Source organism: Rhipicephalus microplus, chromosome 4, assembly GCF_043290135.1.
Source record: "Rhipicephalus microplus isolate Deutch F79 chromosome 4, USDA_Rmic, whole genome shotgun sequence".
Lineage (NCBI taxonomy): Eukaryota > Metazoa > Arthropoda > Arachnida > Ixodida > Ixodidae > Rhipicephalus > Rhipicephalus microplus.
In genome coordinates, this window is record NC_134703.1 from 3,506,116 (window position 1) to 3,578,204 (window position 72,089).

The following is a 72,089-nucleotide window of genomic DNA, read 5'->3' on the forward strand; positions in this document are numbered from 1 at the left end:
GCATGCGCGCGCGCGTGGTGTGTGTGTGTGTGTGCGTGTGTGTGTGAAAAGGTAAGAGAAAAAATCCAGAAAGAAAGACACCGGCGCACGGAATTGAACGTGGGACGTCCGCGTCATGAATGCGAGGCGTTACTACTGAGCTACGGTGGCATACCTCCATGGACGTTCAAACAGAAAGCTATTTATACTTTCAGATTGTCGCTACTTAAAGTCGACCCTCGCCTTACAATCGAACACCCGAAATGACCATTTTTTTTCTTCTTCCAGAACGCAATGTAAAATCACCCCTCGCGTTACAATAAATGCAGTATGACGCGAGGGGCAATGTTATCACGCTTGGACTTCACGCGAAACTTCACAGCGACGCCGTTGTCGCCAGCAAGAATGTGATATGTCCATATTATTCTATCAAAACAAAGCAGGTCGAAAGGTAAAAGCAAGAGGCCGACCAAAAAACACTCGTCTTGCTTTTACCTTTCGACCATGATTACTCCCGACCAGACAACCTTTTTTACAAACAATAAAGCAGGTCGGCATTCCATATTCACCAAGCCATTACACCAGCGTTCCAAAAGTTGCTGCTCTGCAACAGCAGTGACCTGGGCACAGAGTTAATCAACATGCCTTATGTACAACAGGCCACGAAATCCGAAACAAGTCGTAAGGTATACACATCAACTTTATTCGAGAGAAGCCTACAAACCTGACGCATCTAGATAAATGATTGCAAAATTCTCTTCACAGCACAAGACACAAAAAAAAAAACTTGCGGAGCAGCATACAGGGAAAAACACAACTACAGTAGATTCTCAGTAAATGGAAATCTGTTAAACGGAACTACTGCTAAAACGGAACTATTACCTCTGCAATGCTTGGTTTCAGGCTTGTATTATGCACCCATGTTCACCTCTCAGTAAATGAAACTCCTGTTCAATGAAACACATTTTGCCAGTCTCTTCAGGTTCTGTTTACTGAGAGTCTACTGTATGTATAGGTTTTCGCTTGCTTAAGCATCCCACGCGGGCACCATTGACACTGCACACCACCCACTTAGCACATGTGTACTTGTACATTCACGCATATCTTCTGCACACAGGCAATTTGTGGGATAAGGATCTTTGCCACCACAGACTGTTTGCGAGCGTGCGTGTAGCCGATCTCTCGTGCAAGCTGGACTCTCCATGAGTTCCCTTCTTTATAATAATACCTGCTTAGGTGTCCTTGATGTGTGCAAGGAATTGTAGCCTTCAAGGTGGTGCATCTAGAAGTGGCCAAGTCAAAAGCAAAGACATAGATCTCGATGAAGGCATCACCTTGAAACCTTTGTATGGCAATCAAAAATGAATTCGGCGTTGATTATTTCCAAATTGGCTACTGGACATATCTTTTCTAGCAGCAATGTTTCTACTGGTTTACATGAGTAAAAAGTCCACAAGAATAAAAATAGGTAGTTTCTTTTCCGTAATAATTTCCTATGCTACCTGTGGAGCCAGCTTGCCACATTCTGTGCCTGTAAAAGCTGTCTCGCCTTCCCCTCTACTCCTGAACAGGCACTCCAATATTTAACAACCCTAGTGTATACAATGTTGGAATGAATCTTGTGTTAAATAACAAAAAGAAAGAACTTCCAAATTTCGATAACAACACCAAATTTATGTTGTGCACCTCACCCTTAATGCACCATTTGTCTGGCTTGACCAATATCTCCTCTCACCCTTCGGCCGAATGGTAAACCTGCGTAGGTAGTCAAAATGCAAGTCCACTATGTATCTACCATTCAGCTCTTCTTCTTTACACTTGGTACTTCAAACCATGCACATTCAAGGAAGTTTGGCCACACCACATGGTACACCACTTATGGTGGTAGTAGATGTGAGCAAGCTAGACCCTACGCTTTGCAATGCAATCACCAGTAGCGGCTAGCCCTCTTCGGCACACGAACAGTCTTGGCACCAACAGAATTTTGGAACCAGCATGTGCAAAACTGAGCACTGTTTTGAGTAAACATTCCTAAAGATCCCAATGAGCATTCCTGTGCATGCCATGAAGAATCCAGCTTTGCCAAACAACAGTAGCATTCACCAACGTTTTCCGCACGGTTACTGCTCTATGCACTCAAACAATCGTCAGCCACTTTTGTGAGCATCCCACGTATCAAAAGCGATGCGCCAGAACCCACTGTCACAACAATGTTGTCAAAGGCACCGCTCTTCTTTACACCTCCTCACCAACTTTGAGCTTGCAAGGAATTGTAATACACTGAATATGCTGAGATATTGCACGAGACTTGGCATCTGAAAAGCGCGAGCAGGGTTTTTCGTTTCAAAAACCACAACCTCCACTGTATAATAAACGCAATGTAGCATAAACTATATGGGCGCTTTCATGAAACTACTACTGTTATGAAGACGAAAAAATTCGGTGCCTCACATCTCAATGCAACAAGTCAACTGGAAATGAGCAAACTGCATGGGAAATGCTGCATGTTAAGTATAACCGAATGAAGTGAATAGACTGATTTCAGCATGGTTTAATTCCTATTCTTCAACCACAACAATTCTTCATAACAAGCTAGCTGGTAAATTTCCGGCCTACTGCTCTAGCATTTTTAAGATGTCCAGACAAAAGGTGAACCCACAAAAACAAGGCCCGAACGTGTTTTCACCTGTTAAGTGAAGCTCTTTTGTGTTCGTCCTCGTTTAAATTGCTTTCTCAAACTAAATCAATAAGATAGTTCTTAGAGTTGTCTTTTGCTTTGACATTTAGGCAATATTTTCAAGTGTTATGTCAACTGCATTCTTCCCATAAGCTTAGCCCTACATATGACCCAGTACTAATAAAGACTGCAGTATTGTGCAAACTAGAATCGTAACAACAATGCCAAGCATTGAAATCTGGTACACCGGTACTCCTACATTATTGCAGTGCTTAATGAACATGAAGCAATGAGAGAGCCCCTTGCGACAGCACCTGCACCTATCAATTTATACACACTGTGAAGCACAAAAAAGCATCCCATTATCATGAAGAATTAAGAACACACAAACAGGACAATATGATTATAAATACATGCATGCTCAGAGCTTTGCACAGAAACCCTTTGCATGCTAGTAGTACTACCAAGAAGACATGTCTGAAGATCTCTTGCAAGGAGTTGCACAAAAATTCACACCCTTAAAGGCAAACGAAAATCCATCAACAGATCTTGCACATCATCACGTTTTGGATAGAACATAAGAAACAATACAGCATTAATTCTTTAGCAAGCCAGAACACTCAGCAACAATAGCAAGTCGCAGACACTTATAGGTCCAGAGCACATGTCAGAACACATCACACTTTCCACTGTGCTCATGGCATCTACTTACACGCATCTCCAATCATTTGCATGGAGAATTTTCGATAAACACAGACTCGCTAGTTTACAGGGAGAAAAAGTAGTTTCATTAAAGAAAAAAGTCACTCGGAGACGAAGACAGACCGATACTGTGTAAAACATTCCCACTGGTCAGAAAACAAATGCATCTGGATAATGATGAAGAAAACGACAACTTCACATTCTATTCACATATCATTATGCTCATGCAAAGTGCCGAGAAATAGCTGATTTTTTATGCTTAAGAGGTACAGAGATACAAGAGTGCGTGAGAACAGTTGCGTGAGGTGAACAGGTGAACAGCGAAATCAGCGGTGTGCTCGGAGAACCGTACCCTCCACAAGAAAAGCAAATGCACAATGCTTTGGTTTTTACCAATGAGGCAGAGATGCAGTTACTCAAGGGAAAATGGAAGAACACGTCGCAATGAGGCAGCACAGATCTTACGAATGCACTAACCTATCAAGTCAGCAAAAACCACCGAGTTGAAAAGCACACCATTAACGGCACAGAATGCACATTCAAAGACAGCAGGATCAGCACCTCTACAAATAGAGAGACACCCATCATCTGGCTAAGCAGCACAAAAATTCTCCCTTTATACATGCACGAAGGCCTACAGGTGCCCACAAGCAAATATGTTATTATCGCTTCTGACAGATGCCACCACAGAAAAATACGACACGAATGTACAACAGCACAATGACACTGTTAAGTAGTTTACACACCATACTGAGTCAAACACTCGCACTTGTGGCCACAAACAGATTGGGCATTTTGTTGGACGTCCGGGGTTAATGAGAAAACCTAGACAGGAAGGCGCACAGGAAGCCATAACAAGTGTAGATGGAAACTGCCAAACACAGTCCAAACACTTCACAAGAGTGACCCTGGCACTTGCTGTCGTGCGACGAATGAGTGGGCGGCGGCTTCAATGTGCTTTAGCATCATGCAGAGATGGCCCTTTGAGGTACATTTCATTTAGCAGTGCCTTGTTTGAATTGCCTGTTTAGTCCGGATAAAGTTGGCACTGCGTGTTATCAACAGTGGCGCAGAGCCAGAAAATGAACCGTCAACGAGAGGAATGAAACAGAATTTTTTTTTTTTTCAAACATCCTTGCCAAACATCCTTACAAACAACTCGCTGGGCTCAAAGCTCTAACAGAATTCACAAAAGCACGCAAGACCCAAAAGAACCAAACAAGTCACAAGCTGAACCGCAGAATGTACCAACTTGCTCAACTATGCTATCTATGCTCTACAAGAAAAATATCCACAAAAAAAATGGTAAAGGAAAGCTAATTTATTTTAGGAAAAACAAATGATGCATGAAAAGAACATCTAGCAGCCACTAAAAAATTTTGCTTGATTTTTGCAGCCTCCAAGGCCCTCTCCTGTGCACCTTCTTTATACACTTAATAATATTTCCAATCCTTTCATATTTTTTTCCTTTCTATTCTACCGTTTATGTGGAAGAGGTTCCTTGGGTACTAACACCAAACCAGACAACAGACATGTACTACATACGTAACATGCACAGCAAGCAGTGCATCATGGGTGAGCATTACAAAAATCTAAAGTGCAAAATGTATGTGTTTTCATTTTTTTTTAATCCGTAGTCAATCTTGGTCAAGAGTGAAGATTGTCTCCATGGAGGGCATTTAGGTATGAGAGAAGCAATTAGCCCAATGCTTTCTGCAAGAGCAATCGTGGGACGGCTCCAGACGCGTTCGAGTATCCCTCAGGTTCTTTCAGTCCCAGCCACATCCACAATTTTTGTAACGTGCTCATTACTAAGCATTCAAGAGATTAAACTGGCCCCATTTTGGTCATTATAGGAAGCTGCCACTTGACTAAATTTTCCGTTATTCCAGCAAAAATTTTTTAGTGCAATGCAATAAGGATAGTTAGTATGCATCCACTTGAGATCCTTTTAGTGACACAAAGAAAGCAAAGCATGGGTACAAAAGCCTTTAGCCATGTTTCTTAATAAAATGAATGAACAAATGAAAACGAGAAAAAACATTGCTCTCACTTAGTTGCCCTCACCCATGCTTGTCTCACAAACATAAAAGTGATAGTGATACATCAACTCAGCACAAAAACATTTCTTTGTGGTATGTGACATGCCACAAAAATTTAATTAGTATGTTAAGTTATGATAAGTCAGATTCATCTGGTGTTCCTGTCTGCTGTTCTCTTTTTGTCTTCCGATGACAAAGAACTGAGATACCAAGTGCTTCTATTTTGTTTATTTTTTTTTCTTTAGCAATGACAGTCACAACAGGTGGACGAGTCAGAGATAATGGCCAATAAGGTGAAAACCCACAAATGAGATCTTTGATAATACATCTCTTCAGATGGTAATGCCATGTGCTGACGACGTGATCTTAAGACACATTTTCCCACTAGTGTTCTTCAATAAGAAACAATCTCTGGTGCTTTAGATGATCGAGCAGTACGATGCTAGTCTATAGCAACTACACTCTCCCAACAGCGAGGATTAGGCTAAACAAAAAAAAGCATTCCACACATTTTTTGGCCAAAATAACACCCCTTATGAGTTGATGTGGTCATGTTTCAGTCATGACCACATTACTCCTATGAGTAATGTGGTCATGTTTCACCGAATATTGCCAACAATACACTTAAAAGCCTCCAAGGTCTAAGTTGGAGGCTAAGTACAAATAGAGAACAGCTGGCATGACACAAAAACCATACTTAGAGGCAAGCCTTAAGCTGCAAAAACATTGTGACATAAAACAGTGACTCGAAGCATTACTGCCTGCACCTGTCATGAATGCGCAGATGCACGAACGTGAGACGCGGCCTGAAATACTAAGTCCCTCTTTCTGAACCCCAATGTGAGCAAGCAAACAAGCACAAGGTGTGAATGGCACAGACAACAATTTACTACCCCGTTGCCGCCTGCTTTGGCAAGGGGAGGAGGCAAGGAGACATGAGAAATCACAGCCAACAAAGACGCGGGAAGAGCTTTCCTCCCCCTACAAGGCATCGGATGGTAAGGAAGAATGGAAATAGGGGCGACGTCACCTACACGACAGTTGGGGATGAGACCGTGTGCAACACTGCCATAAGTGGAAGGAAAATACCTAGGCAACGTTCGTGTAGCGTCCAGCTGCCTTAGGAGAGTGTGGTCAGCAGGTAGATGCACGTAAAGGGAAGACCGCTTCTCAGTCTTTCGTGTAAAACCTGAACAGTGCAAAAATACTGTTTAGGTGTCCCAACTATCTGCGACACACTGAACGGCCTCCACAATACAACAGGACTGTTTACACTATTGAAAAGTTGTAATACAAACACGTACAGCACAGATGAAGAGGTGGACACAAATACAAGCTGGAAGTGACCGTTTGTGACAAGACCACTCTATTCCAATTACAATATTTCAATTATAAATCGACCTTTCGAGCACGAATCAAAAGCAAGTAGTACAAGCGGTCACTGCAGGTTCGCAAGTCCCAAAAACTTCATTGTGTGCCAACGCCTTTACCACTTTCCTCTCACCACTCACAAGCTCCCAACGTGCAAATGTGATGTGCAGTGACTTCATTAAATCAAAAATGAAATACAGGTTTCCTTCTCTAAATTAACAAATTGTGTCTGAAGGGGGAAAAACAGAGTCGGGTGAGCACAGTTTGAAAAACACTGGTTCTAGACTAACAGAAAAGAAGAAAAAAGAAACGAGGCTACACAAGACTAATCAGACGCATCTTAACCTCTCTCACCTGCTGAATCCATTTCATCTGCAGTATAAAAGAAGTACTAGAAAAACCTCTGTGCTGCACTAAAACCTTCGGGAAAAAGAACCAAGAAAACTTACCTATATTACCCATTTCAGCATTCTTTTCAATAAGAAGTCTAGGCTTCTGATTCCCTCCCCCTTCCCCAGCTTCTTTCTAACTGTACGACGAAAACTCAGCTCTTTTCTAGTGTTCAAATTGCTTCTCATGATCCCAGCCTTTTCTGGTTTTAAGGTCTTCAAAAGACCCAGCCTTCAATGCTTCAACGTTAAGAAACTTGGGACTAACAGTGAGATAAGACAGATAACATTCCATGCAAAATGAAGCAACCGCTAGGTGCTTTGCAGACACAACTGAAACCAGTGTTTCGTTCGACCCAACATGCATTCGGTGCCAGTAAGTTATCTAAAACGGTACGTAGATACAGAGTGTTACAGATGCAAGATGCAAAAGCGTAGAAATCCTGCACAAGAACAATGCACGGACCTCAAATTACGGCCCAGCAAGCAACGAAGCATGAGGGAATCTAGTAACATACTTAAAGACATATGCTCGAGTGCACAAATGCTTCAGCAATGACCACATTTACAACACCGTCCAACTCTAACTCAAAAACACTCAATGGAGAGGTTGTGTCTCGGGTAGCCAAATTTAGACACATAATGCCAATTTAATTATCGTTGGAAACTTCTTACTCACAAATGCCCTGACTATTTTTAAAAACACGATCAACTCTTTCAGCATGCTTACTACTACTTTAGCGTGCTTGCAATAAGAACATCCTCTGCAAGTATGCAAGATCTGTGTTACAAGTCTGCTGCAACTATGTAACCTAGTTGCGTTTTACTTGTTTGTGTCTTCAATCCTCCAATCATTGCTTCCAGTCACTACAACAGGTTCGTCAAGTGCTTTCACAAAGAAATGCCATTCCACGGCATGCAAGTTCCTCAACCTTCTCAGGCAATACCACATAACTTTGAGAAGCAATTAAACTGAACCATGACTATAGGTGTATACCAAATGCAAGCACTAGAGTGCAATGAAATGGAACAGCAGCGTAAAGACAAATTACACGGCCCGCCGGGGTAGTGTAGTGGTTATGGCCTATTAACCTGAAGGTTGCGGGATCGAATTCCGACTGCGGCGGCTGCATTTTTGATGGAAGCGAAAATGCTGTAGACCTGTGTGCTTAGATTTTGGTGTACATCAAAGAACCCCACATGGTCAAAATTTCTGGAGCCCTTCACTACGGCGTCTATCATAATCATATGGTGGTTTTGGGACGTTAAACCCCATATATCAATCAATTATTAATCAAATCATCCAATAACACATTGCATGTGCTCGAGAATTGAAGCCACGTGATTGTAGCAAAAATGAGAACACCTGTTCGGCTAAGTACCTATTATCGCATCCAGATCGCTAGCAGTATTAGCATGACCTTACAGTCTTTACTGATAGCATCGATTGTTACGTTATTAGCAAGTGATACTGCGAGCACCACACTAAAACACGGTTGTCAACACAGGCAAGGTACGACTAGACCAAAGGTGCGTTTCAATACGCAAGATATCAACGTTGTCACAAAAGCTACAACCAGAGCTGAATACCCGAACAACCACACGATCACACTACAAAAAAAAAAAACCTGCTTCACTTTACATTAATAGAGAACATTTTGAGGACTGTTTTCATCAATTTCATGGCAATAGGATGAATATCGATCAAACACGAAAGTTAAGATTTAATTTTAAGAAATTTTGTTGCATTGCTGTGCCACTGCGACATCACATATTTCAAACTATTTTTTCATATTTCGATTACTGTGGCACAGAAAAAAGAAGGCTCCAAACTAGCGCAGTCTTGTATCCTTAAAAAAATGGCATACTCCATCTTTAGGAATAAAAGAGCAAATGAGGCTCAAGCACATGCTGTTAAGAGCTACAACAGCATGGTGTGCATATATTACACAACTACAGCCTCTTTTCATTTTGTTTTTTTGCACTTTCTTTAGGTTACCTAGCCTCTCCTCAGTGTAAGAGTTTTTTTTTTTTTTTTTGCTGTTGTATAAGGGATGTTTATTAATTCATTTCAAATGACATTTACCCGCAGTGTGCTACTAAATGCTCGAGGGAAAACGCTGACAACAGACAATCTTTTTTTTTTGCTTGCATTTCCTGACCACAGTAATCGCAGAGATGTTTCACGCACCATGTTTGTGAGCAATATACAGGGTAGTAAAGCACCTGGATATGTTTGCTGTGCATTGCGGTAGCACGCGATTCAACACGGTGTGCTGAACCTTCGGCTCCGTGTAACAAAATTCTTTTTTATTTTTTTTTTTTTTATGAATCGAGAAAGTACTGAGCTGACAGCCCTACACACTACTGATGGTGACACATGCATTGAAAGTGCATTCTGAAGTGGAAGCAGAAAAAGGAAGAGGAGGATATTGACTCAAAACTTTGGTTCAAACGATTCTGCTTTCAAGGTTTCGGGAAGTAGCAGAGAGTCAAAGTTATAATACTGTCACATACGCAACATCTTCAGCAAATGTGCATGTCACACTGACGCCACGCATCGGTTAGTTCTTTGGTGTGGGAACAAAAGGCCGGGTTCGTAATCCCTTTTCAGGAAAATTATCAATGTGACCAAAATGTTTTTCCTCGTACGTGCGAAGACCCACAGAGCCCACTGGTAACCAATTTTTACTTAGTAAACAATTTGGTAGGAGTAGATTCTTGTATGCAACCACCACAATCCTCTAATCCCTTCAACATAACGCAAGACGGCTTGTGATAATTTGCTCTGAAACAACTTTCGGGAAAATGTGACAACAAATTCTAGGATCTTGGTTGGCTTGTTGTATCCCCCATGAAAGTAAAAGCCACAGAATTTAAGCGAGGCTTTCAGTCCACTAATTCCTTTAGCTTCATAAGAATTCATCTACAGACAGGTAAAAAAAGGTCATTTACGAAGCACTAGTAATCAAAACAGGTTCACATGTGATGTTCAGTATGCTTGGTGATGCTGCCATCAATGTGAAGATAGATTCGCAATTATGGCTTCTTCAACTTCTGACATGTGGACACGTAGCACTATACATGACAGTTGTACAAAAGGGGGTACAATGCTGAAATTAAATTTCCAATGCTCTCCAAGCCAGTGTCCTCCAGCAACACGAAGACATTCAAGTGACAGAAACACCGCTTGTCTCCTACATTTATGCTCCAGTGGCAACATGTTATTACGAGAAGGAGGAACACTGTGCACGCGATTCACTGAAGGTGTGGCAACATATCAGTGACTAAGTGGTCGTATAACTCGACCCATGCGACTTAACGTTATAAAAGTGAATTGTGCAGATGCCACAGGCCCTGGTGAGTGAAGAAGAGCAAAAGGTCTGCCCCATTTCACACTGACTAGCTCAAATTTGAATTCATGCTGGCAGCACCTTCAAATGTGGATGCTGCAACCAAAAAGAAACCTCCCACATGCGAGAGGGAGAGAAAGATGAAGTAAGACAATGCCTTTCCCAGCAAGGGCTATCAACTCGGACTGAAAGGCCCCTCCTGCCGCCCACTTAGCGGCTCCTGGGATTGAACTGCCAGGCCTCCGTCGTCAAGGGCAACCGAGTCAGCCAGCTCTTCGGAGTAGTAGTGTGGCGTGTTCAGGTATGCCTTGAGACGTGCTGGCAGCGGAAGTGCATCAACGAAGTCCCGCCGTATGGTCTTCAATATGGAGAAGCTGAGAGGAGAGTGGCAGCATGAATCAGTCAGCGATCCAAGACTGGCCTCCGGAAAACAATCTCGCGGGCAGTATCTCTAGGTCTGATAAGCCTGCCAGGCAGGCTTATCAGACCCACATTAATTTCAATTTTCTACTGTAGATAATACTTGAACCAAATGCAGCAAAATATGTTCTTCTTCTACCTAAGAACATACAATCAAGTACACAGTCTGATTCCTGGCTCTTTAAAAACAGTGCTAATCAAGCAGATATATATCAGTCCGGAAACATTTGAACTAACTTCCTCCACAAGGCATACTTCCTCCACAAGGCAGAGTTTGTTAATCTGCTTCAAGTATGATTCCCATTACTAAAAAAAAATCAGAGTCTATCTTTTCCTACTTCAGTTTTTGAAAAAATACACGGAATCACTTTTATATCTCCCCTATTGTGTCTACATCACTAGCTGATGGGGAAAATCAGCCCACTCGCACCACTCGCTTCCTTTTTTCTTCAATGGCATGCTTCTCGCAGCATTACCATAGCGCCTATGAACCAAATGCAATCACATACATGGCAACTTGGAGACACTGACAACCAGTGAAGAATTAACACAACCATTCTGCCCCGTGAAAATGAAGGGCCAGCAAAGCTGGACTCTGGCATCCAAGATGTTGTTTTCCGTTGGCACCCTAGGCGTGCCTCAAAGCTGTACCTATGTCACCTCGTGTGACATGTTGCATAGGCTCTCTCATTTTTGCAAGGTCTTCATCGATGTTGGCCGCTCTTAACTACTGTTGGCACTACTATTACTGCTCCCTTCGTCGGTCCTCGTAGGGGCAGATTGCTTCGCCTTAGCGTAAAATTCATAAAACCTTGCAAGTTCACTACGTGGACTGTCCTTTCCAACACGTGACCAATAAATTGTTACACAGAACTCAAGAAGCAGATGTGGTAATTGAAACTGGTGCAGAAGATCTCAAGCCTTATCCAATAAATGCAAGCTGAAATAGACAGTCTCTTTCGTTGTCTTTTATAGCAAGCACACATGCCGCCACCACCACCTATCGTCCAATGCTCGTGTCATTCCTATTGCAATCTCTAACAAAATAACATTAGATACCATTTCACTCAGTGAATGTGGGTGACCAGCCGAAATGATGGGTGCAGGCTCTCCTTTGGCAATGAAGAAATGGATAAGTGTAGAGTTTTCATGTAAAAGTGGCCTTTTCTAGAACACTGTTCTCAGGTGGCATTGGCAGTGTCTATGCTTTCTAATGTTTGTCAGCATCTTGATTGGCCTTCTAAAAAGCCCCCAAGCCACAATCAATCATTTTTTTTAACATTCCAAGTAAACACAGACGTTGAGTTCAGAATGTCACCCCTATCAACAATGCCAAATACAGCAGCACTATGAGACGAGAGCCCCCACCTCACAAATTTCAAGAACCAATACCTTCGGCTCTCTAGGCTTCACAGTAATCCTAAGCGTTCGCCACGACGCCTACATAGTCCCCTGCTCATGATATCTACAACAGATCGTGTTTGCCTGCTCACACTTACACGCACTCACAGTTCCTCCTCTTTGCAATGTGAGGAGGACCAATGATTTTGGAGAAGAAAGAAGCTGATCAATGAATCAACGTGAAGAAAAGAGCAAAACGAGCGAAAGCCTCTTTTGGATAATGAAACGTGTGTAACTATGACTAGTATGGAACTGTCTGAAAATATTCGCACGGCTACGTGCTCATTGTATGCTAGTGCACATCTGCAACACCACTGAATTTTAACCAGGGGCCCTTTAAAGAGCGCATGGCAAAATGCACATCTGGAATGAAGTTATCATAAAGCCAGATGTGCATGATTCTCCACACCAGCTTTGCATGTTGTCCTGCAGAAGGCGTTTATTGTACCACTACTAGTAATAAACAGTAAAAGCTTGTTGACTGGGCTTTCACAGATCAGGAAGAAATGTCCAAATTTACCATTGTTGAATTATCAAAACTATCAAAAAAAAAATATTGACATCTATTGCATCAACACACTTTCAGTTTCTTGATGAATGCGTAAGTCCTTTACATTTCGCACAAGAGAAGCGCAAAAGCCAGAGTCTTCGTACTCTTGTAATGTCAAGTGTTGGCAAGCAACACTTGACAACACTTGACTAATGTCAAGCTTTTAGCGCGGGCTCCTCGGCTATCACGTTTTGTTTTGATGGCAAAATGAACCAATTTCAATTCAATTCTTGCAACTTCGTCCTCAATGAGACCTCGCCCTCAGCACCCCAGTTTAAATAGCCCAAATCCTGCTCTGCACAATTCTGTTATTACATACCACCACCACCACGCGACGATGGTTCTTTCACAGCTAAAATGGCCCGCAACTGTTCGTTCATTCATCGTGATGTGGAAAGCGAGTTTTAAGCCATATTGTGTACTGTGGCTGAAAGCTTTGCATCTTCAACAGCTTCTGTGATGTATTTTAACATTGCACGCACAATACATGGAGTAAAAATAAAGCCGCTGAGTCCTTGACCCACAAGTAGACAAATGCTCAATAAATTATTCAGAGCGATGCAGACATCACCGCCTTGTTTCAGTTGTCTTTCACGTCTCGCATATTAGGAGGGTCGTGCTTGGCGCACTCCAAGGATCGTCTGAATTAACCGAGTTGCGGCTAAATGTGACTGGATTACCGAGACTTTGATGCCATTAAGCACTGCGTATGCTGGCCAGGACCAGGCCACACGTTTGAACAATGTGATTTTCATAATTAATGAGGCTCCAATTAACAAGCTTCTGCCTCACCATCGTACCACAACAGGTAGTAGCTCTGACAGGCATGCTGCCTCAGCAGCTCTCTTCTTTATCTAAGTGGCTGGAAAATCTCACGACGTTCCTAATGCATAAAAAAAGCCAGTCAGACACAAATTTATCTGCCACACGATAGCAGAATGCCTTTCTTCTTCCCAGGAAGTAATACAGCTTCACGGGAAGCCGTACTTTCAATGCATTAGCATATAAGCCACGTGATATAAAAATCCATCTGCAAGTTCAAAATGGCACCCAGAAAGTCAGCCATGGGTGGAATCGGTTCAATCACAGTTTACTTCGGCTGCACAACATTACTCACAGTCTACAAAGATACGTTCCTCAAGAGCCTGATTTAGATGAACATTGCCGAGATTATGGCATCGGTACTAGAAACGCCAGAGGAGAGCTACTAGTAGAATTCGCAGAACGCAATAATTTATGGATTTTGAATACCTTCTACCGAAAACGAGAAAACCGCAAGTGGACATGAAGGAGCCCTAATGGCGAAAATAAGAACGAAAGAGACTTTATAATGACTGCACACCCAGGAATAGTGCAGGATGTGGAAGTGGTTGGCAAGGTACGATGCAGTGACCATAGAATGGTACGGTCTCGAATTCGCCTAGACTTGAAGAAGGAACGACAGAAACTGATACGCAAGAAGCCAATCAATGAGCTAGCACTGAGAGGGAAAGTACAGGAATTCAGAATGTCGCTGCAGAACAGGTACTCGGCTCTTAGTAAGGAAACCAACCTTAGCGTAGATACAATGAATGATAATCTGACGAGTATTATTACGGAGTGTGCAGTAGAAGTTGGAGGCAAGGTAGTTAGACAGGACACTGGCAAGCTTTCCCAGGAAATGAAGAACCTAATTAAGAAGCGTCAAATCATGAAAGTGTCAAGTCCAACAGACAAAATAGAACTGGCAGAGCTTTCGAAGTTGGTTAATAGACGTAAGGTATGCGATGTAAGAAGGTATAACATGGAGAGAATTGAACACGCTCTGAAAAACGGAGGAAGCATCAAAGTAGTGAAGAGGAAACTTGGGATAGGCAAAAGTCGGATGTATGCACTAAGGGACAAAGAAGGCAAAATAACTACCAATATGGATAGGATAGTTAAAATAGCGGAGGAGTTTTACAGAGATCTGTACAGTAGCCGAGACAACCATGATCTTAATACTATAAGAACTAGCAGTAATCCAGATGACACCCCACCACTAATGATAGAAGTCAGAAAAGCTTTGGAGAGCATGCAAAGAGGCAAAGCTGCTGGTGAAGATCAGGTAACATCAGATCTGCTGAAAGATGGAGGCCAGATTGGGTTAGAAAAACTAGCCACCCTGTTTACGAGGTGTCTCCTGACGGGAAGAGTACCAGAGTCTTGGAAGAACGCTAACATCATCTTAATACATAAGAAGGGCGATGACAAGGACTTGAAGAATTACAGGCCGATCTGCTTGCTCTCTGTAGTATACAAGCTATTTACAAAGGCAATTGCTAACAGAGTGAAGAAAACATTAGAATTCCATCAACCAAAGGAACAAGCAGGATTTCGAACAGGCCACTCAACAATTGACCACATTCATACTATCAATCAGGTAATAGAGAAATGCTCTGAGTATAAACAACCACTATACATAGCCTTCATAAATTACGAGAAGGCGTTTGATTCAGTAGAAATATCAGCCGTCATGCAGACACTGCGGAATCGGGGCGTAGATGAAGTATATATAAACATTTTGGAAGAAATCTACAGGGGATCAACTGCTACCATAGTGCTTCATAAAGAAAGCAACAGAATACCAATCAAGAAGGGTGTAAGGCGGGGGGACACAATCTCCCCAATGCTATTTACCGCGTGCTTACAGGAGGTTTTCAGAAGCCTAGAATGGGAACAGTTAGGGATAAGAGTTAATGGAGAATACCTTAGTAACCTGCGCTTCGCCGATGACATTGAATTGCTGAGTAACTCAGGGGACGAATTGCAACTCATTGATTGATTTGATTGATTGATTGATATGTGGGGTTTAACGTCCCAAAACCAACATATGATTATGAGAGACACCGTAGTGGAGGGCTCCAGAAATTTCGACCACCTGCGGTTCTTTAACGTGCACCCAAATCTGAGCACACGGGCCTACGACATTTCCGCCTCCATCGGAAATGCAGCCGCCGCAGTCGGAATTGGAACCCGCAACCTGCGGGTCAGCAGCCGAGTACCTTAGCCACTAGACCACCACAACGGGGCGAATTGCAACTCATGATTACGGAGTTAGACAGGGAGAGCAGAAAGGTGGGTCTTAAAATTAATCTGCAGAAAACGAAAGTAATGTACAACAACCTCAGAAAGGAGCAGCGCTTCGAGATAGGTAATAGTGCACTTGAAGTTGTAAAAGACTATGTCTACTTAGGGCAGGTAATAACCGCAGAGCCGAACCACAAGATTGAAGTAACTAGAAGAATAAGAATGGGGTGGAGCACATTCGGCAAGCACTCTCAAATTATGGCAGGTAGATTGCCACTATCCCTCAATACGGATGTATATAACAGCTGCATCTTGCCGGTACTTAGCTACGAAGCAGAAACCTGGAGACTTACAAAGAGGGTTCAGTTTAAATTGAGGACGACGCAGCGAGCAATGGAAAGAAAAATAATAGATGTAACCTTAAGAGACAAGAAGAGAGCAGAGTGGATTAGGGAACAAACGGGGGTTAAGGATATCATAGCTGAAATCAAGAAGAAGAAATGGACATGGGCCGGGCATGTAGCGCGTAGACAGGATAACCGCTGGTCAATAAGGGTAACTAACTGGATTCCCAGAGAAGGGAAGCGGGTTAGGGGGAGACAGAAGGTTAGGTGGGCAGATGAGATTAAAAAGTTTGCGGGTATAAATTGGCAGCAGCAAGCACAGGACCGGGTTAACTGGCGGAACATGGGAGAGGCCTTTGTCCAGTAGTGAACATAGTCAGGCTGATGATGATGCCGAGAAGATTAGAACTCGCGAAAAGTACAGCGGCAACAAGCCAGCGTGCCCCAATATATCTTGTTTTTGCACAGCTGAGCTAATACGCCGCCGCTTCCAGCATGTCCATTTATGCAGCTTCTGGTAGTGTATCTCCTAAACGATGTTTTTTTTTGCTTAAAAAGTGAAAACTATTTATTTTGCAAGTTTCACATTTATACTTGAAATTCGGTGCAAAACTAAAAGCTAAGGAAACGGACAAAACAAAGTGAATTCCAGAATAGGCAAAGGCGGTGGCGGCGTGGACGTGGGGCAAAATAAATGTGAACATTTTTGACGTGAGCGAATACGGTGTTACAGCTGCTTTGGCATTTTCCCTCACTCTTCCCTTTTCAAACGTGAATGCAGCTTTATTGTAAGCATGCAGCAATACACTGGAAACAGGTGTATAGCCATTCTGCTGTAACAAAAATTAAATGCAACGCTAAATCTTACCGGCAGAGGTGCTGCAATGACTGGACTTGCTTGAAACGAGACACCGGATGCAGCAGCTGTACACGCATGGGACCGAGCACGGGGCGCCGGTGAAGGAAGAACAGGTAGCGCCCACTCCGCGAGTGCTCCACTGCATTCTCAATGAAGTCCACTATAGTGTTGCTGTGGAATTTCTGCAGGCAGCCAAAGCTGAAGTTGCCTACAGTTCAAGAGGGAAGGAAGGAGTAGGCACATCAGACTCTCACTCAAGCAACTACCAGATCGCTATATGTTTGTCAACATACCAATGCAGGGGTCAGGTGGGCGGGTTGCCAGAACAGACACTAAGGCATACCAAGGGTTCCGTGAGAAAAAATTCAGCCATGTTTTTTTTTGGCATTTATTAATATATTTCATTCATTCCACATTTTCTGACAATTGTTTCCTTTTTATTTCCCAGTTATGCCAAATTCTGATTTTTTTTTTGTTTTCGAATGGTTGCACATTAGCAGAGACATACACCATTCAAAAGCACATACAGAATGCTGAATGTAACATTATTCAAATTAAATATCCGAGGTGACGGTAGATCAACACGAGTGTGATAATACAGGGTGTTTTACAGCTTGCCACAGAGGAAACAGATACTTTCCATGTTTGTCTCGGAGATGGAATATCACTCCTTTCTATTACAAACTTTAAGCACAGAAAACACCCATCCAAGGTTTTTCCAGTTTCCATGATGAAAAAATATACATATTTTGGTGGCAGACAGAACGACCGAAAGCATTTTTTGAGGACCTTGTACTTCTTTTTTCAGTTTCAACCAAAGACTGCAACACTAGCCCTGATGCGAACACTAGCCAATTGCTCAGAGAAGAAACAAAGGCAGAAGGTAGTGCTTATTTGTTATGGACAGCCAATTGGGAGAAATGTGTAGGTGTGAGTCGATTAAGTGCCCAAGTGCAAAAAACAAAAAAAACAAGGAGGGTGGGGAATTCAAGTGTTCTAAGCAGTGACAATACAAGCAGCCTACCATGAAAATAAGATATGCTGTTAAAATATGAGAAAAACACATTAAGAAGTAACAAGCGCAAAGGACAACAAAATTAATGAGAATAGTAGAAGAAAACCAGTTTTGTATATACAAATTGAATTTGGATTGCAAGCATGAATATACATCATTCTGAGTGCTGATAGCGAAACAAATTCAACTAATTAACAATTAAACATAACAATAAAAAAAGATAAATTAGTAGAACATGGTCACAGCAGAACAGATACAACATTCTCTTTACTGCACTTCCTCCTGCTCTCCTATGTCACACACCTCCTCCTGGGTCATAGAATAGACTTCTGTGATTAGTGCTTGCGGTGGCAGTGTGTTATTTCCTTGCCGCGATGCAGCCAATTGGTCAAGCAACACCGTCTGCCATGGCTTCTCTGCCTACACTACTTGTGGTGTGTCCTCCCACTCCTCCAGGAATTAAAGCTATGTGGCCTCTTCTATCAATAATTACAAGGCCATCAAAGCATGGGTCGTCATTCTCTACACTGCCCAAATGAACAGCATGACAACACCTCAAATACTTGTCAGCTCCACAGCTATTGTCAATACTACCGCAAGCTTGGTCAGAGAGCCAAGCGAGACTTAAACTGAGAAGGACGCAAGTTTTTTGTGTTCCCGTTCTTCCGACTGTAATAGCTTCACTCTCTTTCTCACGCAGCCCTTCTAAGAGCTACAGATGGCGTCACTGAGATGCCACCGAAAGAAAACACAGTAGCAGGAAGCCATCCCGTCAATTTCGGCAAAGCCATCGGTGCCCACGCAGCAGCAGGAACCACGGAAGCCTCCGAGCTCTAAAAAGAAACCCCCACCTCAGGAGAAAGGAAGCAATGACCCTGCCACCCTCTCCCAAGCTGCGAGCAAAGGAATGGTTCAACCCAGCTCTTCCTCATCCCCTGTCACGGCCATGGCTTCCTGCAAGGGACTCCCCCCTTACAGCAACAGCATCTCCTGTCTCTCAACTCCATCGGCCGCCGAGCAAACGGCGTCGTCCCCAAGTGCACATGTGCATTCCAGCACTTTTCCGAGCCCTCTTTCGAGCCACCAAAATCTCCAAGCCAGTGGAGATTTAACCCAGAACGAGTAGGAGACCACAATCATCTCTCGACCTGTCGGGAAGAGAGCTAATTTCCTGGCTGTGTCTAGGGACGTGGTCGCCACGTTCCTCCCGAGATTTCCCCCTGCCCAGCGTGTTCGGGTGAATTTCATACGCAACCTGGTTGCAGCTGACATGCACCCTACCGCCAATTTAACCGCCTTGCTACAGGTTGAGACGATCTGCAAGACAAAAGTCCGGTCCAAGAAAATGTATCTTAACACCTGTGTCCAGTTGCATGATCTACGGGCTGTACCCGTTCATCCCTTTCAAGGACTTAACTGACAACATTGCTTTACCAGTGCCACTCATGTCCGGTGTTTCCAGAGGTAATTGCCTCACCGTCTCCTTTGAGGAAATTACCATCCCCCCTGACATCCTGCTGTTATATAAGCAAGGCGCCTTGTCCGTTCCCGCCAGCTCCGGCGCCTACAGTGTTCCCGTAACAACTACTACGGGCACGCAACTGCCACTTGCTCATGAGACGAACGGTGCCTGCGCTGTGGCGTTATGCCTGCGCCAGGACCATATGCACCTGAGCAACCACGCTGCATCAACTGCAATGAAAAGCATTCCGCAACCGAGCTGTGCTACCCTTCCTGGCAGCTGCAGTGCAAGAACGCGGTCATCATGCCCTCATCTGACAGCACCACCCTCTTCCTCGACCACACTGGCCTCTGCCGTCGTCTCCACGAGCTCAACAATGACATCGCCCGCTTTCTCTACTCCGCCGGCCCCTACCGGCGTCTCGAAAGACATAATGATAGCCATACCTGTTGCGGCAGTTTGTGCGGCGCTTTCATTCCTCCCAGCCGAATCTCCGGAGCGACGTTTTTGTGCTGCAGCCCTGCTTGCTCGCAATGCCATGGCACTTTCGGATTAGCTCTCTGAAGCGGCGCTCCCGTGAAGTCAACCGGATTGCACATCACTGTTACCCCGACTTTCATCTCTGCACATCACTGTTCCCCCGACGTGCTCATCACTGTTCTCCAGACTTTCATGGCGAGGGTTCGTGCGTCCACACCGGAGACTGATTGAATGCGTTTTTTTTTTTTTTGTAGTGGCAAAGCTCCTTACACCGTGAGCCATATATCTCGTGTCGTCGTAGTAGCTAGTTGAATTGCATTGCGTATCAATAAAAACGTCACAGCATATCCACAGAGTAAATGATGATGAGTGGGGCGAAGCGTTTGTCAGTCCCTCTGTGCATGCGTCCATCAGTTTCTGTATTCGTCCGTCTGTTCGTCCGTGTGTCTGTACGTTGCCCCACTCGTCATCATTCACCTCGTGGATATGCTGTGATTTTTTAGGGGCGAAACTCCTCTTAGGCTAACCTTGTCACTAGTCATGCGTAACCGAGACAAGAAGATATGAGAAAGAAGACATTTTCGTCTCATTTCCTAGATGACGTTACTCTGCCGCTACTCTCCGATTGGCTGCTGTGCACTTTGCCTGCGGGCACAGGGAATGAGTGCCTTTTTCAGTCTCTGGATCGTCGCCGTACGTGTCGGATCATTGGTGGGGCATGGACAAAGAAGAGCGGCGGGCGCGTTGAAGACTCTTGCGTTTGGCTTCCTCAGCTCGCGTCTCGTCGGTGTTACCTGCACGCCGTCTGCATTCTCTAATGTGATCATACGCATGCACAGACAGATGGACGAACCCACGCACGGATGGACAGGCAGAAGCACTGGCGGACAGACGAACGCACGAATGGACGCACGGACCAACACATGAACGGATGCACGGATGGACGTACGGACGCTGCGCCCCGCTCATCATCATTCACCTCGTGAATATGCTGTGATTTTTTTTATATACCCTTCTCTACACTTATCCTTTTCTCCTATATCTTTTACTCACATTAGCCAATCCCTGTGTCGACCTGTTGAGATGTCCTCTTTAGGAGCAACAGCTCCAGGCAGCCCTTTTTCTCTTCTTTACATGATTACTGTCTCTCTTGTATCTTCAACTTTTGCCTCATGACAATAGTCGGATACAACACTAGAATTCTACAGAATTTCCTTTTCAAAACCTGCCCCAGTCATCACGCACACCAGACTGACGTCATGAGCCGAGCAGCCTTTGGAGAACATTGTCAAATGCATGAGTGGGACTGTATCTGCAATCACGCAGGCGATCGGCTAGTGCGCTCTGATCATCTGGACAGAGCCTCTCCGAAATTCTTAAAAGAACACCGACACAAAAAATTTGCAGCTGGTTCTTTTTGTTGTTGTTGCTGCAATAGGCAGCTTATGACCCACTTATCTATCATAGATTGCAACCGGGTTTGCATGAGTGCGCAATGATTACTTATTCAGACATGTTTAGAGCACTCAGTCTCAGTTTCAATTTCGAAGAGCACCGAGCTGGGCAGGAGCAGCTCCGATACCAAGGTAAAAACACAGCTGGCCATGTGACCATACAAAACTATGACATGGCGGCGTGCACAACAGCATGCACGGAGGGAAAAATCACAGCCAGTGCAAGTGCAGCGTGGGTGCCGTCAAACAGCCCACACTCATGACGTAAGTTTGTTTACACTCACTGCGCTGATATTGGGTTACGAAGTGCTTTGCATCTCACTCAGTTGCGCAGCATGCACTTTAAAATTGACTTTAAATATGTTCTAAACTATGTTTTCCCATAAAATTTCAGTGTTGTTATGTGTATCTCTAGATAAACCTGTCTCGCTCATTATCTCAACTTCGAAATTTTGTGTCAGTGCTATTTAAGTTGTTTAATCCCACTATAGTTTTGAGTGCACACCATTTCAGGGGCTAATCACAAAAGCCACTATTCAGCTACGGTACAGTAGCAGACGATGCAGCATGGCAAATATGAAGCACTAACTGTATTTTCCCAACGTCTCAAGAACCTCTGTGGCTGAAGCCACTGTCTTCTGCTAAACAATGCTATTTAAATTCACTTTCGAGAACTTGCGTATCATTTTTTTTAATTCAGCGGGGATCATACTCTAAAGTTGTTTTTTCTAAGTGCTTCCCCCGAACTTGAAGAAATCCTACACAAGAGATCGTTAACCTCTACAGCTTGTGAAATTCTCAAACACACAATTCACACTCACATTGTTACATTTCTTGATAAACACAAAGTACTAACAAAAGCGCAGCAAGGATTTAGAAGTGTGTATTCTACCACTACACAGCTGGTTGAAACCACCAACGATTTTGCTACCGCACTAAATGAAGGTGAACAGCTAAATGCCATTTTTACGGACTTCCAAAAGGCCTTCGATAAACTTAGAAGTGTGGCAGCTTGGGCTAGTCGGTATGGCATGACGATAGTTATAGCACGAGAACAAAACGACGACACAGAGACACAGTGTCTTTCGTGTCCTTCTTGTCGCTGTGTCGTCGTTTTGTTCTCGCGCTATAACTATCGTCATGCCTTCGATAAAGTTTCGCATAAAAAATTACTTCATAAATTTCAATATATCTTGAAAAATCAGAAACTTATAGTATGGATACAAGCGTATCTTGAAAACAGGCAACAATTTGCTTCACTTAATGACAGCTGTTCCAGCAAACTTCCTGTGGATTCCGGCGTACCTCAGGGCTCGGTCCTCTGACCTCTTTTATTTCTATTATATATAAATGATATAACGAATGGCCTTTCTGTAAGTTAAAAGCTTTATGCTGATGATTGTGTGTTTTACACGAACGTATCAACTGCTGGGGATCAGATAAGGCTCAATAATTAATTTAACAAGGTCGTCTCTTGGTGCCAAGAATGGCGAATGTCAATTAATTACAACAAAACTGTTTATATGAAAATAACACTAAAGAAAAATCTTTTATGTTATCAGTACGGCACAAATAGCTTCAATCTTACAGAAGTTGCAGAATACAAGTACCTAGGATTATGGATAACTAATGATCTAAACTGGAACAAACACACCTACATAACTACAGGTAAATGTCTACGTAAACTTTTTTTTCTAAAGCGATCCTTAAAATATTCTACCCCATCTGTGCGCATGTTGGCATATAAAACACTGATTCGTCCAATGTTGGAATATGCTGAAATAATATGGGATCCATTCGCTAAACGTAATATTGATTAATTAGAAAAATTGTGAAACAAAGGCTTACGTTTTATTTATAACTCCTATGATAGAACAACCGTATCTGAATTATTGGTAAAAACGGGTCTGCAACCCGTTGTGGACAGAAACCACACTTTCCGGCTTAAGTTTTTTTGTCAATTAATAAATGATCATTTAAATGTTGACACTGCAGGCATCCTTCGTTATTCTTCCGGTTACGCAACTCGCAAGCGACATAGTAAAATGATAACTACTTTACCTTCACGGATTAAACGCTACAAGTCGGTGCAAAATATACATTAAAGGTATCGTAATAGTTATTGGTGTCCTCTACCGTCCTCCTAACTCCGATGATATTGTCCCTGCTATTAATGATTACCTTGTCAGTAACAAGTTGTACGATTGTAGGTTACTTTTGGCTGGAGATTTCAATCTCCCGCACGTTAACTGGAACTTACTTATCCCAACAGGGCGTGACAGGACACTTTGCGCTTCCCTGATTGATCTGGCGGTTTCTTTTGGGTTAACTCAAGTTGTAGATACCGAAACACGCAAGGACGCAATATTGGACCTTGTATTTGTAAACCAGCAACTCTTATCGCACGGTGTAAAATGCGAAGTCATCGATGGGTTATCTGACCATAAAGCTGTCGAAGTTGCCTTGAACTTAGTGTGTCCACCTCAAAGACCTGAGATAAAAACTGTTTTGAACTTTTCTAACGCTGATGATACTTCCGTATTGGACACTTTAGCTTCATCTTATGATGAATTTGTATATTGCAGTGAATTTTGCAATGTAGATACGCTGCTCCTTAAGTTTTGTGACATTGCGCGTGAATGCCAATCAAAGTACGTGCCTCAAAAGTATATTAAACGGAACCCAAGACACCCATGGTATAATAGAGAAATCATTCAACTCACTCGTCGCGTAAAGCGTTTACGTAAGAATCGTCATTCCAGGTGTAACGACAATGTTTCTTCATTTAATACATTGAAAAGTAAATTAGGCACTAAAATGAAAGAGGCTAAAAACTACTACTTCAGCAATACTTTGGCTAGATTTATGAAAAAAAATCCATCCAGGTTCTGGAGATCGATTAGTCCTGTATCGTCTATACCTTCATCATTTATTGTTAATGACCAATCCTGCTCAAATCCCGAAGCTATAGCAAATGCCTTTAATAATTATTTCAAATCTGTTTTTTCCACTGATAACGGCATCAAGCCTTCGTTTTCTGCATGCAGCAATCTGTCTGCTCTTCCTGATCTTGAAGTAAGCTCCTCTGGAGTACATAACCTTATATTAAATCTTGATGTAACGAAAAGCTCTGGCCCAGACGGTATTCACAATGTCTTTCTAAAAAGATATTCAGAGTGGTGTGCTAATTATCTTACTGTAATATTTAAAAAATCATTAATCTCTGCAACAGTTCCCCAGCTGTGGAAATTAGCAAACGTCGTGCCTGTATTTAAGTCTGGAAACAAGCAATTAATACCAAATTACAGGCCAATATCTTTACTTTCTACCAGCTCTAAACTTTTGGAGCATATCATTCATAAATATATTGTAGAATACCTAAATGCACACAATATACTTTCCCGATCACAGCACGGTTTTCGTGCTTGCTATTCTACTGTTACACAGTTGCTTGAATTTACGCACGACGTCGCTTCTTCTCTTAACGACCGAGGACAGATTGACGCCATATTTATTGATTATTCAAAGGCCTTTGACTTGGTTTGCCATGCTAAACTTTTAGTTAAACTTCGCACATTTTTTGGTGACAATAAGCTAGTTGACTGGATAGCAGATTACTTGCGGTCACGCACACAATTTGTTACGTTTAACCATGTGAAATCGTCTGAAGTACAAATCACTTCAGGGGTGCCCCAAGGTTCGGTGCTTGGGCCGCTCTTGTTTATTATCTACATAAATGACGTAGCAGAAATTATCGGTGACACACAAATTAAACTAAGAATGTATGCAGATGACTGCGTTATCTATAACACCATCTCTAGTGTTGAAGATCAGGAAGCCCTGAACAGTGTTTTTTCATTGTTTTGTAATTGGAGTGAAAACTGGCAAATGTCAATTAATTTCAAAAAAACTGTAGCCATGACCTTTTCAAATAAGAAACAGCCTCTTAGTTTTGCATACACTAATAATGGTGTCAGTCTAGCTCGTGTCACGGAGTTTAAATACCTAGGTGTAACTCTGACAACAAACTTAAAATGGCGCACGCACGTCGAAACAATCTGCAACAAGGCTCTTCGAAAACTTTGGTATCTCCGACGCACTTTAAACAACTCGACAAAAGAATGCAAATTGACAGCGTACAAGACCTTGGTCAGGCCCATACTTGAATATGCGTCGGTTGTTTGGTCGCCTCACCATAAACATGACATAGCTATGTTAGAATCTGTTCAGAAGAAAGCAATAAGGTTTATTTTTCGTCGCTATGACCAGCGGTTCTCGCCTACTTCGCATGCGCATGTTTTATCACTGCAGTCTCTAGAACATCGGCGCACTTGCGATCGTATCATCCTCCTGCATAAGACTGTTCACACAGGCTTGGGTGTTCTAGCGCCCATTTCTTTTGTTGCAGCTTCTGCGCGCCGTACCCGACGATTTGATCCCTTAAACATTACGCCCTTTAGAGCTAGTCTCGACTGCTTTAAGTTTTCCTTTTTTCCGTGGACCGTGGATCTATGGAATGAGCTTGATGGGTCTCTGCGCAGACTCGATGCTCTGCAATTCGAAAAAGAGTTGCGTAGTCATGTATTCTGATAATTTGTTTTACTGTTTGAACATTTGTATTCCACTCCTGCAATGTCTCAAAAACTGAGACAGCAGTATTTGTAAATAAAAAAAAAAAAAAAAAAAGTATTCGTTCTTCCCTAGAACTAGTGAAGACTGGAATAGCCTGACAAATAATGTCATTTCACACAAGAAACTGTCATTGTTTGAAAACAGCATCGCCTAAACCATCACTACAAATTGCATTGTATTATTTGTTTTATTGTAATTATTGTGTTAGTCTGTAACCCGTATTCTCCATCTTACGTTATTACGTGTTATGTTACTCGAAAAATTTGTTGAAGTAAGCGTTTTTCAACCTTCGCCTTGTATATTCACATCGTACGACTTATTGTGTTTTCATTATTTCTTTGTACGTACCGATCCTCGAACATTTCTCCCACCCTGCCATGATCTTCAAACTGAAGGATCGCAGTATTTATAAACAAATAAATAAATAAATAATTGAAGAATTGCAGCACATACTCACCTTGGTCATGTTCGATGCGCACGTGTCGTACAAAGCCGTTGAGTTTGAAAGTCAAACTGAAGATGTAGTGCTCATCAGAGCTGTCACGCACAACAAATGAACCATCTGGTTCGTGTGCGAGCAGCCGTTCAGCTGTCTCTCCACTGATGGGGCCCCAGTACCAGCCACACTGAACATGAGATACAAAAGATCAAGTTTTCAACAATTCTCATATTTCAAGTCGTAATCAACTAAAATGTTTCAATAATTTCTGACACAGCAGACTCGGTTTATAGAACTAACATGACTGGTGCGACTAAACACATGCTAGGCATTCAAGTAGCATTATGAAAACATGAATGGCAATAGATTTTCTAAATGTGTCCTGACCAATGCTGTCACCAGCACTTTTTGAAACAAGATCAAAATTTTTGAACAAGATCAAAGTAAGGTACTACCTTGTAACAAGGCAAATATATTTCAATGCTGGAGACTAACTTTAGCCTAATTAGGAGATAACAGCAGGAACACAGTGAATAGGATCATGAAGGGCATGCAAGAAAGCGAAATGTTGTTGACACAAACATTGCAATTTCTTCATAAATTTGAGTGCTCTATTGATTTGAATGCACTATTTTGCACGTTAACAACACTATATTTTATATTAATTGGTGCCAAAAATGTTTGTCAAGCTAAAATATTTGTTTCTTTCACATCTTTCTTTTAATATCTGCATTATATGCCAAATTGTATGCCACAATTAGCATGCTTTAGGAAAATCAATATTTTGGAAAAATCTCTATTAAAGGTCTCAATCTACAGCTAGCAATGATGGCCAAAATCAAAGCAGCAAAGCAAATACTGCAGACAAAGTGGTAAGCAAGCCTACTCGTGGGATTTCGCTCCACACAATCACAGATCCAGCAAATTTAAGCAAAGTACAGAGCACAAACTCCAAGACAGAATTTTCTAATCCTCTAAAGATAAAGACAAAAATATTTTCGAAATGCTGAATTAGCACTTGCGGCTGAAACTAACACTTGCGGCTTTAAAAATTCAGTTATAGCTACTGTAAGCCTAAAGCACGACCTTAGCCATCTGCTGTCACAGGCACTTACATCTTTAACTTTCTCGATGCTGGATGCATAGTCAAGGCTTTTCCTGTCGGAATCATCTGACGCACAGCTCACTGCATCCGCTCTGCCAAAGTGGTCACACAGTGTAACAGTAGCATTGCCTGGAAGTGGAGGCAGTGCCCGCACGGCATATGGGCTGGTCGCCTTCTCACTGCACCGCACTACCTCCTCCGGATATGGATCCGTCTGGCTCGAGCTGTTTCGCACCGATGGTGTGGCACTAGATCCCTTGCGAAAAACATTCAACAGCGCATTAGGTAGAGTGAATGAAAAGCGCTTTCTTGATGATGATGCTTTCTCAACAGGCCGTGACACACTCTGACCTCGAGCACCCAAGCAAGAGCCCAGCGAATGCCGTAAAGACGCCTTTCCAATGGGCCCAGACAGCTCTTTAATGCCATCGTAATTGCTGCGTGCACCAATTTCTTCCGAGCAACATCGCTCAGCACGAGAGTTTTCTTTTCTCTTTTTGCTTTTGAGGTGCTTCTTGGACTCGACAGTGGTGGAACGTGATCTGCGGCAATTACTACACGAAGATGAGGCTTTTTCTTCTTTCATCACGTGCACATCTGCCTCCCTTGATGCCGCCGAGAATGGAATTGGACTGTTGGGGCTGCTGTAGGGCATCTGAGGCAGCAGATCGCGGCCCTCTTCACTCGAGCTGAGTACCTGTGATGGCGTGCTCCCGGGACGGCTGACAATTTCTGGCCTTTCAAATGGAGCCGCAATCGAACAAGCCGAGTGGGCAGAATGCACAGAGTGGACGGATCCTACCACGGCACAAGGCTTCAATGCTTTCGGCTTCAGGACAAGCGTGTAGTTGGAAGGCTCATCCAAGGAACAGCGTGACCTGGAGGCTTTCTTTGCCGAACCATTAGTTCGACCGGATGCAGATGCTCGGCTGCCGCCTGCATTGGAAGGTGAACACTTTGCAGTGGCACCGTGCGATTCACAACAACATGTGGCTTCAAGACGGCAGCGTGGACTGGTGGAGACCTGACATGAGTCGAGAGACAAACATGCCATGTAGACGCTCAGAGGCAACGCCCCTGCATTCTCTGTGGACGGCCAATCGGCAGACAAGGTCGAAGCTGCAGCACTTCCGATGGCGCCACATTCTTCGACACTCGAGGATGGGGGTCGAGCTGATGGAACCCTTGCTTCCCATACTCCGATGTTCTGGTGGCCAGATGGTGGGTGGAGGTCAACTTGAAAAATGACGGGGTGGCCAGAATGACGCGGCTGTTCAGTACTGCCCTCTTGGGCCTGGCCGCTGGCGTAGTGTTCATCCCGAGTGGGCCCATCACGAAAGTCAAGGCTTCCTGGGGAAGCCTGTTGGTCCATGTCACGCGTCGAGCTGTGCAGAAAGCAACCAACCAGGGCAGGCCATAGGTGAAGGGAGACTTGATGTTCCTCTTGTTCACAGCGAAGCATCGTTGGCACGGCAACAGCTGCCTGAAGGCACAATAGCCGCTTCCAATGGTGCCGCCATTGTTGGTGGCCTCGAAGATGAATCCTCAGAAATCCTTTTAAAGGAACACAAAAAAGGCAAAAACAACAACGTATAAGAAGACTGTTGGAACCACCAATTTTTACAACAAAAACAGTTTAAGCCATACACAATTTGAAGCAAAAGTACGGATGTCAAAAACTTAGCCATGGTCAGCACTAAGTAGTAAGTACATATCTTCCATAAATAACCCACAAGTGTACAATCAGGCTTTCAAACTTGCACAGATGTTATGAATACAGTACTGTAGAAAAACCATATCTGATGACATTTTTCCTTTCCAGTATATGAAAGTACATGCACACTGACCGCATTTAAAGGCCACATGAAAAAGTTCATTTGTGCGAATCATAATAGAGACGACAAATATTTACTTTTGGGTTTTCGTTGCAACCCTTAAAACGAATGTGAACTGCAGGATTCAACAACGAACCAACAGAGATCGGACAACTTCGAAGTACTTTCAGAGTTACGAAAACGTCCACAATAGAACAAACGAAGGCAAAAGGCTCATCGAATTTCAGAATGCCAATTACTTGCCTGACTTAGCTAACTTTCAGCAGCCGAGACGCCAGTCTGGAAAAGGATGTGACGTAATGACCTCTGCACATAACTATAAGTATAATCACCGATACTTTAAAAACTCTACGTGAACAGCACTGGGAATGCTTAAAATTGCTAAAACGGGTAGAAGGTACGACTTCTAAGGCTCGGGAAGTTCAAAGTTGGTGAGCACAAGCAGGGATTCAAACTACAATGAAAGACGTAAACAACACCTCACCAAATAAGATTTTTAGACTTCAACTTCGCGATGCAGAAGTTGTGCCACGAAATAGCGCAGAAAAGCACTAGACAGCAGAAGCACGCAAGTTCTGAAAGCAAGAGCTAACGGTATTCGTAGCCTTTTCTTTACTTAGCCAAACCGACACAAAGAATAAACACCACGGTCTTTGGTGAACACTAAAGAAACATTGGCTATTCTCGTAGATTATACTCACTTCCAGGAGCACGCAATGAGCAAAACCACTCATTTAAACGAGGAAGTGGTGCTGTCCTCAGTTTACAAACACCTGAAAACACGATTACGACACTGAAGAAATGCAGCTAACGATCAAGTTTCGCTTCATCCATAAAAAATAAGACTGAATACAGTTAAGTAGCTCGTTAAAAGTGAATTAATCCCATAGAAACGATCAGAGGTGGACTGACCATGTAAACCCTCTTATTTGGTGACAACACAACGACGACGAGGAAATTTCCACCCGCAAGAGGCAGCCATTGCGAGGTGAAACCATGACCTACTACACTCCTGACCTGCCCAGAGAGCACCTCTTCCAGCGCCCACGTTCTAGTTCATACCTTCTGCCGCTAGGGCCGTCACCTACGAGCGGCGTGGCGCTAGGCAGCACCTGTTCGCTGTCGTCTGCTTCAGCCATCGCTGTGGCAGTGCAAATCGTTCTTATTGTGCATGAATTGTGTATGAATGTGTAAAATATGGCAAATAAAGCGATATGATTCCTCGTCAGAGTTGGCTGCATTCGTGTGGACGTTTGAAGCAGAAATAGAACCGTAAAAAAAGCACACAAAGGGTCACAGTGGCAAGCAGACGGGAACTTTTCTACAAATGAAGGAAAATTTATTATGAAAATATTTCTTGAATGAAAACGTAGTCCAACGAGATAAAAAAACTATTGTTAGGCATTCATTGTTCACACTGAATCACGATGGTTCCAGACGATACGCATACACAAATTGCAGAAGATACGCAGAAACACAGTAGGTCGTGTGCAGAAACTTGCAGACGGCAGATAGCTGCAGTAGTCAGCTCTAATAGTGGCCGCGTGCAGTTTTTTTTTTTTAGATGAGCTGACACCTCAAATGTAAGTATGGTGTATTGCTGCGTGCCATATTGCAAATCGGAACAAGGCAAACAAAGTAAAGTAAGTTTTCACGAGTTTCCTGCCACAGACATACGGGAAGAATGGATCGAGGCAATTGGAAGAAAAGGTGAGTCTTGTGTTTTTGAGAGTCGTTTCAATTCAGAACGAGTTGCAAGCTAGCAAGAAGCACCAGGGTGCTTTAGTAAACTTTATTTCCGTGTGTTATGCTAATTCACTGAGCTAAAAAACATGAAAGCTTTTTTAAAGTACCGCGGCTAATATGGCAGGCTCCACAAATAGTGCCAAGAAATTTAAATATAGCACACAAGAAAAAAGTAAATATACGAAATCTGTAAATTATGTAAAAATGCGTAGCGGTGGGTTGCGAGGGGTTCGAGCACCCTTCCCGAAGGCTGCCTCAACAAATGCCGCCGAAATCCATAAAAAAATTAATGATATGAAATATTTACGTGCTGCCTCCACAGTTTGTCTCTCTGTGTGTGTGTGTGTGTGTGTGTGTGTGTGTTTAGCGATGGACAACTCTTGAACACTGGGTGTCACTGAAGTTAGCGACCGAATTTGGTCAAATGTATTTCTCATCTCAAACCTCTATCTTCCCATACAGCTTTGTTCGTTTCTGTATAAGCTTACTTAAGGTAATTAGAAACGTTACGCCGGTAACGAAATGTGGCGATTAACTGTTCACTCTATTGGTCTCTTCGTTTTGGCTGCACCGGCTGAACCAGTTCAAAGGGTGCAGCACCTTCGTCCTCGTTTTGCCGGAGCAGCGCGCGCCCTCTGTCGCACCCTCTGCACTGGCTCCCTCGTTTTGTCTAGGTGTAAGCCTAGTTCCTGACGAGTTCTGTACCGGCGTGCACGCACTCCAAAGCAGGTGCAGAGTAGTGCAGCATGGCGGGCGTCCCCCCAAGGCCAGAGCAGACGACGTTGCAAATAGTTGTTCAGGGCGTTCAAAAGGAAGTTAAGGCACTTCACAATCCCGACGGGTCATTTATGACGGACGCCAACGGTTACGTCTATGAGGCATCAGGTAAGTCAGGCTGCATGCATTGCCAAAAAACGTGGTTAGCGGCCAGGAGTCGTAGTCGGTCAGCAAACAGCCTCGTAGCATTGCTTATGCTATGTCGGTATTTTTAATCTTGGTTTTCGCCCTTGCAGACGGCAAGCGCGTTACGTTGCGGTTCATGGCAGGGAATCGTGAAAATGACCCCCCTCCGGCACAACCGCCGACGCCTTCTCCTGCCTGCGACGGCGACGTTGACAGCGATGGGGCTTTAGCCGCATTTCCAGCAGCAGCCGCGTCGGCTGAAGATGTGGAAGAGCTTTGGAGCGCCCGAAAAACAAGGTTCTTCATCGCCAAATACTCGGAAATGAAGGACTTGGTGGGAAAAACCAGGGCACTTCGGTATGTCATCCTATGTCCAAAATTATTTGCAGCTTTTTATTATTCCGTTTCACTCTAGGCAAGCACCAACAAGATAAGGGCGCATGAAGTTCACAATGGCGATGGTTATTGTTGCCTACATTTTACTGCCAGCAATTTACATTTTACTGCCCCCCCCCACTGAAAAAAAATTTTGGCTATGCGCCTGACTGTGACATATACGTTTACATATACACACAAACAGTATGTATAGTCACGCACATATATACACAACGAAGGCATTCGTAATGTTTCATTAAGTCAAGTGATCTTCAAAAACAGCGACGGTGCTTTTGTGTTGGGCATTGCACAACCGCTGTCTTGCCGAAAAGGTGCAGCACCTCCAAGCTCAAGCCATGTTGCAAGTGTAGTGCTGCCTTGAGAATTTGCACTAGAGGGAATTGCATGTTGTTATTCTGAGGCACATCTCTAGCAAGTCTCGCCCTGCAGTCCTTGTGTCTTCACTGTCTGTCCGCATTTCTCTCGCACTGCCACTTTTCAAGATGGTGCAGCTCATTGTTAAAAGAGATATGCTTCTTGACACGTGCTACCCTATCTTTGAACCTAGACTGCGCCGTCGTGTCAGCAAACAAGGTTGCGCAGCTGCATGTTTTACAATGCAAAGACAGGTTAGAATATGGCTGTCTCCTTAGTGAAGCTTTATGATCCAAAAGAGTGATTTACACAATGTTCAACTTCTCCAACATAATGCTTCCCGCACAAAAAGAACGTTCGCAGTTATCAGAAGTGTGTGAATAGTGAATTTCGGAACCTAATCAAGTAAGAGTCAAATAGTAATGGCACCAAATAGAATACAAATAGTAATTGAATACTGTTTGAATAGTAAGTAGACCATTTTCAAAACAGCCTTAGAACAGAACATTTTATTTGAAACAAATAGTCACAAACTTTCGACAAAGGCCATTACAGTCAGTTTGAATCTACTCAAAATACCACAATTACGAAAACTAAGGTAATCTCGTATGCAGCAGGAACTAGAATATTCGTAACATTTTGTAATTGTAGGTTCAACTACGGCATTGACTAGCGTTATCAACGTGAGACTTTGTCACCTCACTTTAAATAAAATTGGGACACAAAAACAAAACAATTTACAACCAAACATTGCAGATACAACTAAATATGTAACGGAGCAGATCAACCCGTCATCACAACATGGCCTGCGCACTAAAAGCGGATAACAATGGGCGTTGAAATTTACATCTGCAAGAACAATTTACGCAAACGCAAAACTTGTATCTGTTGCTAGTCGTGAAGCTGCAAGCACTCGTAGTTCCCACCTTTGGTTATTACAAGACGAAGACAGGAGCTGATAAATGCGATACAGCTAAAGTGCAGTAAAAATTGAGCAAGAATGGAGCTTTCAGAAGCGCATTCATTCGACAATCAATATAGTGTAGGTAGTCTTGCAAAAGCTTGGGCTGCGTACAGGTCACATTAGGGATTGAAAGAATGACTTGTAGCTGTTTCGTTGTTTTGGGGTTCTCCCGCCAGTGCCGATTATTAAAAGAATATTTGTTACTTAGAATATGTGCAATTCGATTCGACTTAGGAACCGAATACAGTGCTGTTTGATTCATTATCCAAAATTTTCGAATAATCGAACATCCCTAGCAATTATCCCTGAAAGCTACACATATGAAGTACTAAGGAAAGGTTCATGTGCTACTGCAAGACTTGGGTCACGTTACGTCGCTTCCTTCTTTCCTACTAACTGTGCTTTGCTTTTTTGTTTAGCACAAGAAGGCTTCTGTGGAAGAAGTTGGCTGAGGCCATCAATACGGAGTTCTTGTGCAACGTGACTGCCACACAAGTGGAAAACAAATGGAAGTCGCTGGACAGAGCATATAAAAAGTCAAAAAAAGACAACAATTCTTCAGGTCACCACCGTGTGAACTGTGAATATGAAGAGTAAGTTACGATTGTGTCTTCATATCTTCAGTGATTCTCATAGTGTCTATTACAGAGAGCTGGCAGAAGTCTTGGAAAAAGAACATAGTGTAAATCCAAGGCTGCTCTTGGAGCCTGGAAAAACAATCCTGCCTAGTGCAAGTCCAGAGTAAGTAAAAATTACTTAATTTGTGCTGTAGCCTGGAAATGACATGGCACCTGTACAATTACTTTCAACAGCACCAGCATCACTGAAGCACCTCAAGATGCAGCAGTCCCAGTCGAGTGCAACACAGCATCCAAAGTTCGGAGCAGCACAACGCCAAAAAGGAAGCGCCAGAGTAGGTCCCAAGTCACGCCGCTCTTGGAGGCATTAGAAAAAATGCAAGCTTCGAGAGCTAAGCAAGAGGAGGCAGCAGTGAAACAACTGGAGGAAAGAAAAAAATGGGAAGAGGCAAAGGCAAAGCGGCATGATGAGCGCATGCAGCGATTCGATCGGTTGATCGACGTACTCTCAAATAAGGACGGGTTATAATATGGGCAATAAACTTTTATAACACTAGCAGTGTCTACTCCATCTAATTTGTTAAAAAAAAACATTGCTTCTAGACGCGGCACCCCACTTCGCAAAACATTTGCACACTGAATAAATCGCGAAGCAAAGATGAACTTCTAGCACTGTTCCTTTGCAATGAACTCTCGCAGAGACTGACTGTAGCCTGGCAGACTGCAATCAAAATCTCCTTCACTTTCATCATTGCCCACATCTTCTTCTTGGGGAAGCGTTGCAAGTTCCTCAAGGAAGTCCCTTTCATCGTTGCACATGTTGTGTAGCACACACGCAGCCATAACTATATAGCAGCACTGTTGCACACTTTTTGCATCAACAAGGTAGAGCCTCCTAAAACGCTGTTTAAGCAGGCCGAAGGTGTTCTCAATAAGCACTCGTTGTTGACTGTGTCGTTTATTGAAGCTCTTTTTCCACGTAGGAAAAGAACTTCCATTGTCCTTGAATGGGGTCATGAGCCATGGCATCAGTGGATATGCACTGTCACCCAGTATATAATTGTCTTCACATTCCTGAATTGCGCGTGCAAAGAAGGGGCTCTCCCTCAGGACACGGGCGTCGTGAACCGAACCTGGAAACCCAATAAACACGTTCAGCAACTTGTTCCTGTCGTCGCAGATTCCTTGCAGGATTATCGAAGGCCACTTTTTCCGGTTGAAGTAAGACTGCGTAGATTCGCTTGGAGTGAGTATCCCGATGTGTGATCCATCGATACAGCCGATGGTGTTTCTTGGGCCCTTGCCTTTACTTTTGGCGAGGAAGCCGTTCTTTATGCGGGTCACTTCCGCGCTACTAGGCCAGCAAATTATCTCATCGCTAATAGCGTGTAAGAAGTGAACGACCCGTGTCACACAAACATGAACAGACGACTCGGTAACATCGAATTTGTCGCCTATGGCGTACATAGATATTTGTGAGCCTAGGTACACAAGCGCTATGAGGCATGTTTTTTCGGCACTGATTTGTTGGCGGCCTTGCACTGCCCTTGGGTAGAAGGCTGAAGTCTTGAACTTGGCCCTGAAACTATCAAAAGTCTCCCTGGACAGCCTGAAGAGGCGCTTGAATTCATACTCATGGTACCTGCCGATAATGCTTTCGTACCCGGGTACACGGTTGGCATCGTCGCGCACCAACGCGCACGCGACCAAGATGCACGCATCGTCGTACTCATCGTCGCAGTCACTGCAAACGGCACCGCTGACGGAATCGTCGTCGCTGCTCGAGTCCAGCAATTCCATCGCAGTCACAAGAAGTGCCATCACGGCCGTGTATTGATCGGACAAGGCGGCGGAGGCGGCTATTTTAGGCTTACACTACAAGGTGTTCTCCGGCCTGCACTCACGTCAACTCACGCCTTCGTTTTGGCTGTAGCCGTCGCGCGCTAGTGTCGGCTAGTGCCGAGGCGTGGTTGAGGCTGCACCTGCACTTGCTCGACCGGCGCTGCACGCTCACTGCACCGCTTGGCACCGCTTTTTCTGCACCTGCACTTTTCTGAACTAGTGCAAGCCAAATCGAAGATTCCTTATATAGGGCTGGCAGGCGGTCGGGTATAATGACATAATTGAAGTCCTTCGTGCACGTATAGGCAGTTTGTCACAGAAGCAGACGCATGGTATCAGTCCGTCGCCCTCCTGCCGGCCGCACAGTAGCAGACGAACAGGTTATAGGTAGCGCCACCTACGGCGAGCGATTGAACGAGAGCGGGGACACGCGCTCCCATAGGAACCCCGCTATCTGAACAGGTCAGGAGTGTAGTAGGTCATGGGTGAAACCACTGAAACCACTGTTGCCGGACCGTTGCACGATATGGCCATGGACGGTGGAAGGACAGAGTTGGCCAGCTGGCGCCGAAATTTGAATGTTGCATACCGGCACATATTTTACAAGACGCCTAAGAAAAACATCATCATCATCCAAGCATCCTCAGATCTTCTTTAAAGAATAACGATGCGGTACTGATTACGAATATTTTGAAATATATGCTAGCCTCGTATTAAGGCAAAAAACTTTGTGACCTTCCTAACATAAAGATGAAAGAAAACAACGCACACACACACACACACACACACACACACACACACACACACACACACACACACACACACACACACACACACACACACATATTCATATATGTTAGATTGGCTTGAGCCTGTTATACCTCCTGGTGGTACGGGCTACCCCCTTTTTCCTTTTAGTTATTTTTACATATAGGGGGCGGAAAACACACACACACACACACTCACTCACTCACACACACACACATACACACACTCAATTACACACACACACACACACACACACACACACACACACACACACACACACACACACACACACACACACACACACATGCACGCGCGCGCGCGCAGAAACACGTTTAGTTTAAGTTCGTAAATTAACGTGCTACCGCGATGAAATAATGATTGATAGATATGTGGGTTTTAACGTCCCAAAACCACTATATGATTATGAGAGACGCCATAGTGGAGGGCTCCGGAAATTTAGACCACCTGGGGTTCTTTAACGTGCACCCAAATCTGAGCACACGGGCCTACAACATTTCCGCCCCCATCGGAAATGCAGCCGCCGCAGCCGGGATACGAACCCACCGCGATGAAATAGGTTCAACTAAGACATTGCTTAGACACACATACACACGCAGAAACGTGCTTAGTTTAAGTTCGTAAAATTAACATGCAACCGCGGTGAAATAGGTTCAACTAAGATGTTGTTTAGCATTTCATGGGCTGACGAATATTACTATAGACCAGAAATTAAAGATAAGTGTTCTCATAAGAGGTAGCGTGCCCTCACTGCCTTTCATCCTGCTCGTTCAAAGGATGAACCCATGGGACAAATAATTGACACTCACAGAGACTTATGCGCACAAATTCACGAATCACTGCCCTCGTCAGAGCTAGGGGGGGCGTACACGTAGCGCCAACTGTCGGTGCAATTTTCGGTAGTGCAAAGCCCGACTCCCTTGCAGTTTGCGGAGTAACCAGGTTCAACTATCGCGTGCGAAACAGCGTTTGAGATGAATATTAGCTATGTTTGGGCATTGAACACTCAGAAAAAGAGGTACGAATTTCTCTCCGCTAGTCGGATGCATCACCGAACCACCAGAGCAGACGCAACAGCTCCTCGCTCTACTAAGGTGTTGTCTGGAGAAACCTCAGTCAACGCTGTTGCGTTGTGAATTGATTGATATGTGGGGTTTAACGTCCCGAAACCACCATAATATGAGAGACGCCGTAGTGGAGGGCTCTGGAAATTTCGACCACATGGGGTTCTGTAAAGGGACACGAATCAAACAGAAACAAACAGGCCACATTTTATTGCGTGTCTTGATGCAAGGAAGGTTTTTTATTTGGCGCAGCTAGATCGATTACTAGTGATTAACTGTAGGCGGTTTGTCTGATGCCATCGGAATAATTTTGAAAATGTCTTACTGCGGCGCTTGTGTTCTTGTGCATTTATCTCAATTTCTCGGTAAGTAGGGCACTGTTGTTGATAATAGGCACACGGCAATGCAGTTTAAGACATCTGATGGTCCCGCCAAAACACACAGCCTATAGCGAGTATGCGCAGCAAAACCGAGTCTTCCAATGCGTAGCATATATCGAGTAGACGCAGCAAAACCAAACTTGCTCTCTTTAGTTGTGAGCAAGGGGGTCACGGCTGATTATGTAAGCACCCAGGAAGCGTTCTTTGGAAACGTGCCAAAAAGGGCACTGACACTTCAGGGTGTCACTGTTCAGCGAGCGTTCCATTTTTTTAGTATCCCTTGCGGTCGGTATACCAACAATGCTAAGGCGGCCCAAAGAGCTTCGTCGCGCCCTCTGGTCCATTGTAGGGTGCCTATAGTGTCGTTTTAGATGTTGTCATACATTGAGCTTTCACTCTTACGTAACTTGTTTGGCTTTAGTGTTGCTTTAACGTGCACCCAAATCTGAGCACATGGGCCTACAGCATTTTCGCCTCCATCGAAAATGCAGCCGCCGCAGCCGGGATGCGATCCCGCGACCTGCGGGTCACGGGATCGCATTTCGTGACCCGTTGTGAATTGCCACGGAGGTAAATGACCTCACTTTCACCGATTCTGTAGCTGTCGCGAAGCAGAACAGCAAATGCGCTGGATACGGGCCGTTGCGAACGCGTCGGGTAAGTCGCTCCACAGCCAGTCGCATGAGAAGGTGTGATAACGTGGGCCTCCTGTTATTGTTTTGAGTAGCCTTGACGAGAACCGTGGAAACTTCGATTATGAAGCTCAGGAGAGCGAGCTCTGACCATGGTGCTCGTCAGGCAACAGTGGACTGGCGACGCGCGCGATAAACATCGCACACGCCGCGACCACCGATAATCTGAATTGATCGCCACCACACGGCATCATGCACCTCATTTTCAGCTTTGTTTAGCAAAAGCTAACACGTACAGGTGCGATCAAAGGTGTGCAGACCACGGGATCGCGTGGCAGAATATGGCAGAATGCATGGACGCCCAGCTAGCGACGAGACACGGCGAGACACCATGCTGCAGGGCGCATGCGCGTTCCGTCTTATCACTTGGCTTCTCATGTCACTCCGTTGGACGCGGCTACGGCGCTCGCAGCCGAAACGACAACTGGATGTCACTTTCTTTGCTCCATCGAATCTGTGCCGTACTTTTACGTAGCGGCTGCGACGGGACCGGCTCAAGCACCGGCTCGCGTTGTTATTGACACCGGTTGATTTGGATAAGTATAAGCATAGCGAGCATCGCACAACCGGACGAGACGAATGAACAAAATTAAATTTACTCAGGCCAGCTTGCCGTTGTCGGGCTAATCCAAGTTGCACTTTTAAATGAGCTTCATTCCCAAAAGGAAAGAAAACTTGCCCCAAACACCACGCGACCATACCGCGCTCAGCCACCAGCAGGGCTGTCTTGCCAACCACCGTCTTCATGTGCACCGGTGACGTCACGCTGTGGGGTAACCCGGTAGATGTCTATCGAGTATCCTTAGTCCCGAAACCCGTCGACCTTGACTATGTCCCTCATTCGGTAGATCAAGCTGATGATTGATTAATATGCGGGGTTTAACGTCCCAAAACCACCATATTATTATGAGAGACGCCGTAGGGGAGGGCTCCCGAAATTTCGACCACCTGGGGTTCTTTAACGTGCACCCAAATCTGAGCACACAGGCCTACAACATTTCCGCCTCCATCGGAAATGCAGCCGCCACAGCCGGGATTCGATCCCGCGACCTGCGGGTCGGCAGCCGAGTACCTTAGCCACTATAGTACCGCGGCGGGTTGGTAGATCAAGTTGTGGGACAAGCTTAAAAACTGGGCTTCTCTTTGTGCTCGCGTTCACTGAATTATTCGCCACCTTGTTAGAAGCCGCCGCGATCACTTCAAGCTACCTTATAAGAAAGACAAAGCCGGTTGATCGGAGAGTAAAGGGGAAAATTCCTTTACCGCTTCAATTTGGACCAAACTAAAGCATGAAACACTTCTGCACACTCATCGGCTCACAGCAGCTTGCATGTGTATAAAGAATTGCTGATTATTTTCCTTTTCGATGAAATAAATTCAATTTCCTGAAACAGGAAGAGGATTCACAGGTACACAAAAAGCTTGCTGGTTCTCGTCCTTGTTTGCGTCGTCAAACATATAAATTTCATGCCTGGCGGAGTAGTATGAAATCAGCACAGAGTTATATAGCGTCACTGAACCCCTGTTCAGCGGTATAGCCTGCTCTAATGATGGCCAGCGCAGGGTGAGAATGCGTCGCTTAAGTCACCTGCATGACATAGAGCCTTCACTTCGGGGTCGTGTGACATGGAGGACGTCACCGACTTGAGCTTACACACTCCAGGTGATTCTGTCGAAGCAGCAGTAATGCGCTTCTTCAGTTTTGGTTAGTGCATCAATACAAGTGGCCGCGTATTATACTTTGACCTGCGCAAGCTTTTCGCTGGCCTCATTGAAGGGCTCTAAGAATTCGACGACCTCCATCAACATGGCAATATTGTCGTTTTCCAGTAGATTCCCCCGAATCCTGGAAGTTCGCTATCACATCGTACTGAGTTAGCACGGACTTGATCATAGCGAGCTTCGAGGAAGGGAAAAAGGAAGCAACAAAAGGGAGAAGGCAGGGAGGTTAACCAGGAAGACGTCCGGTTGGCTACCCTACACTGGGGGATTAGGCAAGGGGACAAGAAAGATGAGACAAGGAAAAGAAGGAAAAGAAAAAAGGAGAGACTGACAGTAACTTCACTGCATCGTGTAGAACTCCACCGCATGTCAGAGGCGTTCACACAAACCCGTCTTCCTCAAGAAACACAGCAGGGTTTTCACTGCCTTGTGGGCTGTCGAGGGATGTGGACGTCGCTGTAATAGCACCTGCACAGAAAGAGGCCGATCATCCAGTCGCCGCATTGTTTTGTCAAGTACTTGTCTGTCTAAGGCAAATCAAGGACAGTGGCACAGCAGGTGTTCGATATTTTCATTGGTGCCGCAAACAACGCATGCCGCACTGTCAGTCATTCCGATTAACGTGGTAGAAGCTTTCGTGAAAGCAACTCCCAGCCAAAGGCGGTATAGAGAAGCGAAGCTTCACACCGATGTAGGCCGGGTGGAGGCCGGAGTTGTAGTGATGGGTCAAGCTCGTGCAGTCTTGTTCGTCGTATGCTTGGTGTGTTCCACTCAGTTAGTGTGAGACTGCGGGCCAGTTGACAAATCTACCTCACCGCGTCCGCTCTTGAAAGCGGAATCGGAACGCTGTTTGTTTCTTCATGTGACGTGCGAGCAGCATAATCTGCAGAATCATTTCCGCTTATACCACAATGCCTAGGTAACCATTGAAAGACGATGTCGTGGCCTTTTTGTATTAAGAAGTGGTGAAGTTTTAAAGTTTCACGGTTTGATAGGTCAACTGGTCGTGACATCCGCGTCGGAGAACTGACCGCAGGTACTGTAACGCTGGTTCTGAGTAAGAAAACACGGCCCATTTACTTGGTCTTTCTTCAGAATTGATGAGTTCCAGTGCACTATACGCAGAGCCTCGAGTTCTGCGGTCGTGGACGTTGTAACATGTGAAGTCTTAAAATGCCGAGTTACCCCTTGTTATGGTATAACCACATGCTCCACCTGAACTAGACGGCGTAGTCGAGCCATCCATATAAATGTACACGTGGTTACCGTAGTTTTGCTTTAGTAGGAATAGACTCAGTTGTTTCAGGGCATGTGTCGGTAATCGATTTCCACCAACTCTTATCACGTGGCACTTCAGTTTGGCACACAATGCCTTAGACCATGCAGTGTATATCGTTCACGTGTGCTCTAAGGCCTGAGCCCAGCCCAGCCCAAAGCCTCAAGCCCGGGTCTGGTGCAGGCCCAAAATTTCAATCCCGAGCCCGGTTCGGGCCCGCCGAAAAACGCTTCAGACGGCCCGTCCCAGCCGGCGGACCGGGCAGGGCCCGTGCCCGTACAGTACTCTAGCCTAAGAGCCTGGGTGTGAGATAGGTGTGCTCTGGTCTATACAAGAACTCTACGCTGCCTGGGACATCAGTGCCATCTGGCAGTAATCTTGGAAAACGAAAGCATCTTGTTACGCCTGAGAATCAAGACCGAACGTCATTGCCTCTGCAAAGGCAATCTGTGTCAAGTCCAGCGAACGAGCCCGCTTGAAGCCATCACCTCTGCGACGTCATGTAACCCGGAGGCGCCGGTGTGTGTTACGCAACGCACGGCGAGCTCCCTCAACCCATGGGCCCGATAGCAGCCGGATGATGCAATTGGCGCCATGCAATCTGGCGAGTCTTACGTAATGTGTGGCAACATCACTCGTCCGTGGGTGCAACCCAGCGGCGGTTCCTGACTGGAGGATTCTGACACCACGGCCAGCAGCGCTTCTGATTGAACGTTGCTGACGTAAAGATTCACCCGGGGCCTATAAAAAAAAAAAGCCAAGCGGCGCGTCACCAAGCAGCCGACCTATGCGTCAGAGAGAAGACGACAGCGTTAGAGCGTCCGAACACATCTCGGCTCTTCGAGACCCTAAGCTGTCGGCCCCAGTGCCGAATATGTACCGGCTCTACTTCTATGCTGTACATAAACCTTGCCTATACTCACCGTCGTCTTCTCCGCTCGTCTATCAACTCTGCACAGAAGCAGCCGCGAGCTGAAAAACGCGTTACCGAACAACCTTGGCAGCCCTTGACCTTGGCGCACTACGCAACAGTATCGGCGGCGGTGCGAGTCGTAACTATCTGTAGGACGCAGAGCCATGGAAGGTGGCAGCACAGTACCGTCTTACTAAAGTTTTGTACGCTGAAACACACGCCTTTTCGTGAATTATTCGCATTGTCAGCGCAGCGTAATAATCACTGCTGACTTCATAATTACGTACCTATGCATTTATTAGTATAACGAAACACACCAAATCTTCACGTGTTGATATTTCAACTCATATATGCATAATATTTGCTTTTTTTTATCGATTATGTACACAAGTACGAACGCCTAGATAAAGATGGGTTGGCGTTGAGGAAGTGGTTAAACTTTAGCATGATAGCTGTATTGTTTCGGTTGATAGACAGGCTAAGAGGTAGGCCGACAGGCCAACATTTCTGCCACGTGCTCACCTAAAAAGGCATTTCTACTGCGTATGCCACTAGAGTGCAATCGGCGAATGAGAGATCAACGCTCGACAATTAACTTAAAAAAAAAATCCCCGATGCATTTTCAGAAGCACTGAAGTGTCTCGGCAAAAAAAAAAAGAAAATCCAGCTCACGGGTTGACATTAATCACGTTGTGCACCATAATGCTGTAGGCATTAAGCGCGATTTTGCAAAAAAAATAAGGCATTGCTCTGTAATCAACTTTTAAAAACTCTTCTCATCGAGTTCGCCCAGCGCCGCAGTAGTCGATGTGCCAATTTGATGGACATGCGTACTGAATGAAAAATCTGCTGCAGGCTCTGTTCACGTCATTCGCATATAGACTAACGACGGACGCGTCATGAAGGCTACCTTGCGGGACGCCACACAGAATAAACAGGGAGCCAAACTTGCAACCATCCGCAGAAGAGATTAAGACCCTGAAAGTTCGAGGCGTAGCCCTCGGATGACGGAGCTTCCGAGTTTAGTTATACCCTCCGTGAAATTCCTTAATTATTAAGTACCTTTAGCATAACGCTACGCAAAGTAACAACTGCTTGGCTAGCCATAAATGGATATAATAGTATTATGTCAGAAAAAAAAAAGAAAAACGCGTGAAACCGCGGAGATTATGGTATCGACATTCACCTGTTAACAAAAATATAGTAAAATTTAAATAAAAAGGCAGATCCCAAGTACAGTGGTAATCGATGATATGCGAAACATGAATGAGAAATGTTGATATGTCACTTTGAAATAAGCACAACGTTACGAGATGGAGGTAAATGATGCCGTGCGTGACTTCCACGTCATGATTATCGTGTTTGGATGTATCGTTTGCCTTCGTCATCCATTCACGTCACGTGATACCAAATTTAGTATATGTGAGCTAGCGAAACAGCCGTGAGCACGATGTTGTCGTGTTCTTGCATGACAAGCGTGTCAGGATTATCTTGTTTGCACCAGTCCTATATTTGTCACCATTAACGTCACGTATAACACCGAATTTGGTTTATGTGGAGCTAGAAAAACGGCCGCGAGCGCATCATGAGGGGCCCAATGTACTCCAATCTAGCGTTGACGCTTGCGCACGCTGGGTACAGCAACGCTACGTTAGCAAAACGTGAGCACTCTATAGTCTGACGCCAGGCACGACCTGCGTCTGTCTGCGCGGCCAGACGGCAACCGGCGCGAAATGCGACATGCATGCATTTTGCGCCGATGCCATAGAGTAACATTACTCTATGTTGATGCTTTATCTACTCAACACGGCGTCTCCCTCTTTTCGTGACGGAGGGACGCTGGGCGCGCTGAAACGCGCATGCGTCAGAGCAACGCAGCGCGGCGCACGCCTGCGAGTATATATGGCAGGACAGGCGCCTGGCGTGGCAACGCCAGCGTGACGCGACGAAATGAACACCGGAAATGTATTGGCGTCTTGACTGTGGCATGTAGTCATGTTCTCACATGACACGCATCTCATGATTATTAATTTCGCACCAGCCACTTATCTTCGTCATCCATTGGCGTCACGTAATACCAAATTTGGCATATGTGAAAATCGCGAAACGGCCGAGAGCGTATCATGAGTGTGGCATGTAGTCATGTTGTTACATAGCACGCATGTCGTGATTATCATGTTTGCATGTGTCATTTACCTATATCATCCGTTCGCGTCACGTAATGCCGAGTTTGGTACATGTGAAGCTAGCGAGATGGTCGCGAGCGCATCATGAGCGTAGCATGTAGTCATATTGTTATATGACACGCATCTCATGTTTATCATGTTTGCACCAGTACCATACCTTTGTCATTCATTCACGTACCGTAATACCAAATTTGACATAAGTGAAGCTAGCGAAACAGCCGCCAGCGCATCATGAGCGTGGCAAGTAGTCATGTTGATACATGACACGCATCTCATGATTATCATGTTTGCACCAGTGACATACCTTCGTCATCCGTTCACGTACCGTAATACCAAATTTGGTATATGTGACACAAGCGAAACGGCCGCGAGCGCATCATGAGCGTGGCATGTAGTCACGTTGTTACATGACACGCACGCCATGATTTTGATTGATTGATATGTGGGGTTTAACGTCCCAAAACCACCATATGATTATGAGAGACGCCGTAGTGAAGGGCTCCGGAAATTTCGACCACCTGGGGTTCTTTAACGTGCACCCAAATCTGAGTACACGGGCCTACAACATTTCCGCCTCCATCGGAAATGCAGCCGCCGCAGCCGGGATACGAACCCGCGACGTGCGGGTCAGCAGCCGAGTACCTTAGCCACTAGACCACCGCGGCGGGGCGCCATGATTTTCATGTTAGCGTCTGTCGCTTGTGTTCGCCATGCAATCATGTCACACGGTACCCGCTTTGCAACATTCCATGTGAACGAAACCACCGCAAAAGCTGCAGGGCCATGAAATGTAAATCATGACATCCATGACTCATGTGATGCTTTTCATGTTATGACTGGTCAAATATGTTCGTAATAGAGTCATTTCATGCCATACCAAGTGTAGCACTGATACCATTATCGAAACGTCAACGAGAGCTAAGAGTCGTAAGCGCCTAGATAGATAGATAGATAGATAGATAGATAGATAGATAGATAATAGATAGATAGATAGATAGATAGATAGATAGATAGATAGATAGATAGATAGATAGATAGATAGACGCTCAAATTCACCGATGGATGGATGGAAAAACTTTATTTCGTCAGAAAGCAACTGAGGATATTCCGTGTTAGATGGCCATCAACCTAAGGTTGGCGGCGACCTGTGTGGCCCACTCCACGACCCTTAACTGGACGACTGGGTCTGAGCTGGTCAACACGGCCTCCCAGTGCTCAAGAGAGGGATCACGCATAATATCCACCGGCGGCGGCACTATGCTACATTTCCAAAGTAGTTTTCTAAGAAATGCGTCGCATTTAAAATGACAGCATTTCCACGGAGTGAATGATGGAGAGTGGAGCGAAGCTGGGTCCGCACGCCGCTACCGCGCCGCTTCGGCCTCCCGTTCTCGCATAAGCTGGGATCTTGTCGGCGCCGCCGCGCAGCTTCACGGCACGCTTGTGGCTCGCGCGCTCGGTACATCGGGGTTCCGTCTTCGAGCGCGAGCCACCACCGCCTTGCGCATATCATACGTTTTATCGGCAAACCGGGAATCATCCGCTGGCCGCGTCCATCCGTCGTCTGTATGTCTGCTTGACGCACGGACTGACGGGTGCACAGACACAGGCGGACGGACGCATGGACGAACGCAAGGACGGGCGCACGGATGGGCGCATGAATGAACGTAGCGCCTGCACGCGTGGACGGACGTATGCACGAATGGACGGACGCATGGATAGATGCACGGTCGGATGGATGGATGGACGTCACGGAAGAAGGAAAGGTAGGAGAGGCCCTGACGTCACTTGTTGTGAAGCCGCGATGAAGCCGGAAGTCGGTCTTATTGACTGGGCAAATCCTCCTCTCTTGTTTACACACGAATGTAAAGGAGAAGGCACGACTCTCTCCCCGGCTCGGAAAGCACGTGAGCTGCGCAGCGCGTGTGTCGTGGTGATCCGAAACTAATGGAACGGGGTTCAACACTCTGGGCCAGCGCGCCACCTTCGGCGAAATCATTTCGTCCGAGTATTAACGGTGAGTAACAGCTCACCGACAACGAAGCAAGTACAAGAGAACGCGCGCTAGATGCACCGACAACGGCGTGTGTTTTCACGTCATTAATTCAGCAACTGTACAGACAACACCATCGGTCGTGCGCCTCCTATGGTTGCATTCTGCCACGCGGTCGACGCAGCGTCCGGCCACTGTGTCCGTGTTCCGGGTGGAACTCACCGGCGTCAGCATTCTGCGACCGTGGTGACTTTGAGCACGGTGAAAGTGGCACTTGCAACGCAGTTGCTGTTACGTTGAGATTACATGCAATGCTCGGGGAGAGTATACGAAGCAGAACAGAAAAGATGTTTTATACGCACATGCAAGTTCTTACTGTACACACGAAACACGAAACTACGTATGTGCACATGGTCCTCATTGCGTCTTGCCGGGCTCAACAGCGTCGTCCGTTGTCACAAGGAGCACTGGGGATAAGGAGGGATTAAAGGGATAGGGATAGATATGAGGACACCCGCATACAGAAGTAAAGAGAAGATAGAGAAAGATGGGGACATGGTCGAAGGGGTCCGAGGACGGAGCACCACTCAGCGAGAGCTTCTCGGCGTCAGGAGATGGAGTGCGAGCTGGTCGGCCAGGGCTGCACTGTCGTCGGAGATCGCGGAGGCACAACCGGTCGGCACGGCATCAGCGAGCGAGTCAACGTTGTACACCCATTTCCGTGATGTATACCTCGGCACACGGATCTGTGCGAAGCGATGTGCTTGCATTAAACAAAAGCTCGAACCAACCAGCAGCAAGCATCGTAACCGCGTTACCTGTTGGTACAGCTAGAGAACCTTTAAACAATCTACACAAAGTTAGCACTATCCTTTCTTATGGTCATGAGGATCGGCTGCACGCTTTTCGCCGAGTAGAAACGAAATATGGGAAGAAAAGAAAGCAGTCCCACAGATGTCTGCATCAGAGTGCAACACCTACGCAGTAGATCACGAGGGATATGAAAAGGAGGGATTAAAAGTGGTGGAAAAAGAAGTAGAGTTTGAGAGAAAAGTATAACTTGGGAAGACGGTTAGAGAAGTCTTTGGACGGGGTCCTGGGGGCTCCGATCAGCGAGCGCTCGTCACAGGGAACACCGCAGAAAAGACAAGCGACAACCACGAAATTCCCCGAGCGTCGCTCGTGTAGAAACGCCGAAAGGCCCGGAACGCGCCCCATGCGATGCGCGCACGCCGCACAGGCGAGGAGGATGCCCGGGCAGCGTCCGACGCCGACGCGGCGCCCAGGCGCTCCGGCGCCGGTACGCCTCCTCCGCTCCTCTGGCGCCTTGCATAGGCGTCCAGCGGTTTCAACGACGCACCGGAGCGCCTTTCGTTGGATAACTTTGCCAGAAAGAGACAGACCGCTAGTGCGCGGTTCGCATCGGCGCAGTTTCAGCGGCTCAGCGGTGTTAGCCAGCAGAAACACGTACATCGCGCTTCATTTGTGCGCGTTGCGCGGAGTTGTAGTTTGCACGCTGCATGCGACCTGAAGTATGGACCCTCAGGCTGTGGATGCTTGCCGGCACACATAACGTCATCTCGGTGCGGTGTTCGCGCTGCAGCATTGATCCTACCTGGCGGAAGCTGCATGTGACTGACGTTTTGCAGCCTACTTGTTTCCCTGCCTTGGGTGGACTTCGGCGGACCTGCGGAGAGGACATTGTGAATATGAATAGCGAGACCCTGCAACCTGCCTATATTTACGCCACGTAGGTGGAGTGCAATCTATTTATTTCTTTTTTCTAGTGAGTGTGTCGTCCACCCTCGAGGGATCAACATTTGGTCGCACAAACTTTTGGCGAAAGCGTTGGTGCAACTCTGCAGACATCGGCGCCAGGAGGCTGTCACGATCGCGACTTCCGCACCCTCGTAGAGCTCAAAGCCACCGCTGTTTTCATATCAATGGCTGTCAGTCTTCACCGAACATTCTGATTATTCGTTCTCAGTGGCGAGTTGATTTCCGGAGCGTGCGCAGCAATAGGACAGTGTTCAGCTGCAAGTGACGGCCGCCTTCGTGTGATCTGCACGATGAGTCTCTTCACCGACGGGCCGCGCGTACGTCGAGCCGTGACCAAACGTGATGGGGACTGGAAGGCGGTCACCACGCCTTATTGTTTGACACCTGACGGCGATCCTGAATGCTTCTACATTTCTTACCGGATCAAAATTCTTATGAGCCTGGACGCGGTTTACTATGCTGACCGTGGTCTGCGCTCGGAGGTGGACCGTCTGCTACGTTTGCCGCTGCTGAAAGGGTGGCCATCGGGATCGTTTTTTCGAGGTAATGATTGACATATGCTCTGTCTCTCTCTCCCTCTCCACGTTTAGGATAATTTAGAGTACTTTTGTGAATACATTGTAAGGACATTGTTAATAAATGCGTTCTCACATTTATCAAAGTATTTAGTGCATTTAGCCCTTCTGACGTGGCCTTGACCTGAAAATAAGACGCGCGCAGTGGGCCCTTTTCGCGATTCGTTATCGGACAAAATGCCAATGGACGATCTGTATATGACATAGCCGTTTCTCTTAATTTCATTGCGTTGTTTACAACCTGTTTCATGTAACTCAATTCGCGTTGTTGCGGGTGCACCCCCGTATGACCTGTATGTTTCGGACTCTGCGTGTGTATTCGTAGTGATTTTCAAATTACTAAATCTTTCTGGTGGTGAATCAGATGGGGGATTTTCGGACAGCCGCCTCCGAGGCAGCCTATTTTATCTCGTTTTTACGTCTACATAACAAACAAGAAAAGAAAAAAACTATGCGTGGCATTAATTAGCCAACGAAACTTCTGAAAATCGTTGTCTCCCAGCTGTCGTAATGATGGCCTACGAATTCGAGGATGTTCGGGCGAATGGATGCGTTATCCTGCGCCTCGCGTCTCTACAATATATAGTGGCCACTACGTGTCCTGCTCGTGGAACGGCTTGTTTCGCTGCTGCTCAATAAGAACAGAATTTGTTTGGCACAAAGAATACAGAAAAATGAAAAAAAAATAAAGGACGTGAGGAAAGAAGCTGATTAAACGCCAAATCTCTGCTGTTGCTGCTGGTGATGTTGGATTAACGCTGAGCCCTTTGTGGGGTGCCGGCAGCTTTAGACAACTTACGAAGCCTGGTGCGATTGTATACGCTTCTACCAGGGGCACAGGTCGACATTTTTATTTTTTGGGGGGAGGGGCTTCTGAAATGGGACCAAGTAGGCAGATGAGTTCGAATGTCATCTTATGTACACCTTGGCCAAAACAATTTCCTGGGAAGGGGGGGGGGGGGGGTCATGGGCAGAGCCGGGATGCGCTGGTTCGGTTAAAGAGGTGCTGGAAGCCTTTGACATAAGGAAAAAAAAATTTGATTTCTGCGTCAGCATACCTTAGGTTTTGTTGCACAATATTGAATACCAATGTTGAATCTAGGTGTTTCGTAGTTGGCTTTGTTGCGAAGTGCACGTATTTTTGTTTTAATTGTGTTTTTTGTTCACACGCTCACCGTGCTTTGAACGGTACGCCAGGTTTGCATTTTCTTGTTTTCCTACAAACTCATTACATCAGGATTTATTCGGTTTTGCTATTTCTCAGGTACCATAATTGTGATATGAGTTAGACGCCTCGTCTGTTCTTTCCTGCACGCGCGGTGAAATCGTTATACGCATGTCCTACAAGAGCATTCAAAATACGAATGCTTCATGAAAATAAAGTAGTTGTGAGTTCGCGTTCTTTCTGTCTACTTTTGGTTCTATTTTTAACCTTACGCCACTTGGCGTCTTTCAAGTATGCACGGGGCCTGATGTGCAGCCCCCTGGATACACCGCTGCAGCTTCTATCCCATAACATTATATCTGTTTATGTGACTCCGCGGATACATTTATTGCCGAAGCTTCGATTTATTATTATTATTATTATTATTATTATTATTATTATTATTATTATTTTGCCGACGCATTTTCAAGCACTGGTTCACGTGGTAGGATACTCGACTGCCTCGGGGGTTGTCTGGGCTTGTTTCTGGCTCGCATTCTTAATTTTATTATCGGAGTCCGTCGAGATTTATTCCTTACGGACAACGCAGCCGACGCCGACATCGCACTTTCTGTCACACGGGCTTTCGAACGCTATCGATATGTTTCGAAGGGCAGTCAGGCAAATCCCGAGTGTGGCATCCTCGCCTGCGATGCATTCTTCCCTAAAGCATCTTTCTGAACACTGAATGTAAATTGTGTAAATATTTACCATACTAAGGGTACCTCATGGATACAAGTGAGGCGATGGGGACACCAAACCTGGAACCGGTATTGGTTTACCTTGTCGGAACTCGATGACGTCTCAGCGTTTCGGGAGTGCGAATTGACGGTCCGCTAGCGTGGACAGCCAATTGTTTGCGCGAACCTAATTTACCACTAGGTACCTGGCGGCAGCAATTCTCTGCGTCCCAAAGAAGTTGCAGATGATCAACTATTTCATCAAGGCTGGGGCGGATTAAGATGCGCCCAGGGGCCTTCGTGGGGGTATACCTTTCGAGATGAGTTCCCAGAAACAACCGAGTGCCGTGCTGGTGCACTCCTCTACCCATCGGAAAAAATCGGTGGTGTTCCGGTCGGCACTAAGAATTAAACCGCGTATTTCCCGCATCGGAAGCGGACGCTCTAACCATGTTGCCACCGCTGCGATTATAGAGTGTGACCTTCGTTTTAGGTCTGGTGGTCCCATGCCGCCAATTTCCCCTTGTCACAGGATGGATGACTTCCTAAGCGACTATAACTTCGTTCTGCTGAGCACCAGGCCGGAAGTGCGTTTTTACCTATTTAACTAGTAGGTAGCTGTTGTTTCTTTCTTGACCGCGGCAAAATGAAGCCCGACCTCGTGCGTCATTTTGCCAGACAGTCTTGTCATATCGCACACGCATTCCTACGGGATATACAACTCCATCTAGAATTTCAACTCCCCCATGGAGTATGACCTATGCACGTGTTGAACTCACGGTTCCAGGCATAGGGTCAAAAGCCCGGCTCTCGTCTCCAGCGCTAAAGCAGCTTTCTATTCTCTTGTTATATGAGAAGTACTGTGAGCATACTCATCTATATACTGACGCTTCAACTAAAGTGGATGGGTCTGCAAGGTCGGTGATCTTTCCTGCAACAGCGACAACGGTGAAGTTTCGGTTATCCCACCAGACATCATCGACAGCTGCTGAACTTGCTGCACTACGTAGCGCAATTCAAGTCAATAAACACCAAGAAGCCAAGAAATGGAGCGTGTTCACGGACTCTAAGGCAGCACTACAGTGTTTGATAGTCGCCTTACGCCGGGTACTTCATGAACAACTAGTGCTGGAAATTAGAGAGCTGCTTCACCACCTCTTCGATGAAGGACACAGAATAACGTTTCAGTGGCTTCCAAGTCACTGCGGCATATTGGGCAACGAACATGCCGATGCAGCTGCTCGATCAGCACACGAAGATGGTGAAGAATCTATACCATTTTCAAGGACTGATGCTGCAATAACGATCCGAAAAATCGCTAATGCAGAATTAAAATCCCTGTGTAACGCCGAGTGCTTACGGCACACGCGACTGCGTAGACTGGACACGTCTCGTTGACTCGGACCTCCGTCTGGACTCTCTCGACTCGAGACAACGGTGCTTTGGCGACTATGGCTTGGTGTCGCCTTCCCCAAAGCTTTCGCCTTCCGAATCGGCATGGAAGACAGTGCTGCTTGCGGTCATTGCGGTAGCGATGAAACTATAGAGCACGTTCTCTGTCACTGCCCTCGTTACAGCGTGCAAAGACGGCAACTAGCTGCTGCGTTAGCTCGCCTTGACGACAGACCTTTGTCTGAACAATTAGTGCTGGAAAGGCGACATGATTTGTGTGCTCGCAGAAAATCAGTGAATGCCTTACTGAACTTTTTGCGTGGCAGCGGCCTATTGTATAAACTGTAGCACCCCAGCCCCCCCCCCCCACCCTTTTTTTTTGCGCGCGTCTCTTTCCCTCTTCGCTCTCTTTCCCATCTTTCTTCCCCATTCCCCTTCCCCTAGCTCAGGGTAGCAAACCGGATGCTCCATTTTCTTGTTAACCTCCCTGCCTTTCCCTCAATTTATTCTCTCTCTCTTTACCGCGTAGTCGCGCGCTTTGTTAACATGTGTTCAAATGCGTCTTATAAGTCTCACATATTTAGGCTGATGCGATCGATATTCATATACTGGGTCCAGGATCGAGCCCGAGCGAACAGCCCTCGGTGCGGTCATGGATTCCGTCATGGCCGCCGTCTAAGATGGCATCGGGCTCGAGTTTGCGGCCATCTTCGCAGAAGCCTTTCGACGGCTGTGCCTTCTGCCGCACCAACGGAGAGCGCCGCCCTTTCTACATGAGTCATGCCCTGCGTGAGGACAGCGGCCCTCGGTTCGTGTCATTTCTTTCGCTTTGTCATTCGCTGACCGTTAGTTGAACACAGTTGTCTGCATCGATGTTTACAAAATCATTAACGGTGTTCGCATCAGGTTGTTCACGCCTCGAAGGACGCGGCCTCCCAAGATCCCTGCTGACCGCGCAGCGTGACCACGACCTCCTCTCGTGAGCATAACATATCACCGGATCGGTTCCCCTCTTCTGGGCGTAATGAAGTTTCAATCAATCAATCAATCGATCAATCAGTGCCGGGGCATCTACTTTTAATATCGTCGACGACACTGAGCTGTGCTGTCTTGACTCATCTACAAATCCCCTACCAGTAATGGAAAGTTTTCACAGTGACTTTTCGCGTCAGGGACGTCATTACACGAGTCGACCGACTGACAGGTGGAGCGGAGGAAACATTTTTTCCGCCGAATCGGGAGCCGACCGGGGATGTTGCCGGGGTCGCCACGAGATCCGTAACAAATAAATCAGAATTGCGTCGCGTTTCTTTCAATGTTCAGCCTATGTCGCTTACCTTTTTAACCTGTGTAGCATGTTGAGGACCGTCGTATTCAGGCCGCAGCATCTCTTGTGGTCGCCGTAGATTGGTTTATAGAACGCGCTTTATTCTTCCGAAGGATGCTCGATCCGGATCGGTCACGATGATTCTAGTGCTTTCATACGTTCCGCGTACGAACGACCATAGCATTTGCCTCATTGTTCTGTCTCGGAAGGGCCGCAACGATGGCAGTGGCTTTGCGATGAACACGTTTTGCTATCGGCCACAAAAAAGATAACCGCTGTGACTTCTTATCGCTGTCATGAACCGAGATTGTGGTTATAAGAGGGAAAAGAAAGATGAGCCCCCGTAACTGTCTGCATCAGCGTGCGATGACACCTCAACAGTAGCTCTCAAGGGATGGGGGTGAGGAAAGATGAAAAGTGTAGGATTAAAGGTACAGAGAGAGAGAGAGAGAGAGAGAGAGAGACGCGCTAGGACAGTGAGCGACGACATCAGAGAGACAGGAAGATGGAAACATGGTCACAGGAGTCCGAGGACGGGGCACCACTTGCGAGAGCTCTTGTCGACGACAGGAGATGGCGTAGGGCTAATCCAGTCGGCCAGAGCTGCGCTGACGTCGTCGTCGGGGACCGGCGGCAGGAGGTGGCGTAGGACCAACCCAGTCGGCCAGAGCTGCGCTGTCGTCGGAGGTCGCGAGGGCACAACCGGTTGGCACGGAATCCAGCGAGTGAGTCCGTCATGAACCGGTGCGAGAGAAGCGTGTCGTTCGTACGCGGAACGTTAGGGAGCACGATAATCATCGTGCGCACTGACGCGTGAGTGGGTTTGTCACGTGGTATTTTTTTGTATTTCGCGGGCATTTGTAATTAGCAGCAAAACCCCAATACGTAACAGATATAAAGTACAAATTATCTATTTGAATGTTTACAAACCGATCTACAACTTTCTCATTGAAGTTCTTTATCCATCCTCGTTCCTTCTGAAGTTAATTAAATAAATCTAGTTAAACAATAGTTGATAATACATAAAATAGCCTAACTCCAGGCAACAGTAAGCAACATGCATTTGGTCGCGTCGTAAATACGTGTACCGGCATATTTTTAAACTATGGCTAAAATTACGTGGGACACCCTGTATACGTTATTGTTAGGCGCCGAGGTCTTGGTCCAACAAGAAGAGCTGCTGCAGCGCAGCCACACTAACATTTACGGAGTTTGAGTGGATGCTTGGGAGAATCGGCGCGACAAAGTAAAAGTCAAAATAGTGCCGAAGACTGAGTAAAAAAAAAGGGAAACACTCAGGACAAGCTTTATTTTCGTGTGACCTGCAACCCAATTGGGGACTGCGTCGTGGGGCACGCGACGGACAAGTACTGCAAGTTAAAAAGCGAAGGAATGGCTTTGCGAAGGGTTTTTTTTTTGTGGAGTAGGGGTCTCAAACACGTGACCCGCCGATGTTTCGTAAATGGCCCGGGCATGACAGTCCAGTTTTTTTTTGTGTGATTCAGCGGCTAGCTGTTTGTAACATTCCTAAATAATGGGTAGGTAGGTAGGTGACTCTTTCTTGTTGTCCGACAAGACGCAAGTTAGTGCGCAGTGGACGACTCCTACGTCGGGACCGCCAGGCCAAGCCTGTCATCCGCCCAGCGGGCCTGCAGGTCCGTGGACGGCCCAGAGTTGGTCGGACTGGAGAGAGCAACAGAGGGCCGCCTCCCGCCTGGCCGTAGCAGTATCGGGCTTAGAGCCTTACACTCCCAGAAATAGTGCTTGCATTATTTTCTCACCTATCGTGATTAATAACGGTTTGGTCGGGTAAGCTACACACTTGACAGGTTTTAAGCATTTTTTTCCCGAAGGCACCCCGCTCCATCCGATCACCTTGTTTAGAAACATAACCGTGGGGCAAAAACTTTAGTACATATTCAGTCCAGATGTTTCTCGAATCGTGACGTCCAATCCCCTTCATAAATCATCCATATGTCACATATATAAAATACCTTGATTGATTGATATGTGGGGTTTAACGTCCCAAAACCACTATATGATTATGAGAGACGCTGTAGTGGAGGGCTCCGGAAATTTAGACCACCTGGGGTTCTTTAATATATAAAATACCTTTCAAATGAAACCGTTAGCTGACATTTTGTTCAAATTAAAGCCACACCTCTCACCCCCTCCACCTCCGTGTCCCAACTTTTGACTCTCCAGGCCCCTTGCGGGATTATATTTCGGTACGGTGACCTGGTAGCTGGCACGAGTAGGAGACTCCTGGTTTGGAGAGCGACCTAATAAGTGTGAACGGTGACGTAATAGTCCCTCTTAGTTTATTCCTCCACGTCGATGGCGGTCAGCTTATCGCGTTAAAACGCGGAACTCGTTGCGTTAATTATTACGTGCTCAATGACTGTGCAGGTTCAAGGGTCGCGTCACCTGTCCCGTGCTGCGCTCCTACCAGTGTCCCCAGTGCGGATGTCCCGGAGGAGACGAAGCCCACACGCTGCGTTACTGTCCTCTGAACGAGGAAATCGCCCCGTCCGTGTACAAGACACCGCGCAAGTCGAACGGACAGCTTCGCAGGAGTCCTCGCGCAGCTGAAGGATCACGATGCTTGGACTGCCAAGGCACGCCGTCGCCGCGCGTCGCCGGTCGTTGGGCCGAGCCAAGGAAACCATCGAAGTCGCGAGTGTGCCCTGTGGGTCCGCCATTGTGGCAAAGCTTTTGGAGAAGGAAGGTCGCGGGACCACGCTTCGCCGTTAAGTTTCAACGCTGGTGAGAGTTCAGTCAGTCAATCTGAAAGGGGAACGTTGTTACATGTTCTGAACATTTTGAACATGAATAGTTAAACTAATAGCCCTAAATAGGCTTGTGCCTGGTTCAATGCGGAAAAAAAAAAACTTGTTAGCATGCAGTTTTGTTCAAACTCTTGCTTGTCGACGTGGTTATTCGTGAGATGCAGTGAGTCAGTCTTGTTTGATCTCTCTTTTCAGGGACATAGCACAGATAAAGGTGCAGTGGCGCATGTTTAAGCTGGCCTGAGGATGATAATGCTTGTTTGCGGAAGCACTGACCGTCGCACAGTGCTCTTCTTATCAAGCATAGCGTGCAGATCATTGTGCGACACGCTTGATAAGTTATTCCGTGAAGCGTGTAGATCTATCTGGCTCACTAGCGCTGGTTTCAGAACTAATACTAGCAATACAATGAGCGTTGTCGCTCGCAATTGCCTTGATAAAGCAATCCTCGTTAGGCGCGGGTGTTGCTTAATAATGCACATTGCAGCTTCTGTTGCTACTTTCGCCTTTTTTTTTTGACGTTCTATACCTTCAGGCGTGACTGCGAGAACTTGAAATAATTGGTATAGTGTTGCCCGATGTCTTCCTGAAGATCGACGTAATCAGCCGTACGAACTACGACGTTTTAATGCCACCATGTTCTTACTGGTATGTGTTCGGTTAGTGATTGCATTTACATATCCCAGGTTCGATCACACCGGTTGATCTACGACTACAGTGCTCAATCCCGTGAAAGGAGTGATAGCATTTTCTTTTGACGCGATGTTATATACAACACCATTCAAAGAATGTGTCGATAAGATGGCGCTTTGCTACGTGCAAACTTTTTTTGGTTCTTTTTCGGCCATCTGAAAGAAACTAATGCCGTTGTTTCTTGATAACAGAAATGCTTTCTATTCTTTAGTGAAACATTTGGTGCTTCTCGGGCGATACTTGTCCAAAATATTCAATGAAGTGACAAGAATTCACGCAAGTTGCGTCTGAGGTTTGTTTTGTAAAGTTAACGCCAAATAAACTGTGCAACTCGGTCATCGCTGTTTCGTGTGATTTTCATTTTTTTTATCGCTTAGGCTGGCGGGAAAGCAATAAAAAAAAAGAAAGGTAAGTCATCCAGACAAACATTCGGTTTACAACGCTGCCCTGAGCGTAAAAAAAAAAAAAACGTTTGTGGGGTTTAACGTCCCAAAACCACCATATGATTATAAGAGATGCCGTAGTGGAGGGCTGCGGAAATATCGACCACCTGGGGTTCTTTAACGTGCACCCAAATCTGAGCACACGGGCCTACAACATTTCCACCTCCATCGGAAATGCAGCCGCCGTAGCCGGGATTCAAACCCGCGACCTGCTGGTCAGCAGCCGAATACCTTAGCCACTAGACCACCGCGGCAGGGCGTAAGAAAAAAAAAGGTGTGAAAAAAGTTCAGCGAGGTAAAGCTAATGCCCCAATGTGTCCGGCGCTGTCCATAGCCACCGATTGCCACTGTAGGAGAAATCTGGGCCTATTGACAAATAAACCTCATGCCTTCTCCTCTGCCGTCAAACTCTCATTGATTTATCTTATATGCCGTGAGAGATTGAGATATAGTGCAGTTAATGTTATATAAGTGAACGTAGGTTGATATATCACCAGGTGTTAAGGTATGGCAAGTTGTGTGGATTTGTGTTAATGGGAGCAACGGTCTCGTAAAGCCTTATAATTTATTCCTATTTCCGTTTATCAAACCATCTAATCCTTTGTCGTCCCAGTAAGTGCTGTAAAATGTCGCGATGACGCAGGGCTTGCTTTCATTACCTTTGCTTGCAACGCGCAGTTTAAGTAGTAGAAAAAACTAAGTTTAGTATTGTCGTCTATGTTCCTTGGCGTGGCCAGGAAAGGGAGGAGGCATTCGTTTCTTCTTCCCCAATTTTCGATAATGATTGATTGATATGTGGGGTTTAATGTGCCAAAACCACCATATGATTATGAGAGATACCGTAGTGGAGGGCTCCCGAATTTTCGACCACCTGGTGTTCTTAACGTGCGCTGACATCGCACAGTGCACGCGCCTCTACCATTTGACCTCTATCGAACTTTCTGCAAAAAAAAAAAAAAAGATTGGTTCCAAATCTGCATGCTACACCGCAAATGTCATCGAAAGACGATAGTCTTGCGTTGGGGGAGACTGAACAAAACTTTGATGTTCTGCGCAAAAAAATGGGTGAATGGTATTCTGCAGGCGCTGCGTTAGAGTGCCTCGAGCGTGTAGCGGAGGCGAACGAGCGCATCGAGGCACGTTAAACACATGCGCCATCTGGCAGTAATCTGTGAAAACGAAGTTGTACAGCCCGCGGAGAAAGGTGCGCGCCAGTCTCGGAGGTCATAAGGTGTAGAACGCACAGCAACGGGCAGGTGCCACCACCGTGACGTAGTAGCAAAGCGTTCGAAACGCCTTTCTGAGCATCGTGTTGCACTGTGTGCGATAAACGCTTCATTCCTTAAGGTAAGGGTAAGTTTATTTACAGAAAGGCAGAGAGGTCGACCTGAGCGATAGCTTGCTCTAGCCTGCTACTCTACACTGGGGGAAGGGAAAGGGGAAAAGAAAGATTAATGGATGACGATGGTGAGATAGAGAGGTGAGTATGTGTTCTTTCTAGCTGAGACACATTTCATAGCCGCGCACATTTGACATTGTCCAGTTGTTTCCAAAAAGGTTTTAACTGCTCTTGTGACCGCAGTTGCACTGTTGGTGTCTGGCCAAGGGCCCAACGTGGTCTCGTCAGTTAATGACCTACTGCGATATAGTTCAGTAGAAGAAATAAGTGTTTGTCGTTCACGTGCGTATGCTGGGCAGACACAAAATATGTGCTCAAGTGTTTCTGGCACATCACAGTGTTCACTATTAGGACCTGTGTCACTGCGACCGATGATAGTGCGTAACGTCTGGTGTACGCTACACCAAGACAGATGTGGTGGATCATACTTGTGAGTTGCCGTTTCAATTTAGGGGGCATGCGGAACCTCATTTCCGGGTCCCATTTGTGAAGTCGCTGGTGTCGCCGTTCCGGTTTGGTCCAGTGTTGGAGTGTGTAGCTGCGCATCACGCAGCGAAGCAGGGCGTTCGTGTCAGCTCGTTAAAACGCAATGCGTACTTCAGGGGCACTGCTTAAGGCATTTTTAGCTTCAGCGTCTGCCCCTTTGTTACCCATCACGCCGCAATGAGCGGGAATCCACTGGAAAGTTATAAGATGACCATTTGTTGAAGCAACCTGAATAAGTTCTGTGATTTCTATTGCCAAGTTGTAATACGGACCTTGCTTCATGATGCAGTTAATAGTTTGCAAAGTGGGTTTGGCATCAAAGAAAATCGTCCAGGCTCGAGGTCGCTCTCCGGAAATAAATTTTATTGCATCCCGGATAGCGACAAGCTCTGCGGCAGTTGATGTGGTTTTGTGGTCCACTTCGAATCGTCGAGCGATATCCATGTCTGGGATGACAAAGGCTGCGGCGGAGTTGTTTGGCGTGGTGGATCCGTCGGTGTACACGTGCAGAGAATCACTGTACGTTGTATGAATGTGATATAGGGTCAGTTGTCTGAGACCAACAGAAGAAATGAGCGACTTCTTCGTGATTCCAGGTATCGTAAAAGAAACAGGTGGTTTAGACAAGACCCATGGAGGCACTGCAGGGGCATTTGGCATAGAAAGCCTTGACGGTATAATATTTTCATGCCGTGATATTACTCTTGAGAAACTGCAATCTGGGTGAGTGGCGGGTAGTACTGACAATGCATGCTGTCTGTGTCTGCTCAGCAATCGGAGGTGAACTCTAAGTGGCTCGCAGAGCATGTACACACTGATGGGACAAGCCCGAGCCTCTGCGACGATTTACCCATTTGTTGAAGTATACAGCGTGGTAGACCCAAGCATCTTCGTAAGCATAGAGCTTGAACACTCTCTAACGTCTTCACACAACTAGGTCTCATATTGGAGAGCACCGGCATGCTGTATCGAATGTATCCCACAAATAGAGCATTGTACAATTGTAGTAGCGATGATTCTGACGGGCCCCATCTTGCTCCTACTACGTGGCGAAGAACGAGAGCAAAGCTCTTCAATTTAGATTTAAGTACTGCGACATGCCTCGTCCACGATAGATCTCTGTGTACGACAACCCCAAGGAACTTGTGGTGCGTTACAGCAGGTATCGCTGTCCCATTAATAAATATCGGGTATTTCGACATATGCTTGCGCGTGAACGCAAGCACTGCGCATTTGTTGATTGAAAGAGTGAGCCCCTGACGTCGTAGATATTTGTATGTGACCGTCACTGCACGCTGTAGTCGAGCTCGTAATTTCGGACGAGTAGTTCCGGATGCCCATATGCATATGTCATCAGCGTATGCGCTGATCTTCACCGTGCTGGGAAGTTCTGCAGCTAGGCCGATCATTGTGACATTGAATAGGATCGGGCTGAGAACTCCTCCTTGGGGAACACCACGATGAACCTTATATCGATCGGTGTCTCCGTTAGTTGTCGTCATGTAAATAGTGCGGTCCCTAAGGTAGCTAAAAATCCAAGCGTACAGTCGTCCACCGATGTCGAAATTTTCCAGTGCGTCAAGGATCGCACAATGCAGCACATTATCGTAGGCACCCTTAATGTCTAAGAAAACCACCGCCACTAGTCTTCGTCGGCTTCTTTACTCTTCAACGCTGGTGATCAAGTCGACCACACCACCAATGGCAGATCGGCCTCTTCTGAAGCCGTTCATAAATGCAGGAAAGGAGTTGATGCTCTCTAGAAGTCATTCTAATCTTGACAGTACCATTCTTTCCATCACTTTTCCGACGCAGCTGACTAAGGCGATTGGTCTGTAGGAGGAATGTGCATAAGGACACTTCCCCGGCTTAAGCAATGCAATAATGCGACTGCATTTCCAATTAGCTGGGACTTCTCCTGACTCCCATGAGGTGTTATAATGAGATAACAGGATACGTCGTGCTTCTGTATCAAGATGGTTGAGTGCAGCATACCTGATTCCGTCAGGTCCTGGTGCCGATGATCGGCGGGAGGCAGAAATCGCAGCGTCAAGGTCATGCATTGTAAAACGTACATCAAGGCGCTCGTCAGACGATGGAGGCGCAATGGTAGTAAGAGGCTCATTAGTGGCAAGACCATCAGTGGTGTCCACGATGAGGCTACAGTATTCACTGGCTATCTCAACATCTGTCCGTGCCTGATGTAGAGCAGCAGCTTGAAATGGTTGACGTTGTTGGGGAGTTGTCTGCAAACTTCGTACCACCCGCCAGATCTTAGATAGAGGTTGCCTGGGGTCGAGAGATCCACAGAAATTTTTCCAACGTTGCCTGTCAATCTTGTCAAGATGCCTAAGAACATGTCGTTGAGCTCGACGACAGGCGGAAAGGTCTGAAGGCGACTTCGCTCGTCTGTATCGGCGTTCGGCGAGGCGACGGATTGCACGAAGGGCCTCGTATCGGGAGTCAACTGCTGATCTCTGCATCGGTAGGTTAACCTGTTTGGTTGTGTCATGTAGTGAAGAAGCAATGATGTTCTCTACCGTTCGTTGTAGTGCTACCCCAGAGAGGATGATGTGCATTAAAATCGCCGATCACAATGTGTGGCCTTTGTGCCACAGGTGGAAGCAGTCCATCTGTGCGCTTGGGTGTATGTATCCTCCTATTACTGAGAATGTCCGCTTTTTATGTGTTATAGTCAGGCTCACGTAATCATTGCTGGTATGCGACGCGACTTCACCTCTCCAGAACGTCAAATCATGGCGTAATCAAACGAGAACTTTGCTCGTACGTTGATCACTGCGGGACCAAATCTGGATATATCCAGATGTACGAAAAGTTGAAACCATATTCGGTTCACATATAACAACAGGAAATTGATATTTAAAAACCCATTGTCTGAAGTCTGACAGACGGCCGCGTAGGCCACGAGCATTTCATTGCATAACAAGCGACTGGCGCATGCGTTCTTCGAACATCAGTGCCATGTTCACTTACTGAAGAACCAGTAGAAGAGGCTCCAAAACCTCAAGTAGCTGCACAGCTGCCTTAGCAGCGGGAGTGTTTAGGCTGCTGAGAATCTTACGCATCGAACCCATCAAATTTCAAGCATAGCCTTGACATCTGCGTTGTCCATCTTCTTGTTTTCTTCATTGGGGGTAGGGGCACTATGTGATGATGGCGCTATCGTAGCTCTTGACGGTAGTGAAGGCCACTGAGTCTCCGACGTGGGGAGAGCCAATGACTGGGTACATTGGACTTGCGTGGACTGCATCGGCATTTTAGCATCTGTATCCTCCTTTCTGGCCGACAAAAGTAGGCTAGTAGGTGGTGAGGGCACGGTTTTGTGTGTCGAATTCGGTAAGCTATGAGCACTGCTGCTTCGTTTGCGTCGGTGTCGCGAACGATGTTTACGGCGCGGTACAGCCCTTGCAGCTTCTCTGTGAGTGGAGTGGTCTCGAACCATCTTCTTCAGGATACTAATTTCATTCTTCATTTTGGGATATTCCTTTGATGTTGCGTCGTGGGCGCCTGAGCAGTTTGGGCATTTGGCCACAGCATTGCAGTTATCACAATCATGAAGGCTACCGCAATGCTTGCAGGTTACTGCACCCTTGCAAACTGCACTAACGTGCCCAAATTTTATGCATTTATGACATTGCAGAGGTTTTGGTACGTAAGGACGTACCAAGTGCCTCACGTACCCAACTTTTACATGTGTGGGTAACGTCTTCGACTGAAACACTACTTTAACACATCGCGTGCGTCCAAAGCGGTGGAAACCAAGCACGGGAGCCGACGATGACAGCAGTTTCTCGAGACTCGAGTCTGTTATCTCCTCATCCACATCGTATATAACTCCTGTTGTCGTTTTTTCGTCATACGCGGAGAATGTGCGAACCGGAAGGTTTCCTAATCGAACAATCGCTTTCATCGTGTCCAATAAAGCCTTCGTAGTGACCTCCACGGACAGTATGTTCTTTCGAGTATTTATGCGTATTTCTATGACTTTCCCTGGAGCGGTGAGCTCAAAGTACTCTGACAGGCTCTGCCCATTTAGAGAGTTCAAGATGTCTGTCTTCGATGTCGGAACTTACGAAATGGTGTACGACCGCATGCTGCTCGCCTTTGTCTGTGCTTGCCGGCCAGTCGGCGATGTCCGGCTGATTTTTCTCTTCAGGCGTCGGCTTGGTACGACCACGTAGTCACTGTCCGAAGCCATATCTTCAACGGAGGAGTCATCAGAATTCTCAACGTGGACCACGCTTGGGCCGGGGTGAGAACTTGTGTCAGACGCACTATGATGTGGTCGGACCGGTCCCGGTTGCTGGATGGGGTTTTGATCCCCCATCATAAGGGGGAACGCCCATCCGAGGTGTGTCGATTATTGAAAAGTCTAGGCAAAAGAATTAGAAAACTCCAGAGCTCGAAGCGGAGGCTGTTCTCTGTGACAACTTCTTCCGCTTCATTCCTTTACTTGTGTGTGCCTCTTCTATTGTAAAGACATACAAAACATAGAATCGTTGTTGTGGCGCCTCAGATATGCGCAATTATTGCTTTTTAATTGACAATTGCACAGCTATGAACGCTAAACCTTGAGCAATATTGGTGGACGCTGCGGATGGGGTTGGCCGTTTGGTGCCGCTTGAGGTATTGCTAAGGCACACAAACAGACAAATGTACAGACAAGACAGACCAAAATTTTTCCGTCGAAGGTCCCCAGGAAAGACTATCGTCTTTAAAAACTTGCGGCCTTCCGATCAGTGGACAAGCACCGTAACGGCTGCACCACTGTAGCGGTCAACACGCAAACGCAAAAGAAGGCACGAGGACATAACCATGAGTCATCATTTTGTTGTTTGCGTCCACCTGTTTCTTTGCGTAAGCATATTGTTATTTGTAAACTTCAAAGGGCTTCGATTTTTGAGAGTTCTCAAGCTGTACTATCGGCGTTAAGTGAAACGCGAGCAGCGGCGTGCATTAGTAGCGTTAGCGGTGGTGTAGTGCGCGCCGTCCACACCGCTCCGCAGCACTCCGGTTTGGCAGAGCTGCGCATGTCCACGATGATGACTGGACGGCGCGCAGCCGCGCACTAAAACATTTCGAAAGATTGTTGCTGCTCGAGTTGCATTTGACGCCTTTAGTACATTCACGAGCGCGGTGTAAAAAAAAAAGAATATCTGTAAATTGTTTTTGGGGCGAAGCTCCTTAAGGCGTGGGCTGTGCGTCCCCTGTATGTAGCCACCTCTCGTTCAGTTCTTGCAGTGTTCACTAGATGGCGGTACTTGTAGCTGACAGCATTAAGTATTACGCTAGCCACCCCCCGATCTAAAGGGTACAGCCATATCCATCCGTCCGTCCGTCCGTTCGTCCATCCGTCCGTCCGTCCGTCCGTCCATCCGTCCGTCCATCCATCCATCCATCCATCCATCCATCCATCCATCCATCCATCCATCCATCCATCCATCCATCCATCCATCCATCCATCCATCCATCCAAAAGATGCAAGATGTTATAAACTAGACGGCGGTACGTGTAGTTGATTATGAAAGATGCGAGGTGTTATAAAATAGGAATGATGCCACATATGGCCTGTGTCATCGTTCGATATAGTGCGGCGACGTACGCTAGGGGGAGCGTTGCAATAAAATCGAGTGGGCAAAATGTACGGAGGATTCATGGTTTACCAGGTTTATCTCCGGAGCTTCGCCCACTCATCATCATTCACTTCGTCGATGTGGCGGCACTTTTTTTCTTACGCCGTGGTCGTGAACGTGAACACGGGAGCGCGCGTCGCTGTCAGCCACGCCCGCCACATGGAACGCCGCACCCGCTCAGTTATTTTGCGGCATGAATATTTTAGTATCCAATCATCGGGTGAGGGTTTTCAACGATGGCTCGCTCAGATAACGCGGTACGTGCCATGGTGAGTCTCGCCGCTGATATACCAAGCAGCAAGCTATAGCAGCGCTGCTTAGCTCTGTGACATGACCGCGTGCTAACCAATCCGTCTGGCCATTACGGCTCAGTTTCCATTCGTTTTCCTGTAAGTGTGCCTTGTAGGCCGTTTTAAGACAAAGAAAGGGCGTAGTTTTGCGTGCTGCTATTCGCTTGCGTCAAACGGGCGCCAGACAACTAGGCGTGAAGTGGACTACTGATCATGGACACCTGACTTTCCCAACATTGTTTTACTGGAATGTCACATCGGTCACAGGTTGAGAGCGCCTCTTGGGAGGCGCGCATTGCCTATCGATTTTCTTGATGCCTTGGGCGCAGTGCGCATGTGTGAAGGCTTCGCACTTCAGCGGAAGAAGAGGATGTGTGGCCTGATGCTGTTACGGACAAGACACAACTGCCCACTGTGGCAGTATCAGAAGTAACGGTGAAATGGCGTGTTGTGCTCCGGTACGTACTTTAGGCCTTCTTACCGTTTTATACATATACACGTACCTATATACTTGAACAGTTGTATATCTTCTGTATATACTATAACATATGTACTTACCATGCTCTTCTGACTCATCGCGGTAGCGCAAGCTAACGAATACGTCCGTCTGGGAACAGGTGGTCGGAAACGTTGCTACTCTTTCATTCGCTGAATGCCATTGTGAACGGAAATACGGGCTTCTGATCTTTGAGGCCTTCTACTGTCGACGAAGGGTTGCCTTATCGGACAAATAAAAGCTGGCATATCTTGTTTAAGATTGGGTGAGGCTTTGAAAGGTAGTTTTAAAGTTGGGTTTGTACAGAAGTGGTAATAAAAAGTATGGGAATGAAATTCGCAAGCTAAAGGTAGACGCCGGATGCACTATACTCAAAATTAGTTTGATCGCTTTTTTAGTTGTATCTTTTCTACGTATGTACTTGTTCTGATAAGATCTGATGTCTGCGGAGCATTGCAATTTTTAACAAACATATATACTAAGGCTTCACAAAAGGAGAACTACTCATACAATGAAAAACTCGATTTTTTGTTTTTTGTACATGTTTTGTTGTATGAAAATTGCCAATTACGAATGTGCATACTAAAAATTACGAATGGGCCTAGCCTACTGATTATAGTACAAGTTATGTAGATGCAAATAATTAACATATGCGTCAAAATTTTCTTACCTAAAGGGGGCGTGGCGCCCATTTTTAGATCATAATCTGGGTTACGTGGCTTAACAACTCTATTGGGCTTAAGTCTTCTTCATGCACAAATAAGGTGGCAAAATTTTAGCGCATTTTGTCGAGTACATAGTTCTTTATAATTTTATAACTGAGTATTTCTATAAGCACGTGAGCTGCCTGAGATGTGAGCAGCACTAGCACATTCGCCAGCCCTGACATAACAAGCAACTAGCTGCCGGAGCGTTTGCATGCCGGCAAACAACTGTTCCGTGGTCAGCTGCGTGCGGATAGAGATAATTTCGCTTTCCTCAGCTTGGCACTGAAACTGAACAATTTGCAATTGTCGACAGTTGAGTAGGAAAACACATGGAGGAGGAAAAGCTAAGGAGACACGGAGGAAAGAAAGATAGGAAAGGGCTTGCCCATCCGGCGCGCTACGTGAAATGTGTGGAGGAAATGACATCATGGCGGCCATATTCACTGGGCACAATGACTGCGTTGCTATGGTTACGTGTTGCGCAGTGGAGCTGGTCTAGCAGTGAGCGGCCGCGGCTGGAGGCGGCATGTATGCCTCTCCAGGTCTCGTGCTGAGCCGTGGCGGACAATAGGGAGCTTTAGAATACCGTTTGAAGCGCTGCGGACGTAGCGGGCGCCATATGAGCTTTAGAATAGCGTTTGCCCTGCTGCTATCCGCAACGCACGATCGCAGCAACATCGTAGCCTCGAAACCAGCGCTTGCGGGCCACATGCGGGCCGCCATCACCATACGCAATTTCGGACTTTTTGCGTGCTGTCCGCGAACGCCAACTCGCGTTACGACGCATGCGCAGTGGTAGCGACCGCACCGCAAGGGCTCGCGGTGCGCTATTCTAAAACTCACTAATAAATGTGCTGTGCGCCGCCGTTATTAGTTGCGCAGTGTTCTCCTGGCAGTTACTGTACTCTTAGCAACGTTTACAAATCCTTTTGTCCATCACGGGGTTTCATCAGTGCGTAGAACGAGTGCATATCCATGTGTCGTGTGGCGGATGAAGCAAATAGTGATCAGCGAAATTGCGTTGGGCACAATGACGATGCGGAACGACGACCAACGCCTTGCAGGTCAGCGATGGTTGGGCAGTGCTCCTTGTGACAACGGACGACGCTGTTGAGCCCAGCAAGACGCAATGAGGACCATGTGCACATACGTAGTTTCGTGTTGTCTGTGTACAGTAAGAACTTGCATGTGCGCATTAAAACACCTTTTTTGTACCGCTTCGTATACTCTCCCCCAGCATTGCATGTAATCTCAACGTAACAGCAACTGCGTTGCAAGTGCCACTTGCACGGTGCTCAAAGTCACCACGGTCGCAGAATGCTGACGCCGGTGAGTTTCACGCGGAACACGGACACAGTGGCCGGACGCTGCGTCGGCCGCTTGGCGGAATCAACCGTAGAAGGCGGACGACCTAACGTGTTGTTTGTACAGTTGCTGAATTAATGACGTGAAACACTCGCTGTTGTCAGTGGATATAGAGCGCGTTCTCTTGTACTTGCTTCGTTGTCGGTGAGCTGTTACTCGCCGTTAATGCTCGGACGAAATGATTTCGCCGAAGGTGGCGCGCTGGCTCAGAGTGTTGAACCCCGTTTCATTAGTTTCGGATCGTCACGACACGCGCGCTGTGCAGCTCACGTGCTTTCCGAGCCGGAGGGAGAGTCGTGCCTTCGGCTTTACATTCGGATGTGAACAAGAGAGGAGAAATTGCCCAGTCAATATGGCCGACTTCCGGCTTCATCGCGGCTTCACAACGAGTGACGTCAGGGCCTCTCCTATATACCTTTCCTTCCTCCGCGGCCTGCCCAAACCGAGTACATTTTACTTTGAGGGACGATGTTGCGCTGCTACCGCTCGAGGGCGCTAAAAAGCACCCAGAAGCTGTTTTATTTCTAAGAACATACGTCTGGTTGAAACAAACGTATCTCGGTACGGTCAATACGGTGAAGAAAAAGTGTCGTTGAGTGCTTCGCATGCAGCGTACTCAACGTATCGTGCCACGTGCGTAGGCTCGTTACGTACGCCGAACTAAATGTGTCTACTGAGGTGCTTGCGCGCTGGCGCTTATCCTTCGGTGGGGAGAATCGTGTGCTTTCACTGGAATGATTGCGTTCGTTGCCTGGGCCACGAAGGTCAACCTCGCCCACCGGGCAGGCCCCGTTTGCGAAAAGAGCGCGCTTTTCAAACACAGCGATGTAACAACTGGGAAGCTCGTTAGTTCGCATTGATATTTGCACCTATGGTTACGTTTCGTGCGTTGTTTTTGTTTAAACAGCGAGTTAAGCGTCAAGTTTTAAACGTTGCTAGTTATCTCTTGTCCCGTCGGCGTTGTTTTCGTGCGTCATTTGTGCGTGAGCAGCGCGCTGCATGTTTTGATCTGCTAGCCGTTCTCAGCGTGACATTCAAGTTATTTCTATCAGATTCATTGCTTCGCCCTTGCGACGAAACTGACTTTTTTTTTTTGAAGCCTCGAATGCTCAATATATGTTCTGAAAGATGAAGGATTAAAAAATGATTGATATGTGGGGTTTAACGTCACAAAACCACCATATGATTATGAGAGACGCCGTAGTGGAGGGCTCCGGAAATTTCCACCACCTGGGGTTCTTAAACGTGCACCCAAATCTGAGTACACGGGCCTACAACATTTCCGCCCCCATCGGAAATGCAGCCGCCGCAGCCGGGATTCGAACGCGCGACCTGCGGGTCAGTAGCGAGTACCTTAGCCACTAGACAAAGGATTGAAAAATCGCAAAACAATATATATATATATATAAAGGGTAAGAAGTGTATACCTAAGGGCTCGTTTTTCCGTGTTTTGACGCATTATTAATGAGATCTAACCGACAATAATGCCAAGGAATGTATAGGGGAAGTTATTCCAACGAATGTAATGTAAATAAAAAGAAAGAAAAGTGGGTGAAAAAATAACTTACCGTTAGCAGGAAGGTTATTTTTCATCCACTTTCTTCTTATATACCTTATATACATTACATTCGTTCTAATAACTTCCCCTATACATTCATTGGCATTATTGTCTGTTAGTTCTAACTATATATATATATATATATATATATATATATATATATTGTGACCGAGGGAAGTCCACACCACCTTAACATCATGGCGGCTAGTATTCATTAGACCAGTATCGAGACCTTGCGTCGGACCTGTAGCTTAGGGCAAATAATATCTGCCAGTCATACTGTTAGCCGAGGCTAAACAAATTGACCTACCTTTGTGGATTCGGTCGCAAATGTGTGACCTCGGAAGGAAACCAAGCTGCGACCATGCCGACACTTTCCGTAAGCGTTACATTTAGAATACATGCCAGCTCTGATAGTCAGCGTATCTACGTTACGGGCCTTGCAAAAATTTTTTTTTGGGAAAGAAAAGGGCCGTAGGGGCTCCCCCCTTCCCCTCGTAATTTCTGACGTAGGGGGTGTTTTACCTAAAATAATGAAAATACCCTGTGTCCTAAAAGAGTAAATGACTTCAGCAATTGGCTCTTCCACTCTCCCCCCTTACCCTCCCTTCCTTTCCCAAAAAGTTCTGGCTATGGGCTGCGCCGGGGCTTAGCCTGACATATTTTTTTTTTCTGAGAGGCGGGGGACACTGTACTCTATGTATGTTCGTTTGTGTTTGTGTCTATATACGCATGCTTAATTAAAAAAATTGGAGGGTCGTTGAACGCCTCCACCCTGGCTGCGCCAGTGGTCAGCCCCTTCAATCCCAAATCGAACCGGCCCTCACAACTTTCTGTCCGTTGTTTCTTTTTGAATTGACGAAAACGAATGAAAGAATAAAGGTAAAGAATATTGTCTGAATAAATATCTGCTATTCTATCCTATACTGTGCGTTAGGGAGAGATTAGAAAAATAAAGGTACAGAGATATACATAGAAGCTTAGGACATTCTGTCCATAGTACAGAACGTCAGTCGTCTATTATACGAATTTGCTCTTACAGCTTTGTTTGTATGAAATAGAATGACGCATGGTCAACAGCATGGGTAAAAGAAGGACAAGGTGAGACTGTGGCGTCGAAACAAAATATTTTTTTAATAATATCATTCAATAGGTACACGGCCTTTTACAGCTCCAGCGAACGTTGACAACAAACATGTAACTTGAACCGTTAACTACAGATGTTATCATCCAACTTTGGCTAGCTATTGCATATGAATGGTAAACACGACCGCAAGCGGCGGTAATGCAGCCTCCTGGTAGAGAAGGGTATTAGTATTTTATTATGATGAATTTTTTTTGATCGCCTCCCGTCAGTGTTCCTTGTTCAAGTCTTTCTCGTTCGCTGACGCTCGATGGCGTCGATCATCTCAGGATCCAGCCCGTTTCGCACATGACAGGGAGCATAGCCCGACACTGACGTACACTTATTCACCTACACAGATGGTCGTGAGATGGGGGAATAGAAAGAAACAGTGAACGGAACCAAACACACATCGACAGAACTTTGGCATGAGTACTGTTCCCATCTTCGGCCTTGCTGCCTTTTTTTTTCTCTTCGCAGTCGTCATCCATCTGTATATGCACGGCTGTGATAGCATGCGGCGAGAGCTACCCCCTCAACGTGCGGCGGAACAGCCGCGAATGTGGCATCGTGAGCGGGATGGCGTCGTTCCACGCCCTTTGAGGCAAGATGCGAGCATCCATCGCGAGGCGCTGTGGCTATCCCATCATAGGTAAGACGCGCACACATTCGAGTTTTTTTTTCTTCGTCTTTATCATGGCGCACCAGCAAAATCTGCAGCTCCGTACGTCAGCCGGACATTGTGGGTAGAACCCAAGTCCCGAACCACGGAGATCT

General features: G+C 46.1%; 3 protein-coding genes across 4 annotated transcripts; 2 read left to right on the top strand and 1 right to left on the bottom strand.

The window, feature by feature from the left end:
* Positions 1 to 661: 661 nt before the first annotated feature.
* Positions 662 to 30,606, bottom strand: LOC119171897 (Suppressor of Cytokine Signaling at 16D). 2 transcript variants are annotated; one of them, XM_037422772.2, is made up of 5 exons: positions 30,470 to 30,606; positions 27,733 to 29,276; positions 26,636 to 26,804; positions 17,145 to 17,343; positions 662 to 10,887 (listed from the first exon to the last, which is right to left on the bottom strand). In XM_037422772.2, the coding sequence occupies exons 2-5, from the start codon at positions 29,182 to 29,184 to the stop codon at positions 10,689 to 10,691; spliced, it is 2,019 nt and encodes a 672-aa protein (XP_037278669.2). In that variant the 5' UTR covers positions 29,185 to 29,276; positions 30,470 to 30,606; the 3' UTR covers positions 662 to 10,688. The 2 variants fall into 2 exon arrangements, with proteins under 2 accessions (XP_037278669.2, XP_037278670.2); XM_037422773.2 differs by lacking the exon at positions 30,470 to 30,606 and adding an exon at positions 30,259 to 30,451.
* A 1,098-nt stretch (positions 30,607 to 31,704) lies between these two features.
* Positions 31,705 to 34,517, top strand: LOC142814149 (uncharacterized). The gene is made up of 3 exons (XM_075892107.1): positions 31,705 to 32,188; positions 32,317 to 32,563; positions 34,340 to 34,517. Exons 1-3 carry the CDS (start codon positions 32,050 to 32,052, stop codon positions 34,515 to 34,517), a joined length of 564 nt encoding a protein of 187 aa, XP_075748222.1. The 5' UTR covers positions 31,705 to 32,049.
* Positions 34,518 to 53,604: 19,087 nt separating this feature from the next.
* Positions 53,605 to 58,170, top strand: LOC119172601 (RNA-binding protein nanos). The gene is made up of 2 exons (XM_075891807.1): positions 53,605 to 53,790; positions 56,719 to 58,170. The coding sequence occupies exons 1-2, from the start codon at positions 53,663 to 53,665 to the stop codon at positions 57,077 to 57,079; spliced, it is 489 nt and encodes a 162-aa protein (XP_075747922.1). The 5' UTR covers positions 53,605 to 53,662; the 3' UTR covers positions 57,080 to 58,170.
* The last annotated feature ends 13,919 nt before the right edge of the window (positions 58,171 to 72,089 follow it).

Coding starts and splice junctions, on each gene's coding strand:
- LOC142814149 (XM_075892107.1), top strand. CDS start 32,050: ATGGCGGGCGTCCCCCCAAGGCCAGAGCAGACGACGTTGCAAATAGTT. Junction 32,189..32,316: donor TTACGTCTATGAGGCATCAG/GTAAGTCAGGCT, acceptor TCGCCCTTGCAG/ACGGCAAGCGCGTTACGTTG. Junction 32,564..34,339: donor GGAAAAACCAGGGCACTTCG/GTATGTCATCCT, acceptor TTTTTTGTTTAG/CACAAGAAGGCTTCTGTGGA.
- LOC119172601 (XM_075891807.1), top strand. CDS start 53,663: ATGGCATCGGGCTCGAGTTTGCGGCCATCTTCGCAGAAGCCTTTCGAC. Junction 53,791..56,718: donor CGTGAGGACAGCGGCCCTCG/GTTCGTGTCATT, acceptor ATGACTGTGCAG/GTTCAAGGGTCGCGTCACCT.
- LOC119171897 (XM_037422772.2), bottom strand. CDS start 29,184: ATGCTTCGCTGTGAACAAGAGGAACATCAAGTCTCCCTTCACCTATGG. Junction 26,805..27,732: donor GCATCGAGAAAGTTAAAGAT/GTAAGTGCCTGT, acceptor TCTCATGTTCAG/TGTGGCTGGTACTGGGGCCC. Junction 17,344..26,635: donor GCGCATCGAACATGACCAAG/GTGAGTATGTGC, acceptor CTTGAACTGTAG/GCAACTTCAGCTTTGGCTGC.